Here is a 63,304-nt window from a genome sequence, read left to right as displayed (position 1 = left end):
ATGTTTCTGACAAGCTGTTTAACTATGTTTGATTGTGATGTAATTAATGGCGTAAGTAGAGCTTAGTAAACAGAGCCGAGTTTATGCCGAGTTGGGGCATGCCCGGCTGATTACCAGCGAGACGCCGCACCTACAGTGTCACGTACTGTGGTCAAATGGAACATGGCAGTTTCGTCACACAGCTGATGCAACTCCTAGATGGGTTATTCATAATGCGTAGTTAAGATATCTACTTCACTCGTGTCTATTGGAATGTGTGTTACACAGACATGTTGACACCAAGTTCCTTTCCTTTGTTAATATCGCGTCTTTACGATGAACGTCACGACTGGGAGTAATCACCAAGTGCTGCTCAATATACTACAGAAATACACGCTCACTTACTGCATAAACAGGGATTTTTAATTCACTGACTGTTCTTAAGACAATGCCATTTTGTACAGCTGATCGCACACACGGCCGTGATTACACAATTAAAGTAATTATATAATAAAGTTTAGTGCAGTTGAGTTGACTGCCCAATGTACAGATAATGTACAGATAATGATACAGAATGCAAGATGTTTATTTACTACAACAACTGAGACTGTGGTAGCTGCTGCACATCAGCTTTGCCTTGGAGCGCTTGTAGCGGTCAGTTTCAACTAGGAAATGAGACAATATATTTAGTTGATGCATAAACAAAATTAGTACTTAATTACGATTTTTATCCCAAAGGTGTTTTGGCGGAAGTCCCCCAATATGTCCTGCTGTTGTATCTGTGATATCTATGTAGTGGGTGTGGGTGACAAAAACGACATTTCTTCTTCTTTCTGCCCTCCTTCTTCCTCCTCCTCTTCTTCCTCCCTCCCCTCTTCTTCTTTCCTCCCCACTTCTTCCTCCTCCCCTCTTTTTCTTCCTCCCCTCCTCTTCTTATTCCTCCTCCTCTTCTTATTCCTCCTCCCTCTTCTTATTCCTCCCTCCTCCTCTTCTTCCTTATCCCCTTCTTCCCTCCTCTCTTCTTATTCCTCCCCTCTTCTTCTTCCCTCCCTCCCCTTTATTCTTCCTCCTCTTTCTTCTTCCTCCCTCTTCTTCTTCCTCATCTTTTTCATCCTCCCCTCGGGTCGTTTTCTACTCCCCCCTCCTTTTCTTCTTCCTCCCCTCCTCCCATTCCCTCCTCCTCCTTTTCTTCCTCCTGCTCTTCTTCTTCTTCCTCCCCCGCTTCTTCTTCATCAGCATCATACACAATCGAATAGAATCAACGGAACACAATATTCAGGTGCAGTTTGTTTATTGTGTCAAACATTATCTCAGTGAGAGGCACAGACATTAACTGTTAGATTCATATTATATGAAATGTGTTTGGGGACAAAGTAAGCTTTGATTGAATCCAGACTGTAACATATGTTATATTTGGGACTACTCCTCAGATTCTGTGAAGTTGCGATGGCTGAGTGGGTTAGAAGGCTGAATTTGTGCGCTGACACTAGTGACAGTAAGAGGTTGAATCGCAGATGGCACTCAACAGCACTACCAGCATCTGAACTTTACTGAGAAATGTAATTCCAAATTTAACATATCTTACATATGACCACTTTCTAAATGGCATTTTGTGTTCGATTTCAGATGGTTTGATAGTCCCGACACTGTTTATGGATAACAACTCTATTGAATAGCGAGTAAGCTGCGTGGGTTTGGCTGAACGCGATAACAAGACGCTATAGAAACAGGAACAACAGAACAGTAAGCGATCTATTTGGAGGTGATGATAGAGTGCACGGTGTCCAGGTAAATGTCTTGGACACTTCCAGTATCAAGTGTAGCACAGTAGCAGCCCCATGGTCATCTTGTGCACACTTCAGGGGTTTGAATCCAGACCCAGCGTGTCCTAAAACGGGGTCAGTATACCTGAACACAGTGAATTAATTATCACAATTATGTTGAGGCACTGTTTGACCGACATCCCCTTATCGTCTAGATCCTGTTGGTTGTAAAACGTCAGGTTTCACATGTAGAGCGGTATCAGCACTATCTTATCAAATAATAAACAACTGACATTTTTACAAATGCGTTTATCTTACATCAATGTCTTTAGAAAACAGGCTGCACGTGGATTTTAGAAGGTCGAATAAATCCCTTATAGCACATTGAGAAAAAACCCAGGATGCACGTGGATTTTAGAAGGGTCGACTATATCCCGTGTATCACGTTGAGAAGGAATAAAAGGCTGCGCGTGGATATCTGACCGGGCATATAAATCACTTAAATAAAGCTGTATTACATACTGATTCGTTTAAAATGGCAGAGTGAACATACCGGTAATATATTCATTGTACAAAACTAGTATACAACTCAGGACGCACAAAAACATATATACCCTTCTTGAAGCTGCTGCAGCCTAAAATATAAGTGTTTAAGGACAAAATATAATATGAAAAGCAAAGATTTAGAAAGGAGAATCAATTGGTAGCTGGATGCTATCATTTGAGTCAAGAGTTCCACCGATATATGCTGTTTAGCCTTCTACAGAGAAAACGGACATTAGAAGACACCTGGGCCTGTAGATTGAATGCAAAGATGTCGATTTTATTTATCTAGTGTACAAAGTGTGCATGTTGTACTCAGCACAAAGATATATTCCTGATGCATGATCGCGGTGTGTGAATATTCCATTTTGGACCAGATAATCCAGTGACTGACATCAAGAGCATCGATCTACGTATGGGATACGATGATATGAATAAACCAAGCCCGGAAGTCCGACCACCTAGTGTATAGTGATGTATATGTCCGGGGTATAGATCTAATACCGCTGCGCCTCCACTCCATAATAAACTAACTAACAAACGAGTGAAATAGATGTGATGAATTAGAAAATATATCTTTTGGTCATGTGAGCCGACCGATTTTCTCAAGCAGCTATAAGATTACGTAGACCTCGTTGTTGAACGTTGGTGGTCAGATAACCGGATTGTTGGTTTGATAGTGAGTGAGTGAGTTGGGTTTTACGCCGCTTTTAGCAATATTCCTGCAATATCACGGCAGTGGTTTGATACGGACTAAAGTAAAATCAAGCGAATATAAACTACCAGCAATTTTCTAACTTCCCTTCTGCGAATGTTCCACTCTTGTAAATGAAGAACATGGTTTGTGAATGTTCAACAACTGTAATTAAAGAACAATGTTCAACTCCAGAAAGGGTGGTACGGTGGCCTAGAGATCAAAGGCGCCACAACTGGCTGTACAGATCGTATACAGAGTTGGGCAAGAGAAACCTATGATTATGAATTCGAACCGACCCGATTATGTCCCTCGGTTTGTCAAACCAATACCCACAGAGCGCCCCACAGTGTTACAAGAAAAGCCACGAAGAAGAACAAAAGCAGGTTTTCGCAACTGCCATGCAGTCTACAGCACCTCTAAGGGAAGAGACACACCTGTACTGTATACACTAACCTTATGAATCCAAGGACATCAGTTAGTAACGAGTGGTCAACTGACCGTGGCCGACGCCACAACTAGCCACCGACAAACACAATCCGTCCCGTCTGTCGATGACCCCCGATCCGTCTCCATCCGACAGACCGTGTCAGCCAGGTTTTGTAGGTAGACGAATAACACCACGTGGTACAAGGTCAGCGACCCGCGTACATGTACAGGGGTAAGAACCCCGAGACAAAAAGATGTCGAGATTTACACGCACTGCGGATTAGAGGAAATAGTGAGTTTAGTTTTACGCCGCTTTTAGCTTTTAGCAATATTCTAGCAATATCACTGCGGGGGGACACCAGAAATGAGTTTCATACATTGTGCCCGAACCCGGGTCTTCCCGACGAGTGGACCCTTTGACCACTAGTGGTGGTGGAATTGGGTTTAACGTCGTGCTTGAGAATATTTCGCTCATATGACGACGTGCATGCGTGTGTATGTGTATGTGCGGCTGCTTGTACTAGCCCAGACTTAAGCTGGTTTTATAGTGCTAGCCCACTGTGATACCATGCCGCAGTGAAGCATGAATACCCCACTCAGACACATTATACTGACTCTGAGCCGACCAGACCTTGTTGTACCCATTAATGCCGAGCGCCAGGCAGGGACCAACAAGTACCATATTTTAACGTCTTTTGGTATGACGCAGTCGGGGATCGAACCCGCGACCTTCCGCACTCCGGGCGGACGCTCTAACCACTACACCACGGAGGCGGTCCTTTGACCACTAGGCTACCCCACCGCCCCCTAGAGGAAATACGTCGAGAGTTTGCTGAAGACATTAAACAGACGAAGGCCATAGAATTTTGGTAACATATTGAAACATTTGGTAATTTTTGATAAATCTAATTCTAAAGAAATACGTATAGCTGGAATGTACTACAATAAATGCATATATATTCAACACCACAGCTATTAGTGGCATTTAGATGTTGGTGTTTTGAACAACTCAATATGGGAGGCAACTCTTGTAGGCTTAAGAACGAACCTTACTACATCAAGAGTTATCTCCCCTGGTGTAGCAGCTTCATTGTTGACATGGCCGATTTGACAGCAGAGAAAAGAGAGCTGGTTCTAGATGATTTTGAAAGAGGTGCCACATATGCTAAGTCTTCGCTGCGCCGGAGTGTGACAACTAGCCTGACCATGGAAAGGGAGGTAACTCGTGACTAACGCATCAAAATATATTTAACTAAGGTAAAATATTACATTGAGAGTAGGGGAAAATTGAAGAGCGTTGAGAATATCAGAAATAAAATGATTAATAGAGGAAGTCTTCAGGTATGTAATGAAGCCTTAGACAAGAATTACAAATACTTTATTGGGTGAAAGAGCGCGGAATTCCCTCCCAATTGATGAAAGGTGCACAAAAAGAAAGACGTTTAAACTGATGTAGGGTTCATGAAAACCAAGATTGGAATAATGTTTTCTTTTCTGATAAAAGTTCACTCTGGTTTTTTCCGAACTGTGTGAAATTTGGACAAAAGATACCGTGAAACCTATCTACCAACGCCCAAAAGAAGTTCACTCTGGCTTTTTCCGAACTGTGTGAAATTTGGACAAAAGATACCGTGAAACCTATCTACCAACGCCCAAAACATAGCCAGAACTTTCACAAGTACATGGAGTGACGCTGTTATGTATTTTCACTGGAAATTTGACGAAGGAACGATATGTTGACATCTTAAATGGTCACCTCCTTCCAACGGCCCGAACACCGTATGAAGATAATTGGATTCTTCAGCATGACAACCACCTAAAACACACTGCGGGCTACACAAAACAGTGGTTGTCTGAGTTTAAGACTGGCCCAGCTACAGCCCAGATCTTAACCCTATCGAGAATGTGGGAGACAAATAAAGAACAGAATAAACCAAAGAGATCTTAGAAATATTGAGGATATGAAGAAAGAAGTGGTCGAATATTGGTATACGCGGTCACACAATTTCCTACGAACTTTGATCGGTAGCTAGTGTACCTATAGGCACATTCAGTCGTGTAGTGGAGGGCAAGAAGGTCTCACAAAGTAGTCTAAAGACTGTACGAGTATCAAATCTCAACATGTTCATTTAAGTAAAACTGTTTATAAACATGTATTAGATATTTGCCGAAACAACTTGCTCAATAATTGTTCCTCATTGTTCACCACAGGTATTCCTATTCAACATATACTATCACAAAATAGAAACGCAAAGACGATCTGTATTTTTAAAAATCTATTAATTGCCTATTGTGTTCAAACAATCGTCAAAATATGTAACGAAAGTGTTGATAACATGATTTTACACAATTGCACAAGCCAAAAAAATCGATTTTACCTGAAAATGTTGATTTTGATGAGATATCTTACAAGGATTAAAAAGGCATCGCCACAACGCAACAGTAATCACTTTCCAGTTGAAATTGTGCAGCAAAGAGCATGTACTGTCTGGCAATAACATTCCAGATTTATTTCGGAAATTGGCATTCGTTTTGAAGGAGTTTCAAGGTCAAATCACCACGCCACGTCTTGACTCTGCGACACGGAACATCACCATTGAAAGAATACACGCTGGAGATTACCAATCTTCTGTTGCCAGGCGTCTGAATGTTAGTCTGAGCACGATATCACGGCTTGCAGCTCGTTACAACCAAACAGGTATAACAAATGACCGTCCCCATACAGGCAGACCTCGAGTCACCACTGCAGCCCAAGATCGGTACATCCGGGTACTACATTTGCGTGATCGTACTGCCACGGGTCAGAGCACAGCATCCAGGGTGTCTGGACTTCTGAGGATATCCGGTCAAACTGTACGGAACAGGTTGAAAGAGATTGGTCTGAGAGCCAGGAGACCCGACGTCGGGACCGTGCTACGTCGTCACCATCGCGCTCAACGTCTCCGTTATCTAAAAGTATCCACTTGGTTGTATAGACATTACCATCTTCTAAACTGTTGTAAAACTTCATGCACTAAAACCTATTTGTGGACGAGTTATACATGTTTGAAAATACAACATTTTCGCAACAGATTTCTGGCCTATGCGTTTCTTTTTGGGGATAGTATATGATTCCAGCTGCATGTGTTGCCCTTTTCACTGACATACATACTGTCATGGTGACAACTAGTTATACCAGGAAACTAGTGGAAGTTATACTATAACTAGAAAAGTAAGGTCAAGGGGATGTAAACTCAGTATATTATAACCAATCAAGTGGAACAAAATGCCAACAATGGCACCTAAAAAATGTTAATATGTTGTTTTCTGCCATCTTGAATTTGAATTTGTATTTGTATATATGTTTACAATATACTAGTATGCTCTTGTACCACCAGGGTGGTTTATAAGAATAAAGGATTGAACTATATTGAAATCAAAACAAACATCTGCTTAATGAACCAATTAGGCTAATTAGTCTAATCACCAAAGCAGAACCATAGTCACAACGCAAATAACAAGAGACAGCCAAACAACCGTTCTACAGAAAAATTCAGATATGCAATATTCAAGTACGAGAGATAAGCCCACATCACAAAGAAAAACTCAACATACCGGATCACCTAATTTCCCTCCCACTCTGACATCACCTAAATAGCACTGACCACCTAATACCCGTCATCACCGAACCGTAGCGTCTCCCTAGAGCAGAGTAGGTGCATTGGTGGGAGTGTCCTCCATTCATTGTTATAACAACATCTAACAGGAGTAATGTTGCCTACAGCATTATTACAATGGCGAATGTACTTGTGGTAGTATCTTTCATACTTCGACCTCTTGGTGACCGATATGCTTACAATGCTGGAATACAAGTACAAACTGAAAAGATAGAGTGAGTGAGTATGGTTATACGCCGCTTTTAGCAATATTTCAGCAATATTTCAGCAATATCACGGTGAAGGACACAAGAACTGGGCTTCACATATTGTACCCATGTGGGATTCGAACCCGGGTCTATGGCGTGACGAGCCAACGCTTTAACCACTAGGCTACCCCACCGCCCCTTCATGCATTGTACCCATGAGGGGAATAGAACCTGGGTCCTCAGCGTGACGAGCGGACGCTTTAACCACTAGGCTACCTCACCGAGCGATACCCATTTAGATGTGCAGCCACTGGATGTTCCTTAACGCCGGGCCAATCTACATTACAACTACATGACGGTGGACTGTGTCAGTGAACAATAACGTCTTGGCGTCGTTACGTCGGGGACGCCCATACCGCGGGTGGTCGGCGACGTCATTAGTGTTTCCATAACGCCTGACCAATGCAGACATCGTGTTACGATGGCATTGGAAATGTGCTGCCACCTGTGGTATGCTCATTCCTGCTCGAACCATTCCATTGGCTTCATGACGTTGAGCAGATGTTAATCTTGGCATGATGTGCATGTGAATTCTCATGTGAATTTGTGAATGTTTGAATGACCAAAGATTAAGCTTTCGACAGTGACAGCAATTTCTGAGTTTCACATGTTGTGTGCAGCTGCACGGGCTGCACGTGCAGTAACACATTGCAAGTCCATAGGCCACTATCAATGACGTCACGTCGCCTGACACGCGCATGAGCGTTTGATTGTCTCCAATACTTTCTATAGTCACACCTGTATTTAAGAAATACACTTCGCTCTACCACCATGTATAGTGTAATAAAACACACTTTTGCCCTGAACTATTACAGTTAAAGCGTCCTCGTGCTTTAACTATAATAGTTCAGGGCAAAAGTGTGTTTTATTACACTATACATGGTAGGTACGAAAATAATATTCTTTCTAAGATGCCAAATTTAATAATTTCTAAAGATAATTACGATTAATTTAAGGCGAAAACAAACGACGGTGTCGGTGACCTAAATTAAGAATCCTCGCACAGAGCTAACTGGCGCGCTGTTCTATTGATGTGTCTGCCCCCCTACGTTAAGACGAACGTTACCAGAAAAAACAAATGATAACAGTTTGATGACGGTTTACGTTCGGATTAAATATCTTCTCTGAATTATTTTAATTACATCTGTCATTAACGTAAACCATATGGGGCAATATGAACGTTGCATTTCTACTACCAGCGTAAGTTTAGATCAGTACATCCAGAGGAAGTTGAGTAGTCAAGCGACATTCCACAATTGCATTGTGGGAATGTAAACATTACGAACGTTACCGTGTCGCTGAAAACTTGTGAGTCGAAATGACACATTTTAACCGTCGTAAAACATAAACGTAATGTTTCCACCAGTGATGTTAGCTGCGTGAAGCAACAGCAAACCAAGAAACTGGATGCAACGGTGTAGTTTACTGTAGGAGGCCGTACGAGGCGATGACAACTGACATGCATCGTGACGTTGCTTACATTGTTACGTAATGTAAAATGGTTCGATTACGAGGGGGGCACACTAGAATGGCGCAGTGACGAGGAGGAAAGAAGAAGACACCAGAAATGGGCTTCACACTTTATACCTATGTGGGGAACCGAACCCGGGCCTTCGGCGTGACGAGCGCTTTAACCACTAGGCTACCCCACGGACCCTCGCGTAGATCGATGCTGATGATGTGAATCCGTGTGCCGGGGGTCCACAAGCGATTATTTATAATGTGTAATATTGCTTTTATTGTTGAACAGTAGACAAATGTACCTACTCTTGTCCAACATATCGAGGGCATGGCCTGGGCGGGTATCTCAATTTCTTGTAGAGATACTGGTACTTATCTACATCGTCACCCGGCGCTAATGTTGGCAAGTACGTCATGATACTGTTGTTGGCATTGGTGACCAGCACCGGGGCAGATATACGTCACAGTACCCCACTTCCGGTCTCGTAGAAACTGGATCTCGAGCTAACCATATGCGTCTTGGGTGATACAGCAGAATTTTGTAAATGAAATCTCGTCGCCTGAGTCTAGGTTTATGCTGCCTTCATTAATATTGGAGCACTGACACCGACAATGGTTTTCCCACACTGTACCCATGTGGAGAATCGATCCTGGTCTCAACGTGGTGAGTGGACGCTTTAACCAGTATGCTACCACACCGCCGCTTGATGGTTTTAAGGTTCCAGAGCAGACTGTGTATATCGACTGGTGAGGTGAGGTGAGGTGAATTTGGGTTTAACGTCGTGCTAGAGCATATTTCGCTCATATGACGACGTGCATGCGTGTGTATGTGTATCTGCGGCTGCTTGTACTAGCCAAGACTGAAGCTGGTTTTATAGTGCTAGCCCACGGAGATACCATGCCGCAGTGAAGCATGAATACCCAACTCAGACACATTATACTGACTCAGGGGCGACCAGTCCTTGTTGTACCAATTAATTCAGACCGCCAGGCAGGGACCAACAAGTACCATGTTTTAATGTCTTTTGGGGATCGAACCCGCGACCTTCCGCTCTCCGGTATATCGACTGGTGCACTGTGGGATACTGGTAATTCGGTAGCTTACAGAGACGAGAGAGTGTAGGTCACATTCTACTGTCATTAAGTTAAGTCTACAGCTGTTTGGTGTTGTTGGAATGTGTCAAGACGACTGACTGACTGACTGAGTTTAGTTTTACGCCGCTTTTAGCAATATTCCAGCAATATCATGGCGGGGGACACCAGAAATGGGCTTAACACATTGTGCCCATGTGGAGAATCGAACCCGGGTCTTCCGGGTGACGAGCCAGCGCTTTAACCACTAGGCTACCTCACCGCCCTGTCAAGACGAGTGATTGTACCCTGCTTTTAGCCATGAATCAGCAATATTACATCGAGGGAGTCCAGTGGAATCGAACAGGCCTTTGGTGTTACAGGCAAAAAGCTTTATCCGTTTGACTACCCCTGCCCTTCATTGTGTGGAAGAAACTCCACAGGGACAGACTTTGCTATCAAACTCTAGATCATAATCAGAGCACATCATGGAATCAAACCCAGAGTCATAGGATTCTTGTTTGGGTAAGGGACATAACTCTGTGTATTGCACTGCTGTGTCTTTTCCTTTCACACATCAACCCCACAGAAGCCGTACATGCAGTTGTAGTATTTAACACTAGGTGGCTATTTATGACAGATCTTTCAATAATATGAAATTCACACATGATGGACAGTAAGCTTCTTTATTACATTTTCACTGCAAATTGGAAACCTGCAATATCTTGACATAGCCCTGGTGAAATACAGCATATCAACAAATGAGTAACCATAGTAACATGATATTTGAGGAGTACCGCAAGCCAGTTACAGCAGTACTTGTAGTTATCAACAACACATCCTAGAAGTGGCTTAGTTGAATAACAATGGTCCAGACCTTGCTACAAAGAACCCCTGAAGTCTGCTATGAAAGCCACGCTGTCAGGCTGGACCTTGCTATAGGATAACCTTGTCTTCCCGTGGAGTACATCTATTGTAATGGCATATTCTCTCTAAACATGATTCATTAGTCTTGAAATTTCCAAATCCACACATTTCATTTGGACTGGTATGTCTTGGTAAATATGTCCCATTGTATATTTTACCTGTAAATCATATCAAATTTTGTTTTCAAGAGCCGAAGGGAGGCTACTCTGCACAGCAAGGTTGATCAGGGTGATCTCCCTTTCTTCATATATGAGTGTGTGAGTTGGATATTCTGCTTTTTTTGCAATTTACCAGCAATATGAGTGAGTGAATCTGGTTTTACGCCACTTTAGCAATATTTCAGCAACATCACGGCAGGGGACACCAGAAATAGGCTTCACACATTGTACCCATGTGGGGAATCGAACCCAGGTCTTCGGCATGGTGAGTGAATGCTTTAACCACTCGCCACCAATGGTGGACCAGCCAATATATTAACAAAACAAAAAGACTGGTTAAAAAACAGGAATATCCAAATTTTCACATGCAGATTTTTGTGTTAAACATACTTTCTGTACAGTGACTAATACCAACATATTTGATATCACTGAAAGAGGTGTCTAGTTGCTTGGTTGGATGAGCTAGTAGCCCAAGTAAAGGACAGTTAGTACTCAGGAGGAATGGTCGTTTTCATGTTCGTATAGTTTGTCTGGAAAATAATAAAACTGTGAAGTATTTTGATCATCTGTAAGCTGGACACGCTGATGTCAATCCTATTGTTTGATGTACACTGTAAATATTATATGTGTCAAAACATTTTTTTCATTTCAAAATATACACAGTTGTGAGATTTTTACACAGAGCTGTCACACATTTTTGTGAAATATATCTCAACATACATATCAAAGCTTAAATCCAGTAAGCTCATATCTAAAATAATCTTTTGCAATGAACTGTAAGTACACCTTTCAATGTAACTTATAAACAGTACACACTTCAAAAAGTAAAATTAGCATGGAGAATATACCTCAAGAAGAAATTACTTCAACAGGTAAAATCTCAGTGTATATACCACATGAAGTATACCTCATAGAGTGTATATACCACATGAAGTAAACCTCATATAGCATATATACCACAAGAAGTAAACCTCATATAGTGTATATACCACAAGAAATAAACCTCATATAGTGCATATACCACAAGCAGTAAACCTCATATAGTGCATATACCACAAGTAGTAAACCTCATATAGTGTATATACCACAAGAAATAAACCTCATATAGTGCATATACCACAAGCAGTAAACCACATGAAGTAAACCTCATATAGTGAACCATATACCACAAGCAGTAAACCTCATATAGTGTATATACCACATGAAGTAAACCTCATATAGTGCATATACCACAAGAAGTAAAATGTGAACAGAAAATATACCTCAAGAAGTAAAGCTCTCATAATGTAAATGCTTCAAGAAGTAAAAGTTGCACTAGACATACAGGAAACCGTATATATATTCAGATACACAGCATGTAATAAATTCATAATGATGACATCGTTATAACAAAGCAGCAAATACAATGATATTCATATGCACATACACCACTAGTAGTTATCTTTACCGTTTACATTACAATTTGTACATGTCATTGCAGACATTATTGCTGAAACCTGAGATGAGACGCTGATGGAAAACATGTGATATCCAAGCTGAAAGACTGTCCTTCTCCACTGTAGCCCACTGACCAGAGGTAATCAATTATGTGTATGTCCTCCCCTCCCCCTCCCCACTACCACAACCCCACACTGCTCTAGGAGTCATGTGTTGCCCTGGACCCGTGAAGATCCATGTTAGAATTGGTCTTCAGCAACCCAGGCTCGTTGTAAGAGGCGGCTAACGGGATCAGGTGGTCTGGCTCGCTTACTTGGTTGACACATGTCATCGTATCCCAATTCTGTACATTGATGCTCATGATATTGATCACTGGATTGTTAGGACCAGACTCAATTATGTACAGACTGCCGCCATATAGCTGGAATATTGCGGTGTGCAGCGTCAACACTCACAAACGTATTTCCCAGTTCTACTGATGAAATACACTACATACTCCTTCTAACATTCTAGCTTAAACTGAATGACATTTGGGTGAGTGAGTGAGTTGGGTTTGAGGCTAATCTGAATATTTTGTATCATTTCCCAGCATGGCAGGTATATGTCGGTGTAAGAATACAAGTGACACAAAACATGTGTGACAGACCAAGGATGGAATTTTGGTGAACCCAGAAGAGTGGATCCTGACCGTCCTAAGGGAAGCAACTCTGTAAGTTGGAGACTGATTTGAACAGTATATGATGTACAGTTTGGGAGGAAAGGTCAGGAACAGCAAGTCTCAAGAGAACAGGTTTGGTGCTGACTAACCAACAATGTTGATCTGACCCTTACTGTAATCTGCCCCAAGCCAGTGACACTAACAAACCACTGCCCCTTTAGTGAACAGCTCAGCCTCTATCATTCACTGAGGTTGGATTTACGTCCCTTATAAGAGTACTCCAGTCGTGTCGCAACATGTCGGGATGAAAGGACAAAGTGATGCAGGTCTCTGTGTTGATGAAAACCATCAGCACGTGTATGGCAGTGACAAACCCAGAACCAAAACCAAGGAAACCTGGGATTCGAACCAGCTCCCAGTCACAGGTTTCTGTTGTGGACTGACTGACTGAGTATGGTTTTTACGCCGTTTTTAGCAATATTCCAGCAATATCACGGCGGGGAACACCAGAAATGGGCTTCACAAGTTGTACCCACATGGGGAATCGAACCCGGGCCTTCGGTGTGACGAGCGAACACTTTAACCACTAGGCTACCCCCACGCCCCTTCTGTTGTGGAAAGCACAGCAAACCACAGCACCTCAAACTGGGCGACTGCCTGTACAGTGTGTCAACTATGGGTTCGTCTTAATTTGAAAAGTATTTCAGCAACAAAATGTCACATTAGCAAAAATTAAACCAGCATTGGTCAGACAATGGTAAGTCCAGGATTTAAACCCTCAAACTGCACATCCCCACATGACTAAGGGACGCAACTCTGCACAGCAGCTTGCAACACCTTGTGCCCCAGCTAACATACAGGCAATGGATTAAGGGAACCCTGTAAGTTTTCAAGCGGCACAAATAATTTCAGCAAAACTGAACTACATCCTGAGATATCACATGCAATCATACACTGGACAGTTACTTGTTACATGGTATCAACTTTAATAATCAATATCAAAGAAATGTACCTAGTGTATGATATATACAGATAAAACTGGCATCAAAATATAGTCCATAAAATGATAAAACCAAACATATGTAGGAAATCAGGAATAGTCAGAGAAATAAATCATCACTAGTACAATTTCTAAAATTGTATACACTTCATTAAGCCCAAAAAAACATGAAATGGTAAAAAAAAATGGTAAAAAAATCTATTATAGGTCTCTTGAGCCCTTTATATGGCCCTACCAACAAAGGAATTAAGTAGTGTTACTTTTCAGCTATTAACTAATATTCCATAAAAATAAATATTTACTGAGCAGTTTTCCAAAGCAGTATTTTGTTTAATGTTGAATGGTTTACAGAAAACAAAAACTTGAAATGAGAAATAAAAAAAATCATTTTCCACCAAAGCTGCTAACAGAGTAATTTGAATACTAGGTCGACTTGACCTTGTTATTTAATCCACCTGGGTAATGGTTTCATATCATTCTAAAGGTTTCTTTGATGAAATTTTAATACATATGTATATTTCTATCAATCAGATGTATGGAGTTAAAGCCGTAATAAATAAACCAAATTTCTCCTACTGAGTGAGTGTGTTGGGTGTAATGCCGTTTTGACCTGTATTCCGGCATGTCAGCTGGCTCTGGGAGGACCCCCAATGTGGCACAGGTCTCAGACGTTTACCATGAAACCCATGAGCACTAGTACCGCGCTGACAAACCTAGAAACATCATCAGGGCAAACCGGGATTAAACCCAAGACCACAGGTTTCTAGCATCCCCAAGGGACACAACTCCGCAGTGCCTCAGACAACATGGCTACCCATGCCAAGCAGCCATACACTGTATGTACACATCATTTAGTGTATAACAATGATAAAAGCTATGATCAGATATAACAAAAACACGAGTGCATGAACATCTGCTATGTACACAACATCTGAAATCTGTCCATGCTATTCTGACACGCCTAACGTAACATCTTGCTGCAACCCTGCGACCTGTCACATGACCCCGACCACTATGTCCTCTTCTTAATGTCTACAAGAAATAAATAATAATCTCAAGTTATTGTGGGGAACATTCGAAAGCAACAAAATTTAATCTTGATTTTTAATATGAATAGCAGCTAAGTAAGAGAGATTTACTTACCGGTTCACTAGTATGAAGTCATACATGATGTAATATATTGGAATACCAAAGTCCAATACATACCAGTTTTGAAACCATGTCAATAATTTGGGGGGTTACAAAAGAGTAGCTACCATAGTTTATGTAATTGCCTCTGAGAGCAGATAAGATGTTTTTGGCTGAATCAGTGTATTCTCTTGGTTGGGATTCAAACCTGTACTTTGTGTGATGGCCAAGCACACTAATCACAGTGCCATACCAAGACAATCTCAGACTACTCCTGCAGACATGGAACAAGAGGACGAACTGATGATAGAATAGATAACGGATAGATGAGAGAACAGATAACGGATAGATGAGAGAATAGATAACAGATAGATGAGGGAATAGATAACGGATAGATGAGAGAAACAGAGTAAGGAGAAACTATAGTTCATGCAACAGAGATGGTTTTCTGTACCACTGACTAATGTTTTCTGTACAACTGACTAAAATTTTCTGTACCACTGACTGTAATGTTTTCTGTACAACTGACTGTAATGTTTTCTGTACAACTGACTAAAAAGTTTTCTGTACAACTGACTGTAATGTTTTCTGTACAACTGACTGTAATGTTTTCTGTACAACTGACTGTAATGTTTTCTGTACAACTGACTGTAATGTTTACTGTACCACTGACTGTAATGTTTTCTGTACAACTGACTGTAATGTTTTCCGTACAACTGACTAATGTTTTCTGTACCACTGACTGTAATGTTTTCTGTACAACTGACTGTAATGTTTTCCGTACAACTGACTAATGTTTTCTGTACCACTGACTGTAATGTTTTCTGTAAAACTGACTGTAATGTTTTCCGTACAACTGACTAATGTTTTCTGTACCACTGACTGTAATGTTTTCTGTACAACTGACTGTAATGTTTTCCGTACAACTGACTAATGTTTTCTGTACCACTGACTGTAATGTTTTCTGTACCACTGACTGTAATGTTTTCTGTACCACTGACTGTAATGTTTTCTGTACAACTGACTGTAATGTTTTCTGTACAATTGACTGTAATGTTTTCTGTACAACTGACTGTAATGTTTTCTGTACAACTGACTGTAATGTTTTCTGTACAACTGACTGTAATGTTTCTGTACCACTGACTGTAATGTTTTCCGTACAACTGACTAATGTTTTCTGTACCACTGACTGTAATGTTTTCTGTACAACTGACTGTAATGTTTTCTGTACAATTGACTGTAATGTTTTCTGTACAACTGACTGTAATGTTTTCTGTACAATTGACTGTAATGTTTTCTGTACAACTGACTGTAATGTTTTCTGTACAACTGACTGTAATGTTTTCTGTACAACTGACTGTAATGTTTCTGTACCACTGACTGTAATGTTTTCCGTACAACTGACTAATGTTTTCTGTACCACTGACTGTAATGTTTCTGTACCACTGACTGTAATGTTTTCTGTACAACTGACTGTAATGTTTTCTGTACAACTGACTGTAATGTTTTCTGTACAACTGACTGTAATGTTTTCTGTACCACTGACTGTAATGTTTTCTGTACCACTGACTGTAATGTTTCTGTACAACTGACTGTAATGTTTTCTGTACCACTGACTGTAATGTTTTCCGTACAACTGACTAATGTTTTCTGTACCACTGACTGTAATGTTTCTGTACCACTGACTGTAATGTTTTCTGTACAACTGACTGTAATGTTTCTGTACCACTGACTGTAATGTTTTCTGTACAACTGACTGTAATGTTTTCTGTACAATTGACTGTAATGTTTTCTGTACAACTGACTGTAATGTTTTCTGTACAATTGACTGTAATGTTTTCTGTACAACTGACTGTAATGTTTTCTGTACAACTGACTGTAATGTTTTCTGTACAACTGACTGTAATGTTTCTGTACCACTGACTGTAATGTTTTCCGTACAACTGACTAATGTTTTCTGTACCACTGACTGTAATGTTTCTGTACCACTGACTGTAATGTTTTCTGTACAACTGACTGTAATGTTTTCTGTACAACTGACTGTAATGTTTTCTGTACAACTGACTGTAATGTTTTCTGTACCACTGACTGTAATGTTTTCTGTACCACTGACTGTAATGTTTTCTGTACAACTGACTGTAATGTTTCTGTACCACTGACTGTAATGTTTTCCGTACAACTGACTAATGTTTTCTGTACCACTGACTGTAATGTTTCTGTACCACTGACTGTAATGTTTTCTGTACAACTGACTGTAATGTTTTCTGTACAACTGACTGTAATGTTTTCTGTACAACTGACTGTAATGTTACTGTACAACTGACTAATGTTTTCTGTACAACAGACTGTAATGTTTTCTGTACAACTGACTGTAATGTTTTCTGTACCACTGACTGTAATGTTTTCTGTACAACTGACTGTAAAATTTTCTGTACCACTGACTGTAATGTTTCTGTACAACTGACTGTAATGTTTTCTGTACCACTGACTAGTGTTTTCTGTACAACTGACTGTAATGTTTTCTGTACAACTGACTGTAATGTTACTGTACAACTGACTAATGTTTTCTGTACAACAGACTGTAATGTTTTCTGTACAACTGACTGTAATGTTTTCTGTACCACTGACTGTAATGTTTTCTGTACAACTGACTGTAATGTTTTCTGTACAATTGACTGTAATGTTTTCTGTACCACTGACTGTAATGTTTTCTGTACAACTGACTGTAATGTTTTCTGTACAATTGACTGCAATGTTTTCTGTACAATTGACTGTAATGTTTCTGTACCACTGACTGTAATAATTTCTGTACCACTGACTGTAATGTTTTCTGTTCCACTGACTGCAATGTTTTCTGTACAACTGACTGTAATGTTTTCTGTACAACTGACTGTAATGTTTTCTGTACAACTGACTGTAATGTTTCTGTACCACTGACTGTAATGTTTTCTGTACAATTGACTGCAATGTTTTCTGTACAATTGACTGTAAAATTTTCTGTACCACTGACAGTAATATTTTCTGTACAACTGACTGTAATGTTTCTGTACCACTGACTGTAATGTTTCTGTACAACTGACTGTAATGTTTCTGTACAACTGACTGTAATGTTTTCTGTACAACTGACTGTAATGTTTTCTGTTCCACTGACTGTAATGTTTTCTGTACAACTGACTAATGTTTTCTGTACAACTGACTGTAATGTTTTCTGTACAACTGACTGTAATGTTTCTGTACCACTGACTGTAATGTTTTCTGTACAACTGACTGTAATGTTTTCTGTACAACTGACTGTAATGTTTTCTGTACAATTGACTGCAATGTTTTCTGTACAATTGACTGTAAAATTTTCTGTACCACTGACAGTAATATTTTCTGTACAACTGACTGTAATGTTTCTGTACCACTGACTGTAATGTTTCTGTACAACTGACTGTAATGTTTCTGTACCACTGACTGTAATGTTTTCTGTACAACTGACTGTAATGTTTCTGTACCACTGACTGTAATGTTTTCTGTACAACTGACTGTAATGTTTTCTGTACAATTGACTGCAATGTTTTCTGTACAATTGACTGTAATATTTTCTGTACAACTGACTGTAATGTTTTCTGTACAACTGACTGTAATGTTTCTGTACTACGGACTATACTACACAATGTGACACAGGTTGTCAAGTCTTCCCAATATTGTGAAACCTTCAGTGTGTCATGCTGACAAAGGGTCAATTTAGAAACCTACACCCCAACAATATTCTGGTAAGGGATGCCAGTCTACTCCAAAAGATCCAGTGCCTAGTTGATGAGGTCACGAGTGCCACGAGTACAACCCACCTGTCCCTATGTAGGCTAATCTTTCAAATAAATCGACTCAAGTTACACAAGTTCTTGTCAGCTACACCAGGTCACGAAGACCTATGAAAGATGAAGGCATATTATAACGTGACCTCTAATAACTGGGTGTGCCGCCACCTCTCTACCCACCACACTAAGTCTTTTTGCACTGATTAGCAGATTAGTACAGACATTTGCATGCACTTATCAATTTTCACACCATGCTGTTTGCTGAAGGTATTACCAGGGTCAAACATAAACATTAGGGATCAGCAATATGTTTGTGGAAATTCTTTTGTAGCGAGACTGAACATACCCTTTCATAAAAATATACCCTCAACACATGTGATCACTTCCTTTGTTTGGTAGCGTATATCTTGTTACCACACCCACTGTCTACACAGACTAAATCGTCACACAAATAACTGAATAAATATTTGGGACTGGTGACCTTGTAATGAAAAATTCATCAAAATTTGAAGATGACACATTAACAAGTTGAATATTCCCTGTGCATACAAGTTCACTTATGAACCGGTTCACCCATACTGATGCTTAACACTGAATACCAGTACATGGCATAGAAGTGTCAGGGCTGAGATTATCCCATTTCAGCCTAACTGGTATTATGATTGATTGTTTGTAAGAAAGTGGCAAGTGTTGATGTTGTAAATATGGATTGTATAGGAACATATTCACAGTGCAAGTTCACCAGTTTTTGACATACTGGAAGTTGGCAGAGGAAGTTATATGTCGTGACTCAAGAGATGTACGTGTTTCCTGCAGCAGGCTGTGAGATGCATCTCTGTATTTCATGTGTCGTGACTCAAGAGGTGTACGTGTGTTCCTGCAGCAGGCTGTGAGATGCATCTCTGTATTTCATGTGTCGTGACTCAAGAGGTGTACGTGTGTTCCTGCAGCAGGCTGTGAGATGCATCTCTGTATTTCATGTGTCCTGACTCAAGAGGTGTACGTGTGTTCCTGCAGCAGGCTGTGAGATGCATCTCTGTATTTCATGTGTCGTGACTCAAGAGGTGTACGTGTGTTCCTGCAGCAGGCTGTAAAGTGCATCTCTGTATTTGATGTTTGCAGCTCATACAAGTTAAAGCTTTCACGGATGTTTTACAAACATTGTGGTAACAGCTAACATCGAAACTTTTACTCATTTTAAATTCATTTTACTTAATCTGGATTCACATGGCTGACTCAGTGAGGTGAGACTGGACACAAACCAGGACAAACATCTTGGTGGAGCTTTGGGGACAAACAGGACTGGCTACCAGCTTATGGATATTTTTTTCAGCTATAAAAGGGTGTTTTCAGATCACTCAAGTATGTCAGAATTTGGATATGGCAGGCAAAAAGAAGTCTTGGTTGAACATGTCTTCCTAAAAGAACTCAGGACTGGACTCGAGCATTTTAGTGAGATCCAAAAATGTGTTTTCTATACCTTTTGTGTCAATACATGGAATGATATAGGACAGTTGAGGTATTTCACACAACAGTTTGTAAAGACAGTGTTGGAAGACATGATCATTGTCACATGTAACACAGAGCATCTTCACTGATCCAGGGTACTAGACATCCATTCTGTGCCGACAAATACCCTCGACCCACTTGTTTCCGTTGTTTTCTCTGACAAAGTGTCGTCACCATTCCCAGCTCTTCTCAATAACCTAACTTTAAATCAACCAGCATATGACGTCTGTGCAGATCAACATTCAAAATGGTGGCAATGGACAAGGAGTGAGTGCATATAGTTCAGAAAATTACTGAAAAATATATATCATACTTTGGAATATTAATTAAAACAAAGAAGAAATTTTCTGGCACCTAAAATGCATTGTTACAGGTGTTTTTGAAAATAATATTCCGGCTAATTGTTCTAAAAGAATATATCTGGTTTGGCAGCTGCTGCTGTCAAAGTGTCGAGTACATCCCAGAGACACTTCCAGAACATCAAGTTGCTTGTCCCGAACAAGGAGAAAGGAATGTCTTTATACCATAAGCCTTTCACAGGTATTTCAGGGATGTTACAAGAATTCATTTTTGTTTCTTGTTACATACTGCACTCATCAATATTCCAGCTTTGTAAACAATGAGGCATCTAACAAGTCGGAGAGGCTGACAACCTGACCATATAATCGCTGTTCATGACCGGCATGGGTTTCTGGTGGACATAGTGCATCCTTGGATACATATGGCGCCAAGAAAAAAAGGAAAAAAGTCTAGAACTAAATCTTATACAGCATCTTGTTTAAATCATCCATGAATAGTACTGTCTGATTGGAGAAGTATTTTCAGCAACACGTCACACCGGATGAAGTGATTGGTCCAGATTATTTATCACCACAGAATGGAGATTTATCACCCTTGATATGCAGAGGCTCATGCAGAAGGTTGGACACGTTTCAGGGAGGTTTCATGCAGGAGAACAATTGCACAGTTCAATAAAGACTTCACACAGCTGTCGTTCTATGAAGAATCATAAGTTTATTACATTCCCCAGACATACAAATCATTCTCTTCAAATCCTTCCGTCAAATCAGATAGTTTATTCATGTGTTCTGACTTCACGCTGGATGTACAAATGAGATAGTTTATTCACAAACACTGACTTCACACTGGAAGTACCAATGACGTACGCTCCCAAACCAGGAGTGAACCGTGTAATTTGTGGTGGCTTCCATGTTTGTATATACTACTGACCAACAACACATGATAACATCATTATAATCTCTAGAGCCATGATAGTCATAATCATGATAATCTCTTGTGCCATTGTCTTGATCATGATAATCTCTTGTGCCACGACAGTCATAATCATGATAATCTCTTGTGCCATGAGTCATAATCATGATAATCTCTTGTGCCACGACAGTCATAATCATGATAATCTCTTGTGCCACAAGTCATAATCATGATAATCTCTTGTCATAATCATGATAATCTCTTGTGCCACAAGTCATAATCATGATAATCTCTTGTGCCACGACAGTCATAATCATGATAATCTCTTGTGCCATTGTCCTGATCATGATAATCTCTTGTGCCACAATAGTATTAATAATGATAATCTCTTGTGCCACGATAGTCTTAATCAACTTATTCATGCCCATCTTGTTCATCTAAAGTTCTGTTCAGCTCATTCAGTTAGGATAATGTTTCAAACAGATTTCTCCATATTCAACTGTCGTGATTATTCCCAGCAGTCGGGTATAATTTTGTGATTTTGAACCAAAACAGAAGTCAATTCCAGCAAGTGACAAACTTTGAGGTCACCTGTACTCCTGTAAGTCACCAAGCTCTATCAGAGAGAAAGTTCACACCAGGGAACCAACTCTAAGGCTTCAGCAGACACAAACATATTCAGTACTGATAACAATGCACTATTGGCAAGACTGTTCAAGCATTGAGTATTATATACACATTAAAACATATAGATGCAAATTGAATACTAAACCAAGTTTCTGATTTAAATAAGTTTACTTGCAATAACACCTCTATTAAAGAAAACAATGATTACAAGAGCGAAATACAGGTTACATACATCTGAGCTGTTTCAGGAAAAATTGGAAATTTGAATATTTGAATATAAGTCTGTAAGCAGGTCAAGATAAACCCTTGTCTTTTGGCTGGAGATTATCAATATTTCCTACACATCACTGACGAATCAAGTGAGTGAGTGAGTTTAGTTTTATGCCGCTTTTAGCAATATTCCAGCAATATCACAGTGGGGAACACAAGAAATGGGCTTCACACAATGTACCCATGTGGGGAATCGAACCCGAAACTTGATCAAGTGAACACTCTGACGGATCAAAGGAAAGCCCAAAGTGATGCCGGTTAGTTTAGCTTAGCGTATTACATGGTTGGGTTATAAATGTTACTATTGTTACAGCTGGAAGCAGCAGCTGAGGAATACATCAACATCGGTCGGGTTTGGTACTTTAAACTGATTAATCTCTATTTTCCAATCCAACTTCAGTAGAGAATGTGTGAAAATCTTATTTAAACAAAAGCATTATTAGCACTGCTGCTAGTTTGGGCTTGATTAAAACATAGAAATGAAACTAGCCAGTGTTCTATACATAATCCAGGCACGAGTTTGTTCCTCGAGCTTCATGTACATCCAGTAACTAGCATCTAATGATACAAACATGGAAGCCAGGTAATTTGTAACTGATCAATCTCTGAACTCCTGGTCCAGCTGCATAGTGTTCTCAAACAAAGCTGGTGTCAGTTTCTATCTCATGGAAATCCCATCTTTTAGTCAGTGCCTACCAGCATGAAGACAGACCCTTCATACCACACCCTGTCAGGTGACCTAGCATGTCAACTCCAATCGAATCACACGGAGCTTCTTGAGCCAATAAGATGTCAGCTTCTAAAAATGATTTGGCTTCACTTTGGCTTCACTTTGGCTTCAGTGAGTGAGTGAGTGAGTGAGTGAGTGATGAGTGAGTGAGTGAGTGAGTGAGTGAGTGAGTGAGTAAGTTATGTTCAACACTGCTTTAAACATTATTCCAGTCATAACACAGTGTGCCAGCCATATGTGCAAGGAAAGCAAATGGTGATTTAAATCTCTGAAGTTTACCACTTGTGTGAAATTGCCAAGCTCTGTGATACTGCTGACAAACTAAGCAACATTTTGTGTGTGTACCTGGATTCGAATGTACAAACATCGGATTCTGGAGTACCCAAGGGATGCAAATCTGCCATCTAAACCAGGCAACCTAGACAACAGGAGTGTCCATGCCCCCATATTTCCTGAGCAGCTACATACAGAAAGCTTAATCTGAAACCCTTACAAATCACAAGTAGTCCTTCCATGATTCTCATACAGTCACAAAGTTTCCATGGTATAGCTCTCAGAAATGACAAGGCACAGGAAAACTCCACAACAAAACAATGACACAGCCTTCATCAATGACACAGCCTTCATCAATGACACAGCCTTCATCAATGACACAGCCTACATCAATGACACAGCCTTCATCAATGACACAGCCTTCATCAATGACACAGCCTTCATCAATGACACAGCCTTCATCAATGACACAGCCTTCATCAATGACACAGCCTACATCAATGACACAGCCTACATCAATGACACAGCCTTCATCAATGACACAGCTTTTCTCAGTCACATTCAGAACTACTAGCTTTAGTTCATTTTGGAGATACGGAAATGTTGCTCCGAATGTTTTGTTTTCTCTTTTCTAAGCTGATTGGGAACATCACCTGCTTCATCTTCTAGTATGGGTCAGATCTTCATGCAGAGACAGATCAGAATGAAAGATCAGATTTTAATGAGATTAGTGTCAATATCAGCCTGTCACCATGAGGCAATAAATATACACAATATATACATGGGTAATTAGGATCACAGGTGGAGGTACGTCGCTCACCGACACTCTAACTTCTCACACTCTCACGCTCTACAGAAACAAACGGATAACAGTGGACAGTGCATGGATAAATCAAACAAGCTAATAGGAAACGTGTTTTCTCAGATATCAATCTGTCTGTGTAACTGGGTATTGCTTGCATCAACATCTTCAACAAGAACCACTGATATCACGGTTACAGAGTGTATCCCGGTGAATTATTTGTTAGTGTTAAAATGTCAGATCTTAAGATTTATTTATCTAACAATGCATAATACCAAACAATAAAAATTATAATTTAGTAAATAAAACAAAAACACTGGAGCAAGTGGCATGGACAACGACTATGAATAATGGTGAAGTATCAACACTGATCAGGTATGGTCAAAATCAAGGAAATCGGGAAAATATAAAAATATTTTGAAATCTATTTTGAGGGCAATATTTAAGCTTGTATCTGTCATGAAATTATGCATTTTAATGATAATAATATATATACGAAAGATGCAGTATAATGTATATTGTGTATGTTTCAGGAGTGGATTTCAAAATGTGACATGCCTAATAAAACCTGTTGCTAAAAGACTAAAACCGCAGCCTGACTGTTATATACAACTAATCTTGTTCCCAGTGGCCAAAAAGACATAGTGTACTGCAGCCTTCGAAATTCATGTACGTCTGCATCCAAGACAACAAAAGGTGCAGTGGCTATGTAAAACCCCAGTGATGTAGACCGTTTGGCTCAAAAGCAGACCGATGAACTGCAACCTAACTAAAAAAATAATGAACACATAATGCTCAATGAAACACTGATCATAATCAAAACATCAGACCAACTCTGTGATTTATTAAAAATAAAAAAGTTGTTTGACAAACTATCATCAAAATTTGACAAAGTTCACTATTTGTTACGAGGGAGGAGTGCAAAGAAAGGGACAGCCAGGTGTGTGAGAAAGGATGGAGACGGCACAGCACAGCTTAATGAATGAAATAACTGTGTCGGCACTTGTGCACATGCTTCTCAAACACCTGGCTGCCCCTTCCTCTGCACTCCTCCCTCGTAACACATAGTGAACACAGCGTTTCATTGAGTATTTTATGTTTATTAGTTTTCGAGTTAGATTGCAATTCATCCGTCCGCTTTTGAGCCAAACGGACTATAGTAGTCATTGACCAGCAGGTGAGGTCCATAAATCTGAAACAGTTCGCAATGCTTTAATTTTTCTACAAATTGGAACTGTTCAAAATTGACAGAAAGTGCTGAGATAGCTACCATAGTTGTATTGTTCAAGCAGGACTAGCTACCAACCCCTGAAGTACGGTTTGCACGAGTCCTCTTGACTCGTCTTAAAAACACAAATTTCAAAGGCTGATGAAGACAGGCAACAATGACCACGATCAAATACACGAAAATTTGCATCTGTCCACTTAGATATACACCCTTCTGTCTCTTGGTCCCGTTTCGTTGTACGCATGTCATTTGAAAATCGGCCAAAAAAATAGGAACTGTCTAAAATCATATCATTATCATCATCATCATCATCATCATCATCATAATCTAAAAGTAAATACTACGACAACAATAAGTCCTTAAAAATCAGTACTATGAAAACAATCCAATATTCACTGTGATAAACAGTTCAAGAGACGCACAAAATCTTCATCAAAATACTGATCACATTAAATACAATAATTAACACATCAATAAATTAATTTCCATATTGCATATTGACCTAAGACTGCCTATTTAATTCATTTGTAGATGTGGGGGCCTATTTCGAGCTCCAGGAAAAGCTAGCTTTTTGAAAGCACTGTTTTTAGTAGCAATGGCAGGGGACTTTGACCTTTTAGGTAGACTTGACGTGTCCATGGCCTCCGGGTGGCGGTCGTGGTGGAGACCGTTGGCCTGGCCGATCTGGCCAATAGCAAAGCCCTCCACGATATGCTGATGCGACGGACTGAAAAAGAAGGGAGCAAGTGAGTGGGGCCCTGTATTCCATCAGGAAGCAGAGGAAGAGTGAGTGAGCGAGTGAGTATTGTTTTTACGCCACTTTTAGCAATATTCCAGCATTACCACGGCAGGGGGCACCACAAATGGGCTTCACACAATGGACCCATGTGGGGAATCGAACCTGGGCCTTCAGCATGAGGAGCGGATGCTTTAACCGTTAGGCTATCCCACCGCTCCAAGACAGGAAGAGATATGGCAAGGTCTGGTACTTTACTTGTTTTAACAGCTGATTTCACTATATAGACAAGTGTCTGTTGCCTGGTACATCAATGACAAGTAGAAATAGTTTGCATTGAGGAAATTGCATTATTGATACTGATTTGAATGACATATAACATGAAATACTTCAACACTTCTGGGAGTTACATGTGTCTGCTGTTGCCTTGACAACACCTTGATGTGGAAAGAAAGTTCAGGGTGATGCAGGTCTAGGACTAGCCGTCTCACAGTCCCCTAACCACAATATTTTCCCTATTGATAAGCCCGCCTCAAATGCTAAAACCCTAAATGAAACAAGTCTAGACTCCCTCAGGTTCATCCCACTGGGTCTCCTTTTCAATTTAAACAAGAAGACAAAGTCATCAATATCCCCCTCAACGGCAAAATACTCTTAAGGAATATGTCTACTAGTTATGATTATGTTTTGGAGTGTATACAGCAAAGTGGAAGGAAAGTATTGAAAGGTTTTTAAGATGTGCTCCAGAAAAGAGCACTACCAACAAATTCAGTTGAAGCCTAACTTGTTGCATGGAAATGCAACAAGGCGACATCCTCATAGCCACAGCATAAGTCATGTTTACATGAAAACCGCAAAAAATAAAATTAATATCTGGGTCTAACCCCCAAAAGGCACATCTAGGGACCATGGTTGACATGTGTACCGAGTTTGGTTAAGTTAGCATGTATAGTTTGGGAGATCTGCTTCGGACAAAGTGTGACGGACACACAAAACTTGTTTCTATATCCCCCACAACTTCGTTGTTGTGGGGGATAATTACATATATAAAGAAACTCACACCATCCTCGATAATCTCCAGTGTATACCCTTTGGATGCATATCGATTACCTCCCTGTGCTGGCTTTTTATCCAATCAGGTGTCTACGCTGGGATGCTGAGTGTACCAATCACAAGGCTTCTATCATAACTCACTTTTGTTTTTTTTATTTAACCGATTAAAGTCGGCAACACAATTGATGCAGAGGTACTCTGAAAGGGGTAGAAGGAGTTCTTGCACCCGTTTTTTTAAGATTTCAGACCTGTCATTTTATCTGAATGATGTTTTCCCTAAATCTGAGTCGCACAGCGAGCAAACCTTCGTGGCTGCGGCTGCTATCTTTGTTGAAAATGGCAAGCTCGGTTGTAAAGGCTTATCTGATTGGCTCCTGCCACAAGGCAGACCCAGCAAAGGGAGGTAATATAATTTTCGGGCCGAGCCGTAGATGAATCCAGGGTACTAGTGGAGATTTATCAGAACGTATACCCTTGAGATTATCGAGGATGATCTCACCCAAGTGTCTACTGATATCAATTATATCAACGAGTGTTGATATATTTAATATCAGAAGACGAGGGTGATATTCTATTTATCATCAAAAATAACGCTTCATTAGCTTTCAATGAAAAATGTACACCTCTGAACACGGTAGTGCCATTAGACTTGCAGTGCAGCGATGTCATAGCATTGTGACGTCATCAAGTTTATGAAGTCATAGCATTGTGACGTCATCAAGTTTATGACGTCATAGCATTGTGAGTCATGTAATTAATGACATCAGAGCATTGAACAAAATCTACTGTCAAAACGCTACCTCCTAGGAGATATCGTTTGATCTCACATAAGCAATATCTCCAGTGGGACAGAGTTTGGGTTGATAAAATCAGAGGGAGCCTGCCATTATACCTGACGGCTCCTCGTAGATTGGAGGCCATCACTTTGCGTGGGGATCTCGGTTCCTTCTCTGATATCCACGGCTTGTTCATCTCGTAGAGCACTGACGGTGCTACATAAGTGAAGCCCTGAAATGTAGTAAAGAACACATCACTAGTTTGTTGTTTAATGCCCAACTCATTCCAGACACTTGATGGAAGCTTGTAAACAAGTAAGTGTGAACCAGGCAAAACATCAGTGATCAAAATGAGATGTAATCCAAGCCATAGCTGGGGACTGATTTCACCACTGTCAGGCTGCACTGTGTAGGTGAAATATTGATAGTGCAGGTACATTTCAGATTTCTGTTAAAAGAATGAGATCTACTTATCAAAATTAGACAATACTAAAGAATTATGACATGAAGCAAATGGGTGTGTTTTTTAGTCTATTAGTATTACCTCTGAGTGCAGATGTGATGACAAAGAAGCTGATCTACTTACAAGAAAGACTTGGTTGGCACTCTCACTGAGCACTGAGTCGTCCGGGGAATCGACTGGGGTCTGCTTGGTGAACTTGGTGTCAAACTGACTCACATCCTCATCCCCAGTCTGGAAAAAAATAATGGTAACATTTAGGGTCACGATGAAGGTTATGTTGATGGATACGATGAGGGATACGTTGAAAGTTATGATGAAGGATACGTTAAAGGTTATGATGAAAGTTACGTTGAGGGATACGATGAAGGTTACGTTGAGGGATACGATGAAAGTTATGTTGAAGGATACGATGAAGGATATGTTGAAGGATATGTTGAAGGTTATGATGAAGGATACGGTAAAGGTTATGATGAAGGTTACGTTGAGGGATACGATGAAGGTTACGTTGAGGGATACGATGAAGGTTACGTTGAGGGATACAATGAAGGTTACGTTGAGGGATACGATGAAGGTTACGTTGAAGGTTACGTTGAGGGATACGATGAAGGTTACGTTGAGGGATACGATGAAGGTTACGTTGAAGGTTACGTTGAGGGATATGATGAAGGTTACGTTGAGGGATATGATGAAGGTTATGTTGAGGGATACGATGAAGGTTATGTTGAGGGATACGATGAAGGTCATGTTGAAGCTTACATTGTGGGATACATCAAGGGTCACGATGAAGGTTATGTTGAGGGATACGATGAAGGTCATGTTGAAGCTTACATTGTGGGATACATCAAGGGTCACGATGAAGGTTATGTTGAGGGTTATGATGAAGGTTATGATGAAGGTTATGATGAAGGTCATGTTGAAGCTTACATTGTGGGATACATCAAGGGTCACGATGAAGGTTATGTTGAGGGATACGATGGATCATACGTTGAGGGATATGATGAAGGTTACGTTGAGGGATATGATGAAGGTTATGATGAAGGTCATGTTGAAGCTTACATTGTGGGATACATCAAGGGTCACGATGAAGGTTATGTTGAGGGTTATGATGAAGGTTATGATGAAGGTTATGATGAAGGTCATGTTGAAGCTTACATTGTGGGATACATCAAGGGTCACGATGAAGGTTATGTTGAGGGATACGATGGATCATACGTTGAGGGATACGATGAAGGTTACGTTGAGGGATACGATGAAGGTTACGTTGAGGGATACGATGGATCATACGTTGAGGTTATGATGAAGGTTACGTTGAGAGATACGATGAAGGTTACGTTGAGAGATACGATGAAGGTTACGTTGAGGGATACGATGGATCATATGTTGAGGGATACGATGAAGGTTACGTTGAGGGATACGATGGATCATACGTTGAGGTTATGATGAAGGTTACGTTGAGAGATACGATGAAGGTTACGTTGAGAGATACGATGAAGGTTACGTTGAGGGATACGATGGATCATATGTTGAGGGATACGATGAAGGTTACGTTGAGGGATACGATGGATCATATGTTGAGGGATACGATGAAGGTTATGTTGAGGGATACGATGGATCATACATTGAGGTTATGATGAAGGTTACGTTGAGAGATACGATGAAGGTTACGTTGAGAGATACGATGAAGGTTACGTTGAGGGATACGATGGATCATATGTTGAGGGATACGATGAAGGTTACGTTGAGGGATACGATGAATTTTACGTTGAGGGATACGATGGATCATACGTTGAGAGATACAATGAAGGTTACGTTGAGAGATACGATGAAGGTTACGTTGAGGGATATGATGAAGGTTATGTTGAGGGATACGATGGAGGTTACGTTGAGGGATACGATGAAGGTTACGTTGAGGGATCCGATGAATTTTACGTTGAGGGATACGATGGATCATACGTTGAGGGATACGATGGATCATACGTTGAGGGATACGATGGATCATACGTTGAGGGATACGATGAAGGTTACCTTGAGGGATATGATGGATCATACGTTGAAGAATACAATGAAGGTTACGTTGAGGGATACGATGGATCATACGTTGAGGGATACAATGAAGGTTACGTCGAGGGATACGATGAAGATTACGTTGAGGGATATGATGAAGGTTATGTTGAGGGATACAATGAAGGTTGCGTTGAGGGATATGATGAAGGTTACGTTGAGGGATATGATGAAGGTTGCGTTGAGGGATATGATGAAGGTTACGTTGAGGGATATGATGAAGGTTACGTTGAGGGATACAATGAAGGTTACGTTTAGGGATATGCTGAAGGTTACGTTTAGGGATATGCTGAAGGTTACATTGAGGGGTACGATGAATGTTACGTTGAGGGATGAAGGTAACGTTGAGGTTTACAATGAAGGTTATGATGAAATTGGTATTTTTGTAGAACAATCAAAACTCCACCAACTTGCACAGTGAGTCAATGTGGTGGAACACTACACTGAAGGTGTGAGTTGAAATTAGGACTTTCCCTTGACAAACAATTTCTTTTCACCAAAATATAGAGTGAGTGAGTGAATACAGTTTAACACTGTGCTGAACAACATTTTGGTTCAGATCAGCTTCACATAAGCAGTGAGTGAGTGAATGAGTAAGTGGGTGTGTGAAGTTCTAGGCAGCCTTTAGATATATTAAAAAATATCATGACTCAGGACACAAGAAATGGTCTTCATACACCTTACCCATGTCAGTAATTGAACCCAGGTCTGTGATGTGATGGGCGAACACATTAACTACATGCACTCACATGAGAGAAAAGACTAGAGTGACGCAGAAGACTTTACCGCATTCGTGAAACTAACACGATCAGGGATGAAAAAAAGATCTTGAGGATTGGCAGAAAGCTGGAATTGAAAGGGAACTCGTCTGGAGAACTTACCACATTGGGTTTAAATGGCGGCTCAAACCTCCTTGCTAGCAGCTCAGACCAGTCAATGTGACGAAAGAAGGCATGAGACTGAAAAAAGAGGAAAGTATTACCAAGGGGTAACAAGAAGACAAAGTCATCAATATCCCCCACAATGGCAAAATACTCTTCATGATTATGTCTATGAGTTATAATTATGTCAAATATTTAGGTTTTAAAGTTCTGCTCCAGAAAGGAGCACCATCACCAATTTCAGTCTAAGTCGAACTTGTTGCAATGGAAATGCCAAAACTACCAAAAGGTACCAGTACACCACCTGATCTATGTATGTTCCAAGTTTGGTGAAGAAACATTGAACGGTTTTAGAGTTCTGCTCCAGAAAAGAGCACTACCACTAATTTCAGTCTCTAAGTCGAACTTGTTGCCATGAAACGCCAAAAATATTTTATTCAGAATTCCAAAACTACCAAAAGGCACCAGTACACCACCAGATCTATCTATGTGCCAAGTTTGGTGAAGAAATATTGAACGGTTTTAGAGTTCTGCTCCAGAAAAGAGCACTACCACTAATTTCAGTCTCTAAGTCGAACTTGTTGCCATGAAACGCCAAAAATATTTTATTCAGAATTCCAAAACTACCAAAAGGCACCAGTACACCACCAGATCTATCCATGTGACAAGTTTGGTGAAGAAATATTGAACGGTTTTAGACTTCTGCTCCGGAAAAGACAAATGTGCACGGACGGACGCAGTCCATTTTAATACAAACACACACACACACACACACACACACTCAAACGCGTTGAGGGGGATAATAAAAGTTAACTCCGACCCTACTGAGCACAACTAGAGTGATCTGTAGACATACTGAAGTGTTCCCAACCATGTCCAGTGTGAGAAGATGATGGGAGTACTGGGAGCTTGAGGTTTATTGACATAGTACTTAATACTAGGGACTAATTACATTCCTTGTTTGTTGTTGGATGACGCACTCAGCAATAGTCCAGCTATATGGCAGCGGTATGTAAATAATCGAGTCTGGACCAGACAATCCAGTGACTGACATCTTGAGCATCGATCTACATAATTTGAATACGATGACATATGTCAACTAAGTCAGTAAACCTGATCACCCGATCCCGTTATTCACCCCTTGCGATAAGCATGGGTTGCTGAAGACCAATTCTAACCGAGATCTTTACCGGACTCAATTTTAATGTTTGTACAAAATGACAAGGTCCCTTGACTTTCATTTGGAATTCTTAAAACTTATCTGTTTGAACATTAAGCAATGTATATGGATCACAAATTTCATGTCAGGTCTTGATGTTAAAAGGTATATATGTACAGGTTACCTAGATTCAAATACCAAAGGATCGTATGACCCCTGTCAAAAATACAGCACAGCCTTAAAACAGTTGTTAAGTTATCAGCGTACCTTGATTGGATTTGCATCATCAGCCCCTCCTCCCAGTCTCTCCGACGGAGACTTCCTGAGTAGCTGGCAGAACAAAATACATGCATCAATAATAATATAGTGGCCTATGTATTTTAACATTGTAGAAATATTACTGCTTATATTAAAGGCTAACTGCAACATAACTACTGACTTGTCAGGATGTGAACAGGAGATATCTGCTGGCCAAATGGAAGATAAATGAGATAACTACCAGCTTACTGAAAGATACATCTTTGTATTAATGAGAAGCTTACCCTCTTGATGAGACCTCTGGCTTCATTAGTGAGATATGGAGGCAAGCTCAGCTTGGCTTTCAGGATCTGAAAACAGAAGCACAATCTGTCATACCTGCCCTATGCAAAAGAATTATCTCCCCCTGGTGGCATGTGGTCCTGTGCGTAGAGCTCAGGTCACAAATCAGTTGAAGTTATGCAACATTGGTCGCGGAGAGTCCTTGCATGGGTGACCATGTTCGGCAGCTTGACTCCTGAGAGTTTCTAGGACTTCAGTCCTGCCCCACAACGAAACACGTGATACATGTGGTTTCACCTTAGGTAAGTGATTTTGTTCAAAATTGCCTCTGTCATTGTCATGTGACTATAACCTTCTAGCGCCTCACAGGCAGCTTAAGTTATCCGAGGTAATAATGAACTGTCTGTCTGCATGCATTTCGAGCAGGCACTTGGTGTATGCAATTAAGGGCTATGGAAGGACACAACATAATTATATTATGATAAAAGATCAACCGCATGTCATACTACTCTAAGCTATTTCTGAAGAGGTGTGAAACGAGCCTCAGTCTTCTATTTTATGTACCTGTGTTTGGTACTAAACAAAACTAAAGGAAAAAATATTGCTCTCTGAGAACCTATTGCATATGTCTTCAATGTCGGAGTGTGGCTACTTACTTTGTCAATTGTTTTCTTTCGGTTTTCAGCCGTGAATGGTGGCTGAAAGAGAAGGTTATTCATAAGGAAGGACTTCTATTGTGTGTATTTTCACCAATTATGTTTCGATGTCATCAGAATATACCATTTCCCCTGTAACAGGTCATCAGTATCTACCATTTCTCCTGTAACAAGTCATCAGAATATACCGTTTTCCCTGTAACAAGTCATCAGTATCTACCATTTTCCCTGTAACAAGTCATCAGTATCTACCATTTTCCCTGTAACAAGTCATCAGTATCTACCATTTTCCCTGTAACAAGTCATCAGTTTCTACCTTTTCCCCTGTAACAAGTCATCAGTATCTACCTTTTCCCCTGTAACAGGTCATCAGTATCTAACATTTTCCCTGAAACAAGTCATCAGTATCTACCATTTTCCCTGAAACAAGTCATCAGTATCTACCATTTCCCCTGTAACAAGTCATCAGTATCTAACATTTTCCCTGTAACAAGTCATCAGTATCTACCATTTTCCCTTACAAGTCATCAGTATCTACCATTTTCCCTGTAACAAGTCATCAGTATTTAACATTTTCCCTGAAACAAGTCATCAGTATCTACCATTTCCCCTGTAACAAGTCATCAGTATCTACCATTTTCCCTCTAACAAGTCATCAGTATCTTCCATTTTCCCTTACAAGTCATCAGTATTTAACATTTTCCCTCTAACAAGTCATCAATATTTAACATCCATCATCAGTTTTGTAAGTACTTCATCAGCATATTGTAGTTATCAGAATCAGATCCGTCAGCTTATTTCCCCTGTATGTAACAGGTTGTCAGTGTCCACAACTCACCGCTCCAGTCAACATGTCGTACATGAGGGCACCAAGGCTCCACCAGTCCACTGCCTTGCCGTGACCGCTGCGGGTCAGGATCTCGGGGGCCCTGTAAGATCAGCACATACATTTCATGGAGGATTCTCATACAAAAGTTAACGGATCAATGCATCGTGTTATTGTAACCACAGTTAACAGATCAATGCATTCAAAGGTACCCAGAGAGTATTGGCTCACATACTCACATGTACTCAATGGTCCCACAGAAGGTATGAGTCACGGTCCCATCGTTGATGGATTCTTTACACAGTCCAAAGTCGGTCAGCTTCACGTGGCCTAAAACAAACGTCATACACTTAAGTGTTTGTTGTTCTTATCATAAAGACCCGCTCACCAGAAAATGAATCTTTTTATAGGCCACTATTTTCCTTTTTTGGAAAACAAACTTATATTAGTGAAGTAATCCTTTAACAATGAGGAAGAAGAATACACATGTAGATTAAATGTCAAGGTCAACATGACAGCTTCGATGTTTGTCTGGGCTCTGTGTCAGACATACCCTGTGAGTCAAGGAGAATGTTCTCGGGTTTCAGATCTCGGTATATGATACCCTGGGAGTGGAGATGCTCAATGGCAAGGGTGATCTCGGCAAGGTAAAAGCTGTAAACACAAAATACACATTACATTACATAACATTGGCTGGTATTCTTATGGAGTAATCATACCTTCTGCAATTTCTCAACAATAAAGATCGAACTAACCTGTAGAGGTTTCAGATTCTTTGAATATATTCCTCCTTGGGGTACTTATAAGCATTTAAATGTCCATCTAAAATCCCTACGACAGTTTTAACAATATTTGAATAAAATATTTACAAAACAAAAAACAATGTTTTGTCTTGTGAGACCACCCTTACAGGGCCCTACGGCTCCCTACAGCCAAGAGCAGGTAACTCTAGACTATAACCTCGTACCTCACTTTCCATGCTGAACGAAATCAGACAGAATGTGGGGAGGTGGGCGGGCGTACCCCAAGGAGGAATATATTCAAAGAACCTGAAACCTCTACAGGTTAGTTCGATTCTTTTTTATATATTCCTCCTTGGGGTACTTATAAGCATAAGACAGACTCCTAAAGACGGAGCTAAGGAGTGGCATTCTGTCCGCACAAAACACCCCCAACAAGAAGTGGAATTTCCCAAGCTAAAAATAGCAGAAAAAAGCTCACTTACCTGGTCACGTGTCCACCATAGCCAATCAGGCGGGGGCATGAGCCAGGGTCAGGGTCGAACACATTACGATTACAAAGCGAAACTTCGCTAATGTAAACAGGCGAGATAAACCCTCCCTCCCTCCCGTTAATCAATCGGAAATGAAGATAAGGGAATCCAACAAGAAGCCTCAAGAAACAAAATGCCATAATACGTCTATTAAGCAAAGGTTTCCAAGGCAAATAAGTCTAGAGCAGAACGGAGTAATGCAAAAGACATGGGAATAAAAACCATCACCATATAAAAACCCGTCACCAAGGGAATAGGTAAAAGTTGTTTTTATTTCGTGTAAAAAACCAACACCAGTGAAAAATGGCAGAAAATGGTTAATGTCATAAAATCCTCGAAAGCTCAATCGGCTAGAGAGGTGGAACCATGCCCACTGGAGAGAACTGACTGACCGAACCGAGCACGCTCACTGGAGAGTCTGTCAAGTTGGTAATGACGGATGAACGTACTCGGACGGCTCCAAATAGCCGCAGAGCAGATCTCCTCAATGGGCAGGGCTGCAGCGTAAGCTTTCGATGTAGCAACTGCCCTAACCGAATGAGCTTTCAAACCTGCAGGCTGGATACGACCTGTGTGAGTATAGCTCATATGTATGGCAGAGACAAGCCACCTAGATATGGTTTGCTTGGTCGCCGGAAGACCAGCCTTGACCCCGCCATAACAACAAAACAATTGGTTATCCTTACGGATACCCCTTGTCTGCTTGATATAAGCCTTAAGGGTCTTACTGACATCTAAGACGTGAGCACGTCGTAGAGAGGTACCGGGCAGGGGAGGCTGAGTGAAAGCCGGGAGCTCAATAGGCGCTGTCACATGAAAGGCACTAGCCTTCTTAGGGCGGTAAGTATCAGGCAGCCGTATGCTAACTCAGTCTTGGTGAAAAACAGTGAGCGCGGGATCGGCTGACATTGCGTGAATATTGCCAACCCGCCTGCCTGAAGTTACCACCACAAGAAAAGCTGTCTTCCACGTTAACAGCTGGAGGGAAAGAGCCGACAGATTGTAAAATAGTGGACCGGACAGCCAATCAAGAACGATTGGCAAGTCCCACGGGGGACTAATCCGCCGGACAACCGGACGGATTCTGTCCACGCCTGCTAAAAAACGCTGCACAAGAGGGTGCTGCCCCAAGAGTGCACCGTCAACAGGAATATGGAAAGCCGAAATAGCCGTAGAATAACCTCGAACAGTTGAAGCCGCTAGACCGGCATCCAACCGAGACTGGAGGAATTCCAACAGAGATTAAATCTGCAGAAAAGGGATCAAGAATCCCCCTGTTGACACACCAACGCGCATAACAGGCCCATCTATCCTCATACTGAACGTTTGTCGAATCCCTCCGCGAAGCCAGAATTGTGTCTGCAACTGGTGCAGGAATTCCGCTCGCTTGGAGGTGATCCCGGACAGCGGCCAAGCCACCCACTGAATCCTGGGATTCGGGTGGGGTGCTCCGTTCTGGGATAGGAGGTCCGGTCGAAAAGGTTATAGAACAGGAGGCTGAGCCAGAAACCTGATGATTACCAGAAACCAACTTTGAGCCGACCAAAGGGGTGCAAGAAGCACAAGTAGCCGAGCTGGTTCAAGTAAGACACACTGCAACATAACTAACAATTACGACTGAAGGCGTAAATATAGAGAATGCTAGCAGCGGAAACAACGCCCCACATGTAATAACATACAATTAAAAACATTATAACCACACTAAACATTGCAAACCACAAGGGAAGCCATTGAACAATGAGGATAGCGAAGGAACCTGGCCGCCATCTTGACACGCACCTGGCGAGCCGACAGCGACAGGGACCAAGTTACAACAAAAAAGATGAATGAAAATATTCAGAACAAATCTCCAAATCGCCCATGCAGGGAAAAAAGAGAACCATACATACAGTAGCTGTGTCTGAAACACTTATATTCGCAGAGGAAATTAACTTCGTCGAAGTGGACCCACGTCTAGTCGGGGAAACGACAGCATGGAAAGTGAGGTTACAGTCTAGAGTTACCTGCTCTTGGCTGTAGGGGGCCGTAGGGCCCTGTAAGGGTGGTCTCACAAGACAAAACGTAGTTTTTTGTTTTGTAAATATTTTATTCAAATATTGTTACAACTGTCGTAGGGATTTTAAATGGACATTTAAATGCTTATAAGTACCCCAAGGAGGAATATATAAAAAAGAAACATAATTATACTTCTTCTAGTTTCTCCTCTGAATCCTTACTCACCAAGCAGGCATCCTATCAGACTCACCAAGCCATGTCCTACACAATAGGCTAGACCCATGCCCATCTGGATTAGAACTGGCCTTCACGCAACCCATGCGACTTACAGGATCAGGTGGTCAGGCTTACTGACTTGGTTGACATGTCATCGTGTCTCAATTGCGCAGATCGAGGTTCATGATGTTGATCACAGGAATATCTGGTGCCCTACACCCACCAAGCCGTGTCCCACATACACACCAAGCCGTGTCACACACACCACATACCCACCAAGCTGTCACACACACCACATACCCACCAAGCTGTGTCACACACATCATACACTCACCATGCCGTGTCACACACACCACATACCCACTAATCCGTGTCACACCCACCAAGCCGTGTCACACACACCACACACCCACCAAGCCGTGTCATACACACCACATACCCACCAAGCCATGTCACACACCACACACCCACCAAGCCATGTCAAACACACAACATACCCACCAAGCTGTGTCCCACACACCACACACACACACCAAGCCGTGTCCCACACACCACACACACACCAAGCCGTGTCACACACCACATACACACCAAGCTGTCACACACACCACACACACACCAAACCGTGTCACACACCACACACACACACCAAGCTGTGTCACACACCACACACACACCAAGCTGTCACACACACCACATACCCACCAAGCTGTGTCACACACACCACATACCCACCAAGCCGTGTTCACACACACCACATCCCCACCAAGCTGTGTCACACACACATCCCCATTAAGCTGTGTCACACACCACACACACACCAAGCTGTGTCACACACACCACATACCCACCAAGCCGTGTCACACACACCACATACCCACCAAGCTGTGTCACACACACCACATACCCACCAAGCCGTGTCACACACACCACATCCCCACCAAGCTGTGTCACACACACATCCCCATTAAGCTGTGTCACACACCACACATTCACCAAGCTGTGTCACACACACCACATACCCACCAAGCTGTGTCACACACACCACATACCGACTAAGCTGTGTCACACACCACACACACACCAATCTTTGTCACACACCACATACCCACCAAGCCGTGTCACCCACCCACCAAGCACACACACGCGCGCCACACACACACACACACACACACACACCAAGCCGTGTCACACACACTCACCAAGCCGTGTCCTCCATGAAGATCCCCTCCCGCTCCAGCTGCATGAAGAGCTCCCCTCCAGGCAGATACTCCAGGATGAGATACAGCTTGCCTCCTGTCTGGAAGGCGTAGATCAGATCTACGATGAACGGATGCTGAAACAGAACCACATGGGTGAACAATGTTAAACACAAGTTCTGACCAGAAGAGGAAAGAAACACAAAACCTAAGAAGAAGACAAAGTCATCAATGTCCCCCACAACGGCAAAATACTCTTAAAGGGCAAGTGTACACGAATAAATCACATTTATTCTTATGTGAATCAAAGTGAACTGTTTTAATAAGTTAATACCAATGTTTGAAAATATACACTCATTTTTCTTACAACGTAAGTATAACCCTCAAAATAAGTGCTGAAATGTTATGCCAATATGAGGTATTTTTTTGCCGAGCTAAACAGGCCAGAGTTACCCCCCTTTGATTATGACGTAATTGGTGCCACTTGAATTTAAACTGGTCTCCTGTCTAGTCCCAAATCAAAAGATAATAATACTGATATTATTCACGCGAAAAAAGTTCGTGAAAATAATGAAGAAGCATAAGAACAGAAAATGTAAGCAGCAGGACGGATTGGTCGTGTGTATTTTCATTCATAACCTCGCCTCAATGAAATACCAAATATGTATAACAATGTTGACGTCCGTATGACATCACTATCGGAAGCGACTTTTGCAAAATGGCGTGTTCACTGACACGAAGTTTTCGAAGGACATTTTCGTTGTTTCAAGCAACGATATATGCATAAATGTGACATGTAAGTAGTCGGAAACTTCTGACAGTCTGCTGGTTGTTATTTTCTTTTGTTTTCATTGTGACCAAGGGAAATAGTCAGAAATTAAGAGAAGTACCGCCATCGTGTGCGTGAGTTTCGCGTCAGTTATGGCGTCATGCTTTCAAAAACTATAATATGTTGTGATGAATCTAGAAAATCATTGGCATACACCTGTTTTATTTAACTATCGCTGCTACGATACCTTTCCCATGCATGTTCTAAAACTAATGAGCAATTGTATGCAACAAGTAGGCGAACGGATACACAGTGTAAAATCTGAGATTGGCTTTGTATACATTTCAAACAAGTATTCTTTCACAACGCGGCAACTCATATCTTCGATATATTTCGTTAGATTTCACTGAAACACTTCGTATTGGTGACAAAGTCCATTTGTCAGTTTATTTTGAACTGTATGAGGAATTCAGGGATTCATGTAAGGAAGATGGTGTTGAACTTTATGGACGAAACATAACAAGTTTATCGTTTGGGCACCAATGATGTCATTTCCAAGGGACATAAGCCATGGTGTGTTTATTGTGGACATAGAACTCTTGGTAAATGTTGAAAATATGAATTGATATAACGCAAATAATAAATTAGTTACTTCTGATTTATGTACGGGTTTGGATATAAAACGATTTGATAAAACCTTTTTATGAAGAAAACGTGCAAGACAAAAAGGTTAATTTTCGTGTACACTTGCCCTTTAATGAATATGTCTGCTAGTTATGATTATGTCAAATGTTTTGGAGTGTATACAGCAAAGTGGAAGGAGAGCATTGAAAGGTTTTTAAGATCTGCTCAAGAAAGGAGCACTACCACCAAATTCAGTTGAAGCCTAACTTGTTGCCACGGAAATGCAACAAGGCGACATCCTCATAGCCACAGCATAAGTCATGTTTCCATGAAAACCGCAAAAAGTAAAATTCATATCTGGGTCTAACCCCCAAAAGGCACATCTAGGGATCATGCTTTATATGTCTACCAAGTTTGATGAAGCTAGCATGTATAGCTTGGGAGATCTGCTCCGGACAAGATGACATCCTCATAGCCACAGCCTAAGTCATGTTTCCATGGAAACCGCAAAAAATAAAATTCACATCTGGGTCTAACCAGATGCCTGTCCCCAAGGGCCAGTCATTGTGATACAATCATACCATAGGCAGTCACTATGATACAAGTCATATCAAGGGCCAGTCATGGTGATACAAGTCATATCAAGGGCCAGTCATTGTGATACAAGTCATATCAAGGGCCAGTCATTGTGATACAAGTCATACCATAGGCAGCCATTGTGATACAAGTCATATCAAGGGCCAGTCATTGTGATACAAGTCATACCATAGGCAGCCATTGTGATACAAGTCATATCAAGGGCCAGTCATTGTGATACAAGTCATACCAAGGGCACTACTCTAGATACATGTTGTCTAGTCAAACACACGGGTTCTATTCCCCACATGGGTACAATTTGTGAAGCCCATTTCTGGTGTTTCCGCCGTGATATTGTTGGAACATTCCTAAAAGCGGCGTAAAACCATACTCACTCACTCTGACACACGGAGGTAAGGTGAGTTGTGTGTATAAACTGTCAGCAGATGCTGTCAACAGTAATGTAGATGTTACCTTCACACATTCCAAGATGTTCCTCTCTGCCTTGGTGTGAGCTGTGTCCTTGGCATTCCGGGCTATCGTAGCCTGCAACACAACGTGAGGAACATGTATGCTGATACTGTACAAGCTTCAACTCAGACTTTGTTTCCAGAAATTGGTGCCTGGTACACAACCACACATAATGAACACAGACAATTTCATATGTTGCGCAATAATAGTCACCAGGGCTCCAGATAAAGGCCGTATCGGCGTATGTAAGGATAGAAAATAGGTACAATACGGTAGGAAATATTTTGGTATTTACTTGGTACGTACTCCTGATGTTAAAAATTTATCTGGAGCCCAGAGTCACTGAACCAAATTCTTGAATTCAAGAAATATATAAGACACAATAATTACTAAATAATTGGTACAATACCATTGTCAAGACCCTTGAAATTAGTCATGATGGGGTTCTCTAGACCCTAGTTTTGTAGGTCAAGGTGCAGCCCTGTCATCATCAAGTAATACACCAAGGAGAGTTAGAAATGTAATCAGTGAGTGAGTGAGTGTAGTTTTATGCGGCACTCAGCAATACTGGGAAGACATTTACAGTGTATACTCTGTTGTCCTATAAGCTCTTGGCTTCATCCGTTCATTGTTATCTTTGTACATTAATCCTATCCAATTGGTTTCCCATCATGTTGTTATTCTTGTACATCACTCCACCCCCACTCTTTGATTTGTGTACCCACTACATTATTTTCTTTATGCATTAATCCTATCTTATGGGCTTCGTAATTATATTATTGGCTACGTAATTATATTGTTATCTTTGTTCATTCTCCCTCCTTGCATTGTGTAAACATGTTTTATCTATATTCACTCTTAGTACTGACTCAGTATTCACCGGAAGGAGCAAGAATTAGCTCTGAAACGTGTAAAGAATGAAAAAAGAAGAAGTTGTTATCCATAAAATGTGTCATGTATTCAAGCCTACACATCCACTTACAAATGAGGTTTCCCCTTGAAATTGACATCCCACACTGTGGAACCGTGGAAGTGATTGCTCGCTTACATTGTCACTACCAAATGGTGGGGACAGATTAACTGTTACTTCAGTATGTAGATCACAGGATCTGCATGTTTTGTGTTTGTTTGTTGTTTAACGCCGCACTCAGCAATATACCAGCTATATGGTGGCAGTCTGTAAATAATCGAGTCTGGACCAGACAATCCAGTGATCAACATCATGAGCATCCATTTAGTAACTCTTCAGTGATCTACACAAGTTGAATATGATGAATGTGTCTACCAAGCCAGTGAGCCTGGCTACCCGATCCCGTAGTTGCCTCTTACGACAAGAAGGGTTACTGAAGATCAATTTTTACTTGGATGTTCACAGATTTGGATCTGCATGTAGTCAGTATCAGTCAGACACTATAGGTACAAATAAATCAAAATACATATTTATCAACATATATTGGTGTACCATTCTTTTTGTATGGGAGTACAGTCTGAGAGGTAAACAAACAATGTGATCGAGACAACCAGTTGTCCGACTTCCATTTTTGTGGAAGCCAGTGTGGCTGAGTGGGTCAGGTTGCTGACATTGTGTGCTGCTGGATTAGGTGCCCGATTCAGAGAGAGTGGGTTTGAATCCTGGATGTGACTCAACAAAACTAAAATCTAAAAGCTGAGAACGTGTAATCCAGATATAATCATGACCCCAATTTTTTTCCCCAACTATTTCTGTTCAGTACCAGCCAATGTCGCACTCCATGAGTGGACTATACGTGCCATTACTGACGTACCTTTTTAAGAACTTTCATGGCAAATATCTTGCCTCCATCTTGGCCTGATATTTTGCGCACTTGGAAGACCTGAAATGGAAACAGAAGGCACCTTAAGGTTTTGAAAAGTCAGAACTGAATCGCTGAATTAATTCAGTAAGTTTCAGTTTTTCAATACAGTAGCCAATTCATAGAATATATACAGGACTAAAATTACCCAAATCCTGTATCCTGCAATCCCTTTTTATCACGCAATGCGTTATAAATAATCGTATGGAAACATCTACTTGCTGCAGTCTAAGAAAACCTACAAACTGTGAACGCTGACAGCAGTGTTGATATTATGCAGGCCATGGGTCACTGTGGTTTGAGGAAAAGGTATTTAATTGTATGGACCAATAAATTCTAAAATAACCCCCAATTTTAACATGTTTAAAGAAATTCTTTTCAAAACAAGAAAAACTGAATTAACAAGTCTAAATTCCACCACTAATTGTTTTTTCAAAGTTCCAAGGCATTTGTGCATTTTAAATTGATGTTTAGAAATATTAAAATCAACAAGAATGTTAGACAACTTTTATCCTAAGTTGAAAAAATTTCAGAGATTTAAATGTTCATTTGGCAAGGTAAAATTATGGGGATTCGCAATCTTAATTTCACTTAACTTGATTTACTTTTTTGTTTAAAGTGAAATTCATCAGTACGTTTTCACTGCAAACAGACTATAAGCTAGTCTATCAAGGCTTATACTATAGTAAGAAGAGTCCATCAAGATTTATACTATAGCTAAGCAAGTCTATCAAGGCTTATACTATAGAAAGGAGAGCCCATCAAGATTTATACTATAGCTAAGCTAGTCTATTAAGGCTTATACTATAGTTAGGCTAGTCTATCAAGGTTTATACTACAGTTAGACGAGACAGTCAAACCTTATACTATAGTTAGGCGAGTCCATCAAGGCTTATACTATGCAAGACTGTGAGGGTTCATACTATAGTTAGTGAGTGAGTGAGTTTAGTTTTACGCTGCACTCAGCAATATTCCAGCTATATGGTGGCAGTCTGTAAATAATAGAGTCTGGACCAGACAATGCAGTGATCAACAGCATGAGCATCGATCTGCACAATTGGGAACCGATGACCTGTGTCAATCAAGTCAGTGAGCCTGACCACCCGATCCCGTTAGTCGCCTCTTACGACAAGCATGGGTTACTGAAGATCAATATTCTAACCCAGACTTTTATGTGTATCATACTATAGTAAGGCGAGACTGTCAAGGCTTATACTGTAGTTAATCAAATCCTATCCAAACACATACCTTCCCATATCCCCCTTTACCAAGGACTTTGAGCAGTTCAAAGTCAGCTGGCCCTGCCTTAAGCTGACCTGGGTTGACCGTCTGCTCCGACAGCTCAACTGTCTCCATCTCCGGATCACTGCAACACAACACATGTTGCTCCATCATACTGCATTGAAACCTGCACGTCCTGACTTCTACACCTGCTGTCATAGTAATCACCTGCCAGCCTAGAGAGCAGTCTGAAGCTCTTTCGATGTGTCGTTGTCTGGCCTTCGGTCATGGAAGGCCAGACAGACAGACAGTTTACTTGCATGAAGGCCATCAGACCAATAGTACAAAAAGGTTTCAAAGTACAATATTACAGAAGGTAGTTTCACAAGGAAAGATTCTAATGGAGGGAAAGGTTTTTGAGACATTAACTAACTACAGTGACAGGGAATGACAGATTATCTTTCCCACGTTATATTAATTAATTAACTCAGGAAAGATAATCTGTCATTATTTAAAATAACTCGGAAAAGATAATCTGTCATTCCTGAAAACTTGTTGGTTATTTTTTTAATTACCCATATCCATATGCTTATGTTTCGATCTAAAAGACGCTAAAATGAAAACAGCATTCTTTATAAGGAAACCTGCAATGTGGGGAATCCCCACGTGTTGACTGGTTGTTTTATTTTCTGAAACAGCCAATCAACGTTCACCATAAGGTGTAACCTCCCTTGGGACTTACAGGAAAAATACTGTCCTGTGTCCTCCTTCCCATATGGGTAATAAACTTACACTATATGGCCTTTCAAACTTGTGAAGTGTATGTGTTGACAGGTTAACTAGCTTAGAATTGTACGTTGATGAAGACAAAGTGTGACTTTATGGCACTGTTTTCAGAAACAAACAATGGCAAAGGAACCTGTCTTAAACTATAAATGATATATTATCCATTGCAGGGCCATTTTAGGACAAAGAAAAAGACAATAAAACACAATTCTTCTTTTGGCCTTAATTATTTCGCCCAGTCATCATGATCATAGCACATGCTAATCTGTTTCAACTCCCACAAAACTACAACAGCCCAACAGTAGAGTCGGCTTAAGTTGTCAGTATACGCCCCTCCCATAACTTACAGTTGTCCCTATGGTAACTGTTTACACAGATAAACAAAACTGTCACACTCTGAGAATAACAATTAATTATTAAATCGCAGCCACTTTTTAAATTAAACAGAGCATCCACATTTTATGTCAGTTTTAGGATTGACATTCGGGATGAAGGAGCTCCCTATCCTATACAGAGTCCAGAGCCAACAGTGTTGTTACCTGTGGCGAATCTGTTCACAGTATGCCATGGTACATAGGCCCTTTCTGAGGCATAGAACCATCCTCAACACAACTCGTAACGACTGTTTACATTGTTCAATTCTCAGTTTACATAATCACTCTCACACTAAAGAGTCATGGGCGTTTCCAACATTTATGCAGTCATTCAACACGGATGTCTCCTGGCTTAGGTAGAAGTGTTATTGATGAAGGATGTAGATGACTTGTAACAAAAAAAGCCATAATCATCTTAATCTATCAATCATGCTAACACACGATTAAACATGTTCAACTCAATTTCAGTACATCTTGATCTAGTGTCGAGAATTAACATTCAGTGAGCCATGAAATTACAGAATCTTGTGTAACAATGCACCTCCAATACTTGTGCTGGCTATCGCTCATACCATGCAGATTGATAACTGGAGCTAAGAAATCATTCAAATATCAATTGCAGGGCTCGATCTTGTGCTTTGTTACTTGCACTGGTACAATCCAATATTACAAACTGCAACCTAGTTATTAGTCTAACTTGCACCAGGTGCACATCAATTTTTGAGTGGGTAAACTTCTAAATAAAACATCTAAATAATTCAATAGCATATTTCTTTCATTACATGTTGCAATAAAAGCAGTGTAACTGGAATTTGGCTGGTGCAACTAGGTTGTTATCTTAGGTTGCACCTGGTGCAAGTAGGTTAACCTCTCTTAAATCGAGGCCTGAACTGTAATCGTAAACCCCACCACCGAACTTATGTGTCTCCCAGAGGTACAGATAAGCCGTGTATCTGCGTAAATTACGCAAATATTTATGTGAATACACAATTCCTATTAAGTCTATTGCGTACAAGTACGCTTGAACAAACACGTAAACCAACATTTAAATTTAAATATATTTTTACAAGTAATGGAAAATGGCAACCTACCCAATTATGTTTGAGTGAGATGGGTACAATTTATTTGGTTCCTAAAAGGAAAATTAGGATACCCAATTGAGATGAACACAAGCGAGTACATAACCCAATGACCCCAAAAGTTATCTGTAGCTCTGTGTCTCCAATGCTCATTCACAATCACTGATACAAGCAAGATCTATCAACTGACCAATTGTTTGATAATCACCCAGCACTATCCAATGGAATAGTGGCCCTAAAGATAAATAGCGATATACTCACTCTTCCGGGCTTAGGGGTCCTTGTTCCTGAAAAAACACATTCAGAAATTATTACTGATGAAGTGGTGTGAGGTACAATGGAGTTATGTCACATTCAAGATTATTACACACAAATAGTGGGGGAGTTTAGGTTGACGCCGCACTCAGCAATATTCCAGCTATATGGTGGCGGTCTGTAAATAATCGAGTCTGGACCAGACAATCCAGTGATCAACAACATAAGCATCGATCTGCACAATCGGGAAACGATGACATGTTTTAACCAAGTCAGTGAGCCCGACCACCCGATCCCGTTAGTCGCCTCTTACGATAAGCATGGGTTACTGAAGGCCAATATTCTAACCCGGATCTTCACGGGTTCACTCAAATAGTCACGTGCATGACTGTGTGTACTCGTTCCGACGTATTCCTGTTTCATAACACTTGCTAAATGTAACCGGGTAATACCATGCCTCTGTTCTGATGTGGATACCCAACCTCAGGACCGCAGAGCATTCTGACAGCCAATGAATCAATCCTCATGTTATCCCCTTATTGCTGAACACCGGGTAGGGTAATATACAATAACTTTTACTTGTCTATGTCTTTCTGTATGATTTGCAGAGTCACTCAGGAATATGTGTCACCTAGATGAAGACTGGCGGAAATGTCACAAACAAAACTGTACACAGTTCTAGCACTGTTTACACTGGCATTAGAAAACAGACAGCAATAACTGGGAAATGCAAAAACTCTACAGAAAGGTGCTGTATGCGCTTCTGTCTATCTGTGCCTCAAAGATTTCGTTCACAAATATACCACAATAAAACATCAACATCACAACCGATGAATCACTGATTCTGCCAACATCGTTGTTCACATCACAATTTTAATGTATAGATAATTCTTCTTTTTTAAAATTTCTGCCAGTACTTTCAATTATGTATGAATTATGTATTAAGCTGACTTCATCGTGCATTTGCTGAGAGTCTTATATGGATGATACTGCTTTTGTTTGTTTAAGGCAGCACTCAGTAATATTCCAGATATGGCAACAGGTTGTTCATAATTGAGTCTGAACCTGACAATCCAGTGATCAACAATGTGAGCATCGCACTCAGCAATATTCCAGCTGTATGGCGACTGGCTGTAAATAATCGAGTCTTAACCAGACAATCCAGTGGTCAACAACACGAGCATCATTATGCACAACTGGGATATGATGATGGCGTCAATTAAATCAGTGAGCCTGACACACACCCCACACATCCTTTTAGTCGCCTCTTATGACAAACGTCATGGGTTACTGCAGACCAACACTAACTTGGGGGTATTGCTGTGAGTAATTATTACATTTTCCTAGTCATTAAAAAATACCTCATGTGACTAACCCATGTCCAAGTTAGGGTCGCGCAATATAACCGGTTTACCGGTATTAACCAGTTCAGACGTGAAAACAATACGTATTGCGATAAGCTGATCGAAAATCAGTATTTTGACATGCATTCGGAAAACTTCGTAACCCTGGGAAGCCTTGACGATCATGGTAACTGTGGTAATGGTGGTGGGAATGAGCGAGGTTAAAATTACATCTAACTGAGAAAAACAAGATTTATGGATGTCAACTTCTATATTGTGAATGAAGCTGACATACATAAATCTTGCTTTTCTTATGCATTCCACTTCTACATGCCCTTCAGAGATTTTACATTTAACTGGATTGTTAAGCTCGGTTTGAAGTTGTGTTCTTAATTTTTGTTCAAGTGTTTTGCAATGTTTTGATTCAGATTGTTTTCACTATTTATTCATTAATGACCAATGATGCCTGATATGTCCTGACCAGGTCAAGTTGCTGTCTAAAATCTCAGGGCTTTTTGGAGAGTGGAGAAAGTAGTTCAAACTTGTAACCACTCTGTTGATGTTAAATTATTCCTTGTTTCATTTGTACCAAATATTATCATGTTCTTATTTTGTCATGATTAAAAGTTTATATTAAAGCCTAATCAAGCGTAGTGATTTTGTTGTGTTTTGCTTTATAAATAAAGCGTTAACTTGATTATAAGTAGTTTATTGTTAAAAAAACAACTGCTTGCAATACATATGGCAATATATGCTTTCGCATCACTATATGAAAAGTCTCTGCAATACCCAGCCCTAGTCCCAGTAGTATCCTGGTACCAAGTAGTATGGCAGTCCCACAGAGGACCATGTACCCCTCCCAGCCCTAGTATCTAAGATAAAGGGTGACTGGATAGATAGAAATTGTGATATGGTAGAGTTCTTAAGTCACTGAAGCTACAAAATAAGCGATATAATTCAAATAATAGCACAATTATTCCATAACACAATCACACACTGTCAACTCCCACACAAAACATGTACACACTACAAAAAACTTCTCAGCTCATAAGTGACCTGTACCTAAAAATCCTGACAATGACGATGGAACAAGGAGAATGTTACAGTATGGTTACTGTGAATGAGTTTCAAAGCATAATGATGAAGCACAAAGTGTACAATCAGCAAAATATGTTTGCATGTCGCCACAGCTGATTTTTTTAAGAAGTGACTCTTTGAAGAGTCAGATAAAAATGATTTGACTGAATACAGCAAGAAGACCATTTTATGCCAGTTATTATGACAAAATCCTGATAATAAGTTTACATGTGTTAAATTATACACCTAAAATTGATATCTTAGATTAATATATGCCAGATTTGACATTTCGTTTGGCCACGCCAACAAACGAAGGCCGACCTAACATCAGTGCAATTTGGCCCAATTCTACAACGTAATAGAAAGTACCGTACACAAAGATACACCACGTCGTGTTCAGGAAATACATTAACACACACAAATGCGAAATGGGGATGTATATTCGGTCAAACATGTTTCTAGATTAGACCGCGCAACCAGTCATTGAGTCAGACGGTTTCTAGCGGGTCTTCCGTTCCACCAATAAGCCTACGTCTAAATTTGGCCCACCTGAAAATTTTCATCAGCCGCGAAAAACTCATCTTCGGAGATTTCCTCATCATCCCCGACACCTTCATGGAGTTCTAAGTCGAATACACCAGCCATAATTCACATCTGGGAACTTGGAGAGAGACATAAAAAGACAAAAGCTGGTGCGAAGATACCGATATAGAGTTCACTCTCCACTCGCTTGTGAAACCCAGGGATTCCGTGTGACGTCATACATCACATGTAAAGAGACTTCCGGTACAAAAGGACCAATCAGAAACGATGGAATCCCGTGTCGGCGGTATATTCAGTCTCTTTCAATCACCCCACAATCAATATGTCTACCTACGCGTAACACCTGTTTAGTACAGTTCACGCAATCCAGAGCGTTTCAGCAGTTATTGAGTGCATATTCGACTCGAAAAACATTCGTAGCGAAAATTCCATACACACACAGCGAATTCGAAGAAAGTTACAAATCGATAACGAAGTTTTATCACAAAAAGGATAACAAAAATAATATAACCCATTAAGAATAAATATTAAAATATTCTCTGACCCATTAGGGATAAGTATTACAATACATGTATGAAATAACCCATTAAGAATATGCATTAAATACAGACAGCTGATAATTAGCATGATTTCTTAAAAAAATTATGTAAATTTGTAGCTTCAACAAAACAAGGCGCACGATTGTTTTATTTACACACAATTATTTCTATGAATTTCCGCAACACACTTGGATGTTCACATAGGACACTATCTCTATTAACAAAATGGATACACGATGCCATTTAGAAAGTGATCAAATGTAACACATGTTACATTTAGGATTACACCTTTGCAGTAAAGACAAGATTCTAGCATGCTCTTAGGGTGAGTCCCATCCGGGATTCGAACCCACTGTCTCGATACAAAATGGAGCAGCGTGGAAGGTATTTCCTATATTACGCACTATAGGACTAAACAGCATCTATATGTTGAACCCATGAAAGTCCGGGGTAAAATTGATCTTCAGTAACCCATGCTTGTTGTAAGAGGCGACTAACGGGATCGGGTGGCCAGGCCCGCTGGCTTGGTTGACACATGTCATCGGTTCCCAGTTACGCACATCGATGCTCATGCTGTTGATCACTTGATTGTCTGGTCCAGACTCGATTATTTACAGACTGCCGCCATATAGCTGGAACACCACAGGACCCACTCTCTGGTTCAGGCCTATTCCACCCCATACCATGATGCTTGCACCTCCCCACGAGTCTCTTTCCATAACACATTGGTCTGAGTAACGCTGGCCACGTCGTCGCCATATTCTTGTTCTGCCATCTGCAGTTGATACGCACTACCGACTCTCATCTGTGAACAGAACAGTTCTCCATTGCCTGTATCGCCAGTTTTGGTGTTGTAGGGCAAACTGTAGACGTTCACGCCGATGACGAAGGGTGAGGATAGGTCCACGGTAAGGTCTACGGCAATGGAGGTTCCCGCTGTTAAGACGTTGGCGTACTGTATCAGTACTGATTGGTCTTCCGTGTGTTCCCACTGTCTGGCATGCTGTTTCGGATGCTTGCATCAGGGAGACTCCCTGCTGAAACCCTCGAGCATGTGGCGCTAACAAACCTATAAACATTATGAGGCTGATCTAGGACTCGAACCCAGGATTATAGATTTCTCAAAAGCCGCGCCTGCGTACATCAACCCAATTGGCGACCCGTGCGGTTATAGTTATGTCCCAGCTTTGAATGGAATATGATATAATATCGTAATACACATCATAACAAAATGTAACATTTGTTTCATCCGCAATCATATTTAGGAATAGTAGCACTCGTGCTTAATGTCAGTATGGAAATGGATGTCTCGTGTAGGTGGGGCTCGTGTAGGTGGGCAGTGGAGCTTCTCCACATAGAGACACAGGGAGGATGTGGAACTGTCAACATTGCCCCTGAATACTTTGGATGGGTTTCTTTGGTGGCACCTGTTATCCGAGGTAAACAGGTGGTCGAATAGGTGATGTCATAGCGGCCATGTTCATCCATCTATATAGATGTCAATCGCAGCTTAGAGCAGTACCCGGATGTTTCCATATCTCATTATATCCATTGTCATGCGAGCTGTGCGTGGGCGGAGGTTATCCTGTTGGAATGTCACGACCCTACGCACCATAGTAACGAACCTCTCTTCAGTCTACCGTCACGACACAGTAGACATTTACTATCTTCCATGACATCACCGGTTTGAATATGGGAATTTCATAACCCTGAATTCACTCTAATTCGGTGAGATATTTAGTTCCCCAGCCTAACCAAACTAATTGTTGCCGTTTGTGGGCTACTGACAAGTATTGCTGTATACCTACATCACAGTGGTGTGTGCTGATACAAGCAGCCATCGTTAACCTGTATGCACTGGTTTTAGAGTCAACATGTCGTGCATCTGGCTTCTCCGGCCTGCACCCACTGCACGGCCATTGGTAGCCTAGACTTGCTCCAAGGCTGTACTAAGCTCATGGATGTATAGTAATTCTATCCTTCGCAGAGGCAAGTCTAGATAAGCGGACAGTCTAAGGACCTCAGTCTGTTATTTATTATTTTGTTTAGAAATAATCATTTATACTATTGATGTTTACGTCAGAGATTTGTGCAAGTCTGTACCATTGGGTGTGACAGCTACTGTAATATAGTCTCATCTTATGCAGCTAGATTTCATCTTCATCAGCCCATGCTTGTCTCCCGTGAAGATCCGGGTTAGAACAGGTCTTCAGCAACCCATGCTTGTCTCCCGTGAACATCCGGGCTAGAATTGGTCTTCAGCAACCCATGCTTGTCTCCCGTGAAGATCCGGGTTAGAATTGGTCTTCAGTAACTCATGCTTGTCTCCCGTGAAGATCCGGGCTAGAATTGGTCTTCAGCAACCCATGCTTGTCTCCCGTGAAGATCCGGGTTAGAATTGGTCTTCAGCAACCCATGCTTGTCTCCCGTGAAGATCCGGGTTAGATTTGGTCTTCAGCAACCCATGCTTGTCTCCCGTGAAGATCCGGGTTAGAATTGGTCTTCAGCAACCCATGCTTGTCTCCCGTGAAGATCCGGGTTAGAATTGACCTTCAGTAACTCATGCTTGTCTCCCGTGAAGATCCGGGTTAGAATTGGTCTTCAGTAACTCATGCTTGTCTCCCGTGAAGATCCGGGCTAGAATTGGTCTTCAGCAACCCATGCTTGTCTCCCGTGAAGATCCGGGTTAGAATTGGTCTTCAGCAACCCATGCTTGTCTCCCGTGAAGATCCGGGTTAGATTTGGTCTTCAGCAACCCATGCTTGTCTCCCGTGAAGATCCGGGTTAGAATTGGTCTTCAGTAACTCATGCTTGTCTCCCGTGAAGATCCGGGCTAGAATTGGTCTTCAGTAACCCATGCTTGTCTCCCGTGAAGATCCGGGTTAGATTTGGTCTTCAGCAACCCATGCTTGTTTCCCGTGAAGATCCGGGCTAGAACTGGTCTTCAGCAACCCATGCTTGTCTCCCGTGAAGATCCGGGCTAGATTTGGTCTTCAGCAACCCATGCTTGTCTCCCGTGAAGATCCGGGTTAGATTTGGTCTACAGCAACCCATGCTTGTCTCCCGTGAAGATCCGGGTTAGATTTGGTCTACAGCAACCCATGCTTGTCTCCCGTGAAGATCCGGGCTAGAACTGGTCTTCAGCAACCCATGCTTGTCTCCCGTGAAGATCCGGGCTAGATTTGGTCTACAGCAACCCATGCTTGTCTCCCGTGAAGATCCGGTTTAGGATTGGTCTTCAGCAACCCATGCTTGTTTCCCGTGAAGATCCGGGCTAGATTTGGTCTTCAGCAACCCATGCTTGTCTCCCGTGAAGATCCGGGTTAGAATTGGTCTTCAGTAACTCATGCTTGTCTCCCGTGAAGATCCGGGCTAGAATTGGTCTTCAGTAACCCATGCTTGTCTCCTGTGAAGATCCGGGTTAGAATTGGTCTTCAGCAACCCATGCTTGTCTCCCGTGAAGATCCGGGTTAGAATTGGTCTTCAGTAACTCATGCTTGTCTCCCGTGAAGATCCGGTCTAGAATTGGTCTTCAGTAACCCATGCTTGTCTCCCGTGAAGATCCGGGTTAGAATTGGTCTTCAGCAACCCATGCTTGTCTCCCGTGAAGATCCGGGTTAGAATTGGTCTTCAGTAACTCATGCTTGTCTCCCCGTGAAGATCCGGGCTAGAATTGGTCTTCAGTAACTCATGCTTGTCTCCCCGTGAAGATCCGGGCTAGAATTGGTCTTCAGCAACCCATGCTTGTCTCCCGTGAAAATCCGGGTTAGAATTGGTCTTCAACAACCCATGCTTGTCTCCCCCGTGAAGATCCGGGTTAGATTTGGTCTTCAGCAACCCATGCTTGTCTCCCGTGAAGATCCGGGTTAGAATTGGTCTTCAGTAACTCATGCTTGTCTCCCGTGAAGATCCGGGTTAGATTTGGTCTTCAGCAACCCATGCTTGTCTCCCGTGAAGATCCGGGCTAGAACTGGTCTTCAGCAACCCATGCTTGTCTCCCGTGAAGATCCGGGCTAGATTTGGTCTTCAGCAACCCATGCTTGTCTCCCGTGAAGATCCGGGCTAGAACTGGTCTTCAGCAACCCATGCTTGTCTCCCGTGAAGATCCGGGCTAGATTTGGTCTACAGCAACCCATGCTTGTCTCCCGTGAAGATCCGGTTTAGGATTGGTCTTCAGCAACCCATGCTTGTTTCCCGTGAAGATCCGGGCTAGATTTGGTCTTCAGCAACCCATGCTTGTCTCCCCGTGAAGATCCGGGTTAGAATTGGTCTTCAGTAACTCATGCTTGTCTCCCGTGAAGATCCGGGCTAGAATTGGTCTTCAGTAACCCATGCTTGTCTCCTGTGAAGATCCGGGTTAGAATTGGTCTTCAGCAACCCATGCTTGTCTCCCGTGAAGATCCGGGTTAGAATTGGTCTTCAGTAACTCATGCTTGTCTCCCGTGAAGATCCGGTCTAGAATTGGTCTTCAGCAACCCATGCTTGTCTCCCGTGAAGATCCGGGTTAGAATTGGTCTTCAGCAACCCATGCTTGTCTCCCGTGAAGATCCGGGTTAGAATTGGTCTTCAGTAACTCATGCTTGTCTCCCGTGAAGATCCGGGCTAGAATTGGTCTTCAGTAACTCATGCTTGTCTCCCGTGAAGATCCGGGCTAGAATTGGTCTTCAGCAACCCATGCTTGTCTCCCGTGAAAATCCGGGTTAGAATTGGTCTTCAGCAACCCATGCTTGTCTCCCGTGAAGATCCGGGTTAGATTTGGTCTTCAGCAACCCATGCTTGTCTCCCGTGAAGATCCGGGTTAGAATTGGTCTTCAGTAACTCATGCTTGTCTCCCGTGAAGATCCGGGCTAGAATTGGTCTTCAGTAACCCATGCTTGTCTCCCCTGTGAAGATCCGGGTTAGATTTGGTCTTCAGCAACCCATGCTTGTCTCCCCGTGAAGATCCGGGTTAGAATTGGTCTTCAGTAACTCATGCTTGTCTCCGTGAAGATCCGGGCTAGATTTGGTCTTCAGCAACCCATGCTTGTCTCCCGTGAAGATCCGGGTTAGAATTGGTCTTCAACAACCCATGCTTGTCTCCCGTGAAGATCCGGGTTAGGATTGGTCTTCAGTAACCCATGCTTGTCTCCCGTGAAGATCCGGGTTAGATTTGGTCTTCAGCAACCCATGCTTGTCTCCCGTGAAGATCCGGGCTAGAATTGGTCTTCAGTAACCCATGCTTGTCTCCCGTGAAGATCCGGGTTAGAATTGGTCTTCAGCAACCCATGCTTGTCTCCCGTGAAGATCCGGGTTAGATTTGGTCTTCAGCAACCCATGCTTGTCTCCCGTGAAGATCCGGGCTTGATTTGGTCTTCAGCAACCCATGCTTGTCTCCCGTGAAGATCCGGGTTAGATTTGGTCTTCAGTAACCCATGCTTGTCTGCCGTGAAGATCCGGGCTAGAACTGGTGTTCAGCAACCCATGCTTGTCTCCCGTGAAGATCCGGGTTAGAATTGGTCTTCAGTAACTCATGCTTGTCTCCCGTGAAGATCCGGGTTAGATTTGGATTTCAGCAACCCATGCTTGTCTCCCGTGAAGATCCGGGTTAGATTTGGTCTTCAGTAACCCATGCTTGTCTCCCGTGAAGATCCGGGTTAGATTTGGTCTTCAGCAACCCATGCTTGTCTCCCGTGAAGATCCGGGTTAGATTTGGTCTTCAGCAACCCATGCTTGTCTCCCGTGAAGATCCGGGTTAGATTTGGATTTCAGCAACCCATGCTTGTCTCCCGTGAAGATCCGGGTTAGATTTGGTCTACAGCAACCCATGCTTGTCTCCCGTGAAGATCCGGGTTAGATTTGGTCTTCAGCAACCCATTTTGTCTCCCCAGTGAAGATCCGGGTTAGATTTGGATTTCAGCAACCCATGCTTGTCTCCCGTGAAGATCCGGGTTAGATTTGGTCTACAGCAACCCATGCTTGTCTCCCGTGAAGATCCGGGCTAGATTTGGTCTTCAGCAACCCATGCTTGTCTCCCGTGAAGATCCGGGCTAGATTTGGATTTCAGCAACCCATGCTTGTCTCCCCATTGAAGATCCGGGTTAGATTTGGTCTACAGCAACCCATGCTTGTCTCCCGTGAAGATCCGGGTTAGAATTGGTCTTCAGTAACTCATGCTTGTCTCCCGTGAAGATCCGGGCTAGAATTGGTCTTCAGTAACCCATGCTTGTCTCCCGTGAAGATCCGGGTTAGATTTGGTCTTCAGCAACCCATGCTTGTTTCCCGTGAAGATCCGGGTTAGAACTGGTCTTCAGCAACCCATGCTTGTCTCCGTGAAGATCCGGGCTAGATTTGGTCTTCAGCAACCCATGCTTGTCTCCCCGTGAAGATCCGGGTTAGATTTGGTCTACAGCAACCCATGCTTGTCTCCCGTGAAGATCCGGGTTAGATTTGGTCTACAGCAACCCATGCTTGTCTCCCGTGAAGATCCGGGCTAGAACTGGTCTTCAGCAACCCATGCTTGTCTCCCGTGAAGATCCGGGCTAGATTTGGTCTACAGCAACCCATGCTTGTCTCCCGTGAAGATCCGGTTTAGAGATTGGTCTTCAGCAACCCATGCTTGTTTCCCCTGTGAAGATCCGGGCTAGATTTGGTCTTCAGCAACCCATGCTTGTCTCCCCGTGAAGATCCGGGTTAGAATTGGTCTTCAGTAACTCATGCTTGTCTCCCCCGTGAAGATCCGGGCTAGAATTGGTCTTCAGTAACCCATGCTTGTCTCCTGTGAAGATCCGGGTTAGAATTGGTCTTCAGCAACCCATGCTTGTCTCCCGTGAAGATCCGGGTTAGAATTGGTCTTCAGTAACTCATGCTTGTCTCCCGTGAAGATCCGGTCTAGAATTGGTCTTCAGTAACCCATGCTTGTCTCCCGTGAAGATCCGGGTTAGAATTGGTCTTCAGCAACCCATGCTTGTCTCCCGTGAAGATCCGGGTTAGAATTGGTCTTCAGTAACTCATGCTTGTCTCCCGTGAAGATCCGGGCTAGAATTGGTCTTCAGTAACTCATGCTTGTCTCCCGTGAAGATCCGGGCTAGAATTGGTCTTCAGCAACCCATGCTTGTCTCCCGTGAAAATCCGGGTTAGAATTGGTCTTCAGCAACCCATGCTTGTCTCCCGTGAAGATCCGGGTTAGATTTGGTCTTCAGCAACCCATGCTTGTCTCCCGTGAAGATCCGGGTTAGAATTGGTCTTCAGTAACTCATGCTTGTCTCCCGTGAAGATCCGGGTTAGAATTGGTCTTCAGTAACCCATGCTTGTCTCCCGTGAAGATCCGGGTTAGATTTGGTCTTCAGCAACCCATGCTTGTCTCCCGTGAAGATCCGGGTTAGAATTGGTCTTCAGTAACTCATGCTTGTCTCCCGTGAAGATCCGGGCTAGATTTGGTCTTCAGCAACCCATGCTTGTCTCCCGTGAAGATCCGGGTTAGAATTGGTCTTCAACAACCCATGCTTGTCTCCCGTGAAGATCCGGGTTAGAATTGGTCTTCAGTAACCCATGCTTGTCTCCCGTGAAGATCCGGGTTAGATTTGGTCTTCAGCAACCCATGCTTGTCTCCCGTGAAGATCCGGGTTAGAATTGGTCTTCAGTAACCCATGCTTGTCTCCCGTGAAGATCCGGGTTAGAATTGGTCTTCAGCAACCCATGCTTGTCTCCCGTGAAGATCCGGGTTAGATTTGGTCTTCAGCAACCCATGCTTGTCTCCCGTGAAGATCCGGGCTTGATTTGGTCTTCAGCAACCCATGCTTGTCTCCCGTGAAGATCCGGGTTAGATTTGGTCTTCAGTAACCCATGCTTGTCTCCCGTGAAGATCCGGGCTAGAACTGGTGTTCAGCAACCCATGCTTGTCTCCCGTGAAGATCCGGGTTAGAATTGGTCTTCAGTAACCCATGCTTGTCTCCCGTGAAGATCCGGGTTAGATTTGGATTTCAGCAACCCATGCTTGTCTCCCGTGAAGATCCGGGTTAGATTTGGTCTTCAGTAACCCATGCTTGTCTCCCGTGAAGATCCGGGTTAGATTTGGTCTTCAGCAACCCATGCTTGTCTCCCGTGAAGATCCGGGTTAGATTTGGTCTTCAGCAACCCATGCTTGTCTCCCGTGAAGATCCGGGTTAGATTTGGATTTCAGCAACCCATGCTTGTCTCCCGTGAAGATCCGGGTTAGATTTGGTCTACAGCAACCCATGCTTGTCTCCCGTGAAGATCCGGGCTAGATTTGGTCTTCAGCAACCCATGCTTGTCTCCCGTGAAGATCCGGGTTAGATTTGGTCTTCAGCAACCCATGCTTGTCTCCCGTGAAGATCCGGGTTAGATTTGGTCTTCAGCAACCCATGCTTGTCTCCCGTGAAGATCCGGGCTAGATTTGGTCTTCAACAACCCATGCTTGTCTCCCGTGAAGATCCGGGTTAGATTTGGTCTTCAGTAACCAATGCTTGTCTCCCGTGAAGATCCGGGTTAGATTTGGTCTACAGCAACCCATGCTTGTCTCCCGTGAAGATCCGGGTTAGATTTGGTCTTCAGCAACCCATGCTTGTCTCCCGTGAAGATCCGGGTTAGAATTGGTTTTCAACAACCCATGCTTGTCGTAAGAGGCGACTAACTGGATCGGGTGGTCAGAATCGATGACTTGGTTGACACGTGTCATTGTATCCCAATGTGTAGATCGATGTTCATGCTGTTGATCACTGGATTGTCCAGGCTCCATTATATACTGACCGCCGCCATATAGCTGGAATGTTACTCTGTGCGGCGTTAAACAACAAACAAACAAACAAACAAACAAACTTATGCAGTCTCTTATTTTGCTTTAAATATTTCGGAAAGTGTTCAAATTAATTAACGGTTCACGGTTTAGATTGTTCCGAAACACCCTGTGGTGGACAAGATAGATCCCAGTACCTTACACTTGAGTCTGCCATTAGAGCCAAATTGTGGGGAAATGCGGGGTAGTAAGCGTGAGATGGATGGGTTTAGAGTTCTGCGCCGTCAAAACGGAAGACGCTAAAATATGGTAGTTGTTGTTACCGAGCCTGGCGGTCGACGGTAAGGGAATAAATTAAGGTTTTATTGCCTGGGAGTAAGCAAATTACCCGAGTCGTTTTAGATTGCGACACAGTAACACAGTGGCTAGCGCTATACAACGATCACTGCTGAGTGACCGGGGGGTAGGAAGTTAGGCCAAGCGACAACAGTGAGTGTTAAACGTTAATTCCCGTATGTAAACAGGGAAGATTACGTGTTGTGTGACCGGTCTCCTTATCAACCTGACGCTAACAAATGACCTTCCACCTCTGTGCCAGAAGCAAAACTGGACCCTGGTGTAGTGGACAGTTGGCGAATCACTTCTGTTAATGCACTCAGGATTGGTAGCTTGTAGGCGTCTGACTGGCTTCAGCTTGTAAGCTGTATATTATATTCACCCTGAAGCCTTTTATACAAACCTATGTGTATGTTCACGAAGGTTCGACAGTCAGTCATCGCATTAATGTATATATACATGTTACTGCGACCGAACAACGTGTTACGCGCCCCAACTCGGCAATTATCTGACTGCTGTCATTTGTTTCCCCAAGTGCACGGGTCCGGCTGTCGGACGAAGGTTAATCCAGCAGGAAGGGAGCGAGCACTCTGTGTGCCATGGAGGTCAGTAGGATGCCACAGTGGGAAGAGCACTTCCTCGTGAAGATGAACTAGATACAGCACCGAGTCGCATCCTCATCATAGACTGGCCAGGAACTTGCTCGGGTTGTGAGTGAGTGAGTGAGTTTAGTTTTACGCCACTTTCAGCAATATTCACGAAATATCACGACGGGGGCACCAAAAATGGGCGTTACACATTGTACCCAAATGGGGAATCGAACTCGGGTCTTCGGCGTGACGAGCGAACGCTTTAACCATTAGGCTCCCCCACCGCCCCTCTGTGAGGATGATAGGAGATGGGACAAACACTGGCCCGTCTATTTTTGTTTAGTCCTTGTTTGATGGGGCAATCAACAATATTTCACCTGTAACAATATTTCACCTGACGGCAATCAACAATATTTCACCTGTATGACGGCAATCAACAATATTTCACCTGCATATTTCACCTGTATGACGGCAATCAACAATATTTCACCTGTATGACGGCGATCAACAGTATTTCACCTGTATGACGGCAATCAACTATATTTCACCTGTATGACGGCGATCAACCATATTTCACCTGTATGACGGCAATCAACAATATTTCACCTGTATGACGGCAATCAACCATATTTCACACCTGTATGACGGCGATCAACCATATTTCATTTGTATGACGGCAATCAACTATATTTCACCTGTATGACGGCAATCAACCATATTTCACCTGTATGACGGCGATCAACAATATTTCACCTGTATGACGGCAATCAACTATATTTCACCTGTATGACGGCGATCAACCATATTTCACCTGTATGACGGCGATCAACAATATTTCACCTGTATGACGGCGATCAACAATATTTCACCTGTATGACGGCAATCAACCATATTTCACCTGTATGACGGCGATCAACAATATTTCAGGTAATGATCGTTCCTGACCTGACAAAACAGTGAGTGATATGATGAGCAACATCCACGATGTACACAACTTAACCAGGTAACCGGACCGGGCCACCCAGTCCATTTGATCGTCTCTAACTGACTGACTGAGTTTTAGTTTTACGCCGCTTTTAGCAATATTCCAGCAATATCACGGCGGGCCCCACCAGAAATGGGCTTAACACAGATCGTCTCTAAACAAGTGCGCAATATTGGATAATAATCACGACAAACGTTTCCTTGCGGCAGCTACTGGTACCACTCCTGTCACTATTACAACTGTCACTAGTGCTGCTACTACTAGTGGTTCTGCTACTACTTCTACTCATTGCTATGGCTACTGCTGCTACTACTACTTCTTCTACTGCTACTACTGCTGCTACTACTACTACTACTACTACAACAACGGACGACGATGTCTGTCATTACGACTACTACTACTATTTCTACAATTAATGCTGGTACTTCTACTCATGCCACTACTACTACTACTACTACTGCTACTTTACTTCCCACTACTGCTAACTCCCACTACTATTACTACTACTACTACTACTACTTCTACTAACTACTACTACTACTACTACTACTTACTTACTATTACTTACACTACTACTTACTCTTACTTACTACTACTACAACTACATCTGACTAATACTACTACTTACTACTACTACCACTAATTACTACACTACTTTCACAACTTCTACTACTTCTGCTACTACTACTACTACTACTATTACTTCTACTTACTTCATTACTACTACTACTACTTTCTACTTACTACTACTTACTTAACATCTAACTACTTCTACTACTACTCCTAATTACTACTACTTTACTACTACTACTACTACTACTTACTACTACTACTTACTACTACTTACTTACTACTTTACTCACTACCATTTACTACTTAACTTACTACTTAATTCTTTACTACTTACTACTACTACTACTTACTTACTACATTTCTATACTTACTTACTTACTACTTACTTTACTACTTTACTTACTACTTTACTACTACTACTTACTACTACTTACTTACATTGCTAACTACTACTTATTACTACATTTACTACTATTACTTACATTTTACTTTAACTACTTACTACTTACTTACTATCTTTACTACTACTTCACTACTACTTACTTACTACTACTTACTATACTTACTACTACTACTACTTACTTATTACTTCTACTTACTACTACTACTTCTAATAACTACATTTTCATTTACTACTACTTACTACTACTTACTACTTTACTTACTACTTTATACTACTTACACACATTTACTACTTACTACTACTACTACTTTACTATACTTTTCATTACTTTTATTACTACTACTTACTACTTACTAATACTACTTACTACTACTTTTACTACTACTACTACTACTACTCCTACTTACTTACTTACTACTTTTACTACTACTACTACTACTACTACTACTTATTATTTTACTTACTACTACTTTTACTACTACTTCTACTACTTTCATTACTTCTAATTCTACTACTTTACTACTTCACTTTACTTACTCCCAAGCAACTCACTTAGTTTACTTCTACTACTTACTACTATCCCCACTACTACTACTTACTACTACTACTTACTTACTACTTTACTACTACTACTACTACTACTACTACTACTTCATATTACTTACCTACTACTACTACTGCTACTACTTACTACTAATTAACTTACTACTCATTACTAACTACTTACTCCCACTACTTACTATTATACTTTTCACTT

At 41.7% G+C, this 63,304-nt stretch overlaps 1 protein-coding gene across 1 annotated transcript; it reads right to left on the bottom strand.

Annotated features, from left to right (window-relative positions):
* Window positions 1–25,287: 25,287 nt before the first annotated feature.
* Window positions 25,288–50,610, bottom strand: LOC124278032 (ribosomal protein S6 kinase beta-1-like). The gene is made up of 16 exons (XM_046713771.1): window positions 50,397–50,610; window positions 47,434–47,459; window positions 44,961–45,078; window positions 43,665–43,733; window positions 41,884–41,955; window positions 39,444–39,577; window positions 35,311–35,411; window positions 34,997–35,087; window positions 34,770–34,860; window positions 33,932–33,973; window positions 33,278–33,343; window positions 33,003–33,065; window positions 31,577–31,654; window positions 28,758–28,865; window positions 28,288–28,403; window positions 25,288–26,333 (listed from the first exon to the last, which is right to left on the bottom strand). The coding sequence occupies exons 1-16, from the start codon at window positions 50,490–50,492 to the stop codon at window positions 26,123–26,125; spliced, it is 1,482 nt and encodes a 493-aa protein (XP_046569727.1). The 5' UTR covers window positions 50,493–50,610; the 3' UTR covers window positions 25,288–26,122.
* Window positions 50,611–63,304: the final 12,694 nt, after the last annotated feature.

Source organism: Haliotis rubra, unplaced genomic scaffold, assembly GCF_003918875.1.
Source record: "Haliotis rubra isolate DU_JTF1 unplaced genomic scaffold, ASM391887v1 Scf230, whole genome shotgun sequence".
NCBI classification, from domain to species: Eukaryota; Metazoa; Mollusca; class Gastropoda; order Lepetellida; family Haliotidae; genus Haliotis; species Haliotis rubra.
The sequence above is the reverse complement of the archived record's forward strand: the minus strand, read 5'-3'. Positions and strand labels throughout refer to the sequence as shown.

What these genes read in the sequence shown, in the direction of transcription:
- LOC124278032 (XM_046713771.1), bottom strand. Translation starts at nt 50,492, where the DNA reads ATGGCTGGTGTATTCGACTTAGAACTCCATGAAGGTGTCGGGGATGAT. An exon ending in ACATCTTGGAATGTGTGAAG is followed by an intron (nt 39,578 to 41,883) that starts GTAACATCTACA and finishes GTTCTGTTTCAG; the next exon opens with CATCCGTTCATCGTAGATCT. An exon ending in ACGACATGTTGACTGGAGCG is followed by an intron (nt 33,974 to 34,769) that starts GTGAGTTGTGGA and finishes CTTCTCTTTCAG; the next exon opens with CCACCATTCACGGCTGAAAA.